Source organism: Neomonachus schauinslandi, chromosome 2, assembly GCF_002201575.2.
Source record: "Neomonachus schauinslandi chromosome 2, ASM220157v2, whole genome shotgun sequence".
NCBI lineage: Eukaryota > Metazoa > Chordata > Mammalia > Carnivora > Phocidae > Neomonachus > Neomonachus schauinslandi.
In genome coordinates, this window is record NC_058404.1 from 86,371,895 (window position 1) to 86,443,983 (window position 72,089).

A 72,089-nucleotide genomic window follows, 5' to 3' on the forward strand; every position below is an offset into this window, starting at 1 on the left:
ATTTTCGCTTTCATTCTCATCCAGATTTGCTCTCTTAGGGCCGTTGTGATAGTTTCTCTTCCAGTTGGTGTACCTTGGGGTATGCAAACAATATTTAATGCCTGTTTCAATCAGTGTTTGGTTTCTCAACAGCGATGATGGTACCATTATCATGCTAAGATTTGAACCAAATGACAGTTGGTACAGATGTGTTTCCGGCTAGCCATTCCTTCCAGGAAGCCCCAAGATTTTTTGTATACAATGTACTGAAAACCTCATTTATCTCAAAAGTAGTTCCACTGCAGAATATATGGGTGAGCCATTTTGTGGGACTCCACCCGTGACCCCTAGAGACATTACATAAGCACGGCATAGATGCCTTCAATGTGCAAAATGAAGGTCTGTGTGTAAATGGATACAGTGGGTCACCGTGTTAACAGTATTAAAAGATCAAATCTACTCCCAGATTCGTTTTGGACTAAAAAGACAAGATATTAAAATCACTAGCTTTAAAAGATCATTTATTATTCTTAAGTATTTACAACTCATGGGTTAAAGTATTTATCAATTTATTACCAATAGGTTATTTGTTGGGATTTTGCTTGAAAGGGGCTTCACCTGTTATCTTGTACCGCTTTTATTTCTTATGGAAGAGAATTCCAAGTTATCTTTCTAACTTTTTAACATTCTTCTTTCTAGACATTTTGAACTAGCCACTTGGCTCTCTTAGGAGATTTTAAGAATAGCCTCATTAATAGGCTTTCTAGTTTCCTATCTCTGAAAAGAAGGCCCCACTTACTTTCTTAGCTACTGCCACATAAGAGTTCCTAAATAACCTAGTGTGAAAAGCACAGTCCAATACAAACAGACACTGAGTGACCTCCAATGTGTATCATAGCATTCCAATGGAAAGCTATAAATGCCTAACAGTGATTCAATAATGAAGACTGTGGAATCTAAGAAACACAATAATGGGAACATGGAGGCATAGCAAGGATTACTTATGAAGAAAGTATCAAGGAGACCTGATATTTCCACTTAAATAAACAAAAAACCCTGTCAGGCTACATAGTCCCTTTATACACTACTATTGTTAGACCCCAAATAAAAAGATCTTAGAGATTTAAGAAAATCACTATAAATTACTCTATAACTTATGTTTTGCATGGTTTTAAAACATTCACAATGCTCTATTTATTTAATCTTATATGAAAATATAAAAAAATAAATATTGCCATGCATATCTTGCTGACATTTTAAAAACTACAAATAAATAACTTGAAATGCTATCTAGAGAAATTGCTCCTGTATACTTACTAATTATGGAGGACTCAAGCAAGTCTATTTTTATAAAGCATCCTTAAACTGAAAAAGCTACAAAACAAGCCTCATTTTTAATGCCCTTAAATGATCCAAATGTAATGCTAAGGGAAAGAAAATAATACAAGCCAAAACTGGAGTGCAAACACCTTCTTTGCTGCAGGTTTTAATGGAAAAGGTTTGTGGACTAATGGGATTCCTTCCCAAGGGCATGCTGGAAACATGGAAAATGACAAAAGAAACTGGGAATCCTTCCTCGGGCAACTTCTTATCCTATTTTAGTTTCCTGAAACATCCCTGGTTAAGACTCTTGTGATTAAAAAGACAAGCATTTATAAAAGTCCATCAGGTTCCTCATTAAAGCTGAAGTCACACACTAGAGATAGGTGGTCTGAAGGATAATTAAAAGATGGTAGCCGGTTGGGTCCAATCTGTTCTTCAGTGAGCAAATCAAGAGCTGCCCTCACACTCAGAGCACGTTTAGAGTACCAGATATAATCCAGTGTGTGCCGGCATTCCCCTGACGTCCGGATCTTCCAGGTCGTATATGGGGGTTCTGACTGCCCATCAGGGCTCAGCAGCTTGTACGCACTGTTCAGGTTGAGGCTGGAGGAAGCGAAGTGTTTGTAGACCTCCTCTGTTGGCTCTGCATTGAAGTCCCCACAAACAATAAGGGGAATCTTGGCTCCTTGAGTGATGTTCTGCAGGTTCTGGAGGAGGTCACAGCCTTGAGCTGAGCGAAATCGTTCCCAACCAGTACGTGCTTTTAAGTGGGTGACAGCAATACAGAACTGTCGACTGGACTCCTTGCATTCTAGAGTTTGTGCAATGGCCACCTGATTGGTTTTCAATGTCATGGCTGTCAGCCTAATATTGGCACTGTTGACTAGCTTGAATCGGTTCTGGAGGAAAAACAAGGCACAGCCATCTGGTCCATTGTTGTGTTCTACATCTAGACAAGGTGACCAGGGCTTTGGGAAAAACGTGCCTTGATAGCCCAATCTACTGAGGAGTGGTTGGAAGGTGTCAAAATAGTGGTCCACCTCTTGGAGGCACAATATATCGGGCTGGTAGGCTAGGATTTCTTCTAGGATGAGACATTTCCTTTCTTCCCACTTGAGTGCTTCTACAGGGCATTGTACAAAGTTGTCTTTTCCTTCTCCAAGAGCTGAAATAAAAAAGCCAGTCAGTTGTCACAGGTACTTAGAAGTCATGGTTCTATAGTAGCTAAGTACCTGGAAGTCTCCTTCAGTTTAACACTACTCAAGACCCTCAGAATGCTTTCTCTACTTCAGATACTTTGGGTGATTCTTCTGTCTAAATTTTATTAACCAACCAAACTGGGGCGCCTGGGTGGCTCAGTCAGTTAAGCGTCCGACTCTTGATTTTGGCTGAGATCATGGTCTCAGGGTCGTGAGACTGAGCCCTGCATTGGGCTCTGCTCTTGAGGGTGGAGCCTGCTTCAGATTTTCTCTCCCTCTACCCCTCCCCTGCTTATGTGTGTACACGTACACACACGCGCGCTCTCTCTCTCTCCATCCAAAAAACCCTAAAATCAAAACAAAACCTACCAACCTAAATAACCTCTTAATATCGAGATAAGGCAAGCAATTTATTTTCTTTCATATTAAAACTGTTTCGTGTGACTATATTCTAGGACAAAAAATCTTTTGATTTTTAAGTTTGAGCCTTAAACAGTGTTCTTTACAATTCCTGGGGTAGAAACTATGTCAGATGAAATAAATATATTTAACTTTATATGCAAACTTTCTTTTTAAAGATTTTACTTTATTTGAGAGGGTGAGGGAGCGAGAGATCACGAGCAGGGGGAGGGGTAGAGGGAGAAGCAGACTTGCTGCTGAGCAGGGAGCCCGATGCGGGTCTCAATCCCAACACCCTGGGATCATGATCTGAGCCAAAAGCAGCCACTCAACCGACTGAGCCGCCCAGGCACCCATATGCTAACTTTTTTAAAAAAAGACTATTTTTAAGTAATGTCTACAAGTAATGTCATATGCTCTACTGACTGAGCCAGCCAGGCGCCCCATCTATACACTAATTTTAACCCTATAATGAGCCATATGAAGTGATATGGAACCTATCTTAAATAGGCAGCTTTTCCTACTTATGGATGAACACCTAGGGGAAAGAAAAACAAATCCAAAATTGAAAATCAGGGTATATGCCCTTCTTTAAAAAGCTGCCTTTGTTTCTTTTTCTTATGATTTCAACTGCTACATTGAAAGGCAACACTACAGAGAGTTCAATGATACATCTTTTTAATTCAGCAGGCCTAGGAAACGTGTCCTTTCTACCATAACAAAGTAACATCTTAATCAACAGAGAACTAAAGCAATATCCCTTTGACCTCAAGTTATACAGACGCATATGGGTGGGAATCTGGCCTCAAGAAGACCCAGACTCACCGCCACCCACAGAGCTCCCATTCCTTGCAGAAAGTTCGACCTGTTACCCATTCAGCAGATTGTTTCTCCCTTACAAATGCTATCTTAGCGCTGTGGACTGGGAGTTGGAGGCAACAGAAAGTTTGAGGCTGATAAAAGACAGGGTCCTGGGCACCTGGGTGGCTCAAGTCGTTAAGCGTCTGCCTTCGGCTCAGGTCATGATCCCAGGGTCCTGGGATCGAGCCCCGCATCGGGCTCCCTGCTCGGCAGGAAGCCTGCTTCTCCCTCTCCCGCTCCCGCTGCTTGTGTTCCCTCTCTCGCTGTGTCTCTCTCTGTCAAATAAATAAAATCTTAAAAAAAAAAAAAGACAGGGTCCTTTAAACATGGAAGGTAAGGTATAAATCTTGAGTGCTGGATTTATTCCTGGAAACCGGACGGCCTTCTTTCTTACCTTCCCCTTCTGGGAGCTCCTCGTGCTGCCCTAAGTCCCTTCATCCTCCTACATCTCTATCTGCCCACACCTCCTCCCTCCACATAACACATCAGTGCTCCAGGCAGTCATAGCAAACTTCACAGCTCAGGTACAAAAGCATCAGGCATACCTTGGGCGAGGATGTTCCATTGCATGACCCGAATAGGTGGGTGGCTACTGGGGCAATCTGTCCTCAGATCCACAAAATCCCTCTGGAACCGGGGAGGTCGAGTGTGCAGGACAGCCCTGCATTCCTCGAGGAGTTCTTTAGGATCAATGGGCTCCAGATGTTCTGGGTCAGGTGACACCAAATATTCTGGGTGCTGGGAGGCAGCACTGCTGTTCAGTGCCTTGGCGAGAGCACTATAGAGTCTGCTCGTACCGTTTCCCATGGAACACACTACAGGAGAGGAAAGCACAATTATACACTCAGCTCCTTTTTCTGCCTTTCTTCCACTGTCACTCAGCTCAACTAGAAGATAAAACATTTACTGTCCATAAAAGCCAAGAACTCGACTGAGGGCAATGTTCCCAGGTTCACGTATGAAGCCATGTCCGCAGAGGTGGCTTCAAGGAGTTTCCAGGTTCTAACTTTCTACTAGGACAGGTTAACTGAAATACTAATGTTAAAATTGGTCTCTGATTAACTAGGATAATTCTTTTAAGGGAGAAATACCTTGATCTTTATGGTCCCTTCTAATTTAGGATTTGTCTTTATAATTTATAAACCTAGTCTTATTATGAAAGCATGGCTCAACAGAATCCACGTTCCTTTTTTTCTGAATATTTTAATAAAAACGTGAAGGCCAGTTTGTAAAGAGCCAAATGTTAGAAAGCCCATGATAAGCCTGGAGAAAAGCCAGGCTGCTACTCTGGCTACCTCATCCATACAGATCCCTCTGCTACGGAAAGTAACAGCTGGGTTAAATCTGTACCCACTTCTCTTAGATGTTAACTATCCATCAGGGCTCTGGCTTTCTGTAGGACTCCGAACATCACCGAGCAATACAGCCTATAATATCAACTGCCAGATTTTTTAAGAATCCAGAAAAAGGGTTGGAGGTAGAAGGGGTAAGAGAAGGTTGCCCACCGGTGCTGGGATTCTGAAAGGAGAAATGGTATGGAGGGCTGCAGGAGGCATGCCTGCTCAGTGCATTTTCCAGTGCTTCACTTTTTATCCTGATAGATTATAATGCACTTAGGAGAGGAGAGCACAATCTCCCACTAATTAGCCTGAGGGAAGTTCTACCTGTAAGCAGGTGATTGCTCTTTTTTACTCTTCATTACAGTATAAATTAGGGTCAAGTTTTACTGAGAACCACCTCCCAAGATTCTGTGTAGGATGAATCGTGTGGAGGAATCCAGATTTCCCTGCCTTCTCTTGATAAAGACACACAGTTTTCTTATAAAAACATTATCTGGCAGGCTGATTGACTGCATCTGAAACCAGCAGTCAATCATATTCACTGTGGCAGGTCATAAAGGCAAGTCCAAATATTTACCAACAAATGTCCTTATACATCAAGGTCAATAAGCATGCAAGCATGCTCTCTATTGTTCCTTTTCATCAACTCAATGTGGTTGTAGTTTTTTCCCCCAGTAAGACTACTAGATTAAGGCAAAGAAACACATCATACATTTAAGTGTACGTGCATCTTGAAGCAAGCCTGTTCATTCTCTCACACACATACATGCGCCAATGCATGCACACACCTGTTTCCAAAGTGTTTAATCTGAATATATTAAATTCTTTTTAATCAATCTGCTTGCCTATCTGAGTACATGGGTCCAAAGGAAGAAATTTGCTTCTTGGCTGGTAGTACAACTTTGAAAATCTTTCTTCTGTACTTCTAGTTTTTAAGAAAAAAAGAAGTTAAAGGTCTTCCTGGTTGGTTTCTCAAGTGTCGTCTCTCCAGAAGAGTAGCACCACCCCAGCTGTTAACCCAAATGTCACACAGGCAGCACAGCAAACTCAAGGGGCACCACGGGCCATCTTACATGGGAAACATATGGCAATGTTTGACCTAGGTCAACCTCTAAGCACACCACTAGCCGGACGTCCTTTAGTTTCAACAGGACTGCTCCACATCTTTTTGATGTATCTTTGTCAAGCTGAGTTTTGGGTGGTTATTGTGATAAAAAGTAAGTACGTAAAAATGAGCATGAAAAAGAGAGTAAGAGTGTCCAACAGGAGTTTATGTATTTGAGGAGTTATGTGAAGCCAGAAAAACCATCTTGAATAGCACCTCCTTCTAAAAAGTTAGAAAAAGGGCGCCTGGGTGGCTCAGTCGGTTAAGCGACTGCCTTCGGCTCAGGTCATGATCCTGGAGTCCCGGGATCGAGTCCCGCATCGGGCTCCCTGCTCGGCGGGGAGTCTGCTTCTCCCTGTGACCCTCCCCCCTCTCATGTGCTCTCTGTCTCTCTCATTCTGTCTGTCTCAGATAAATAAATAAAATCTTTAAAAAAAAAAAATAAAAAGTTAGAAAAACCTTCACATAAAGAGAATAAGGAACAGAAAAACATCCATTTCAGACAATGAAAGCATACCAGAAAGACATGCCCAAGAACCAAATCGAAACTATCTTATTGCAAATGAGCTAAAAGTCATTAAGAAAATGAGAGAATAGCCTAAATCAGAATTAGGAAACTCAGAAATAAGGCAACAAAGAGAATTAGGAGATAGAGCATTTGAGAGATAGTGGTCAATATTATGTGCTTAACCTAAGCAAAGATCCAATATTTGGGTATCAGGAATTCTGTAGCAAGAAACCAATGCAAGGAAATGAAACAAATACTAAAAAGTACATGTAAATCAAGAAAACTTTTGAGAGTAAAAAATTTCAATCATGCAGGGTTGAATTAAGTTCTGGAGATATAATTTCAGCATGGTAACTATAGTTGGTACTGTATTGTATTCTTGAAATCTTTTAAGAGAATAGATCTTAAGTGATCTCAACACATACAAGGTAAATGAGGTGACAGATGTGTTAATTAGCTTGGTTGAGGTAATAATTTCACAATGTATATGTATACCAAAACATGTGGTATACCTTAAATATATACTATTTTATCTGTCAATTGTATCTCAATTAAGCTGGAAAAAAATGAAATGGTTTAAAATAAAAAATTATATAAGGTTAAAAAAAAGGCATGTATCATGGATATATTTAAACATCAGATACATAAAGGTCTGCCTTATCTTTTTATTCTAAAAAAAGAAAAAAAAACTAAAAAAATTACTCAAAACTACATACTGAAAAACACATCACATACCTGAGAATATCAACCCAGAATGACCAACACCAACTGGACTGTAAAGAAAAAGAAATAAATCCCTTGGGCATCTAGGCAAAAATGTCCAAGTAACTTATAAGGAAAATAAAATTAGGCTATCATGAGACTACAACTGCAATGTTTTATGCCAAGAGAAAATGAAGGTACATATTTTAAATATGTAACTCAAACTTTTTATATATGGCTCATCTATATATGAACAAGGAATTTATATCCAGCAACACTGGAATACTGACTCCATGAGCCCTTCTTCTTCCTTTTTTTTTTTTTTTTTTAAAGATTTTATTTATTTATTTGAGAGAGAGAGAGCACATGAGAGGCGGGAGGGTCAGAGGGAGAAGCAGACTCCCCACTGAGCAGGGAGCCCGATGTGGGACTTGATCCCGAGACTCCAGGATCATGACCTGAGCCGAAGGCAGTCACTTAACCAACTGAGCCACCCAGGCGCCCCTCCATGAGCCCTTCTTGAGGAAACTATAGAGCAGGGCTGACAAACTGTAGCCAGAGATATTTCTGTATAGTCCTCGAGCTAATGGTTTTAAAGGGGTGTTAAACACATAAACATGATCCTGGAGTCCCAGCATGGAGTCCTGCGTCCGGCTCCCTGCTCAGCAGGGAATCTGCTTCTCCCTCTGACCCTCCCCCATCTTGTGGTCCTTCTCTCTTTCTCTCAAATAAATAAAATCCTTAAAAAAAATAAACACACAAACAGACACACACACACACACACATACACAATATGGAATAGAATCACTTTTGGCCTTCAAAGCCTAAATGTTTACTATCCAGTCCTTGGCAGAAAAATTTTTGCCACCTCTGGAACTAAAGCACAAATTCAGAACAAAATGATCAGCAAGACTTAGATATAAGATGGGTGGTAAGCATTAAACACACAGCTACTTAGAAAATCAAGTCTAAATGAGGTTGAGAGAGTACAATATATAATGCCTATGTGATCCCACACGGAACTTATGAAGACTTCATACAACTGAAAGGGGGGGGCAGGGACCAGAATGAGGAAAATAAATTCAATTAAAAAATTTCAAACTGGGGGCACCTGGTTGGCTCAGTTGGAAGAACATGCAATTCTTGATCTCAGGGTTGTGAATTCGAGCCCCACATTGGGTGTAGAGGTTACAAAAAAAATTGAAAAATAAACTTAAAAAAATTATAAACTTTGGGGCGCCTGGGTGGCTCAGTGGTTAAGCGTCTGCCTTCGGCTCAAGTCATGATCCCAGGGTCCTGGGATCGAGTCCCGCATCGGGCTTCCTGCTCCACGGGAAGCCTGCTTCTCCCTCTCCCACTCCCCCTGCTTGTGTTCCCTCTCTTGCTGTGTCTCTCTATGTCAAATAAATAAATAAAATCTTTAAAAAAAAAAATTATAAACTTTTCAGTGATCATAATCAGTAGTGGTAGTATTTGGGTTGTTATTCTGACACTGTTGTGTAGATGTGAAAGGAAGCAAATAAATATTCTAATTCCATCATTCTGTTGTCCTTTTTTCGGTTTAGTTTTGAAAATGCATTTATAGGCTATTAGCCACACACTCAAGGAAAACACTCTTGCCAAAGCCAACTCATTTTGGACCACCAGCAGATTATTAAATTTGATCATCTTATTTGTGGCTGGGCCTCTCAAAGTGTTCTGGTGGTTTTCAAAAAATTAAAACTACCCTCAAAAGACAAAGCTTTGCAGCAAAAAAGATGAAGAACACACTGTAGCATGGCTAAGTAGTAAGGCCTTGAATGGGATAGGTATCCACAGACCAATCCCAGTGCTGTTCTATCACTGTTTAGCTGTGCACAACTCTCTAGACCTGCTTACAGACCTTTCAAATGAGGGCTTGTTAAAGGATCCTAATTTCCTCAAGAATTTTCGGAAAAATGCATCTAGGTTACAATAGGTGGCAACTTCAAAATAACATCTCTATTATTTGTACTAGAGACATACATATTTCTATTAAGAAAACTTGCACGTGGGTGGCTCAGTCGGTTAAGTGTCTGCCTTTGGCTCAGGTCATGATCCCAGGGTCCTGGGATCAAGTCCCACATCGGGCTCTTTGCTCAGCGCGGAGCCCGCTTCTTCTTCTGCTCCCCCAACCCCGCATGCTCTTGCTCTCGTGCACGCTGACAAAATTAAAAAAAAAAACAAAAACTTGCACGTACCATTCCTCTATTTGAGACCCAGGATGGACAATTTCATGTGTTAACAGTACAGCTAACTGAACAACACAGGCTTAAACATGTGATCCAATTATATGTGGGTTTTTTATGGTACAGTACTAAGTGTATTTTCTCTTATGATTTTCTTAATAGCACCTTCTTTTCTTTAGCTAGCTTTATTATACGAATACAATATACAAATAACATACAAAATATGTGCTAATCAACTGTGTATGTTATCAGTAAGGCTTCCGGTCAACAGCAGGCTATTAGTAAAGTTTTGGGGGAGTCAAATCTTACATGCAAATTTTTGACTGTGCAGGGGTTTCGTTCCCCCACCCTCCCTATGTTGTTCAGGAGTCAACTGTACTTAGGTATGGAATGCACTGAAAATAGCCTTTAAAAAAGTTTTACTAGCACATGGGGCGCCTGGGTGGCTCAGTTGGTTAAGCGACTGCCTTCGGCTCAGGTCATGATCCTGGAGTCCCAGGATCGAGTCCCGCATCGGGCTCCCTGCTCAGCGGGGAGTCTGCTTCTCCCTCTGACCCTCCCCTGTCTCATGCTCGCTCTATCTCATTCTCTCTCTCAAATAAATTAATAAAAAAAAATCTTAAAAAAAAAAAAAGTTTTACTAGCACAGACCTTTTGTTCTTATTTCACTGCAGATTCATTTACCCGAGAAAGATGTCATTAGGCTCAGTTTCAAATAAGAGACTAGGTAGAGGGATATTATTAAGGAGTATTTATTACAGTCCTGTCTCTGTTGCTTAGATCTTACAGGAACTAAAGGATTGGTCCCTAAGGTGGACTAATGCAAATGTGAGTATCAAGTTATGTAGTAACAAAGTGACATAGCACATGCCTTCTAATACTAAAGTACCTAGGAAGCTGATTAACAAATTAACCTGTGGTATAGTGAGTCTGAATTAGGAGAGAGCCAGATGATTCTGAAAGATGTCTCTACCAGTCCACCTTCTCCTGCACACTCGAGGGCCCCCTATGTGTCAGGCTGTGTCCTCACAGCACACTCTGCAATTGAATCACCTCTACCTTTCACTCTCTTGGGTGTGGTCTGGGGCAAAACTTTAATCTTCATAATCTAATCTCACAGTCCTCAGGGATAATTTACCAGCAGTATGTTGATTTTACATCCTTATTTCCCTATTCTCTGAGCTTTGAAAAGGGCACTTCATACCAGTAAGATACATGTTATCTTTTCTCTCGAGAAGTTACCAAGTATTTGGGGAAAGATTAATACACATCAACTAATAGAGAAAAACTGAGTGCTTACTAGGGTATAGGGTATAGGGTATAGTAAGGGTTAAAACAATCAGGACAGGTAACAATAATCAGAAAGACTGTAAAAAAATAAGACTTAAAATATGGAGCTTTAATTCCTGAGTAAACCACTTACTTGGTCCATCATAGATAGGTAGCCACCATAATTTCTTGCCTCTCTCTCCCAAACGCACATACGCACACTGGACACCAGACTAGTACTCTATCCCACTGGAGGTAGATCAGTGAACAAACAGACTAAGATCTCTGTCCTCTGTCCTCTAAGCTTGCACTGCAGTGGGGAAATACAAGACGATGGTCATATGGTGAGAAGTGCTATGGAGAAAAATAAAGGAGGAAGAGGAAATAGGGAATGCTAGCAGGTGGGGAGTTGCTATTTACGTGGGATGCAGGAGGTCTCACTAAAAGATGGAACTTGAGCAGAGACCTGAAGGTGGTAAGGAAATAAATCTGAAGTCTTAATGTAGATACAATGGAAGAACATTCTGGACAGAACAGCAAATGCAAAGGGCCTGAGAAAGGAACATGCTTGGCAAGGCTGATAAATAGCAACACACTGAATAAAACGATGAGGTCAGGGAGGCAGTGAGGACAGGGGGGCAGATTATATAGCCCATTGTAGTCCATTCTAAGGACTTGAGCTTTTATCTGATATGGGAAGCCACTGGAGAATGTTAAGCAGGAGTAAGAATCTGATTTACATTAAAAAAAAAAATCTCACTGGGGACGCCTGGGTGGCTCATTTCGTTAAGCATCTGCTTTCAGCTCAGATCAGGATCCCAGGATCCTGGGATGAGTCCCACATCGGGCTCCCTGCTCGGTGGGGAGCCTGCTTCACCCTCTCCCTCTGTTGCTCCCTCTGCTTGCGGGTGCACACTGTCAGATAAAATCTTTAAAAAAAACCCCAAAAAACATTACACTGTAGGGAACTAAGGGCAGACAGAGAAAACCCATTAGAGGACAATTAATAATCATCCAGGCAAAAGACAGTGGTAGCTCTGACTAGTGATAGCAGTTAAAGTGGCTGGATTCTGGAAAAATTCTAATTGGAGCCAGTAAGTTTTAATGATAACCTGGATATGGTTTGAGAGAGAAAGAATAACCAAAAAGGTCCCAAAGGTTGCCAGCAGAGCAATTAGAAAGATGAAAGTTGCAAGTACCGGCTAGGAAGATTTGATGGGGTTGGCAGAAAATAGGAGTTTGGTAATTAGATATGACTGAGGCTTAGGAGAGAGGAGCAAACTGGAAATAAATGTTTGGGAGAAGTTAGTGGACACTTGAGACTAAAGTGAGTTAAGAGAGAAAACAGGTCAAAGGACTGAGCTCTGGGGCAAATTGGGGAAGATGTGGTGAAAATCTTGAGGATGGCATGCCAGAGAAGTTGGAAAAGAAGAAAGGGAGCATGATCTTCCTGGGAACAAAGTAAAGAAAGTGTTTCATCCCTGAAGTAGTTGTAGTTATCTCCTGTGTCAAATGCTACTGATAGTTCAAGAAAAATACAGACAGACCATCTGGATTTAGCAACATGGAAGACTTAAGTGGCTTTAACAAATAGTGATTTCCAATTTTTGGTGGAGTTGTGGGGAAAAGAGGAAATAGGACAGAGCAGAGAAGTAATTTGAGGAAATTTTGCCCTGAAAGAGGAGAGAAATGGAGTTGTGGCTAGAGATGGAGGCAAGAGAATTTTTGGAGGCTATTATATGTTTGTTTGCTAGTGGGGGTGACACAATAGAGGGAAAACCACTGAAGCAGGAGACCCTGGACATGATAGGCATGAGAAAGCCCACAAATCCTCTCCCCAAAAGCACTATAAACCTGAACAGAACTGTCAAAACCAACCACTCCAATCCTCTGGATATAGACCAAAGGCATATAGCAAAGAGAAGCTTTTATTCACAGAAGCTAGTGAACTTCAGCTAAGAACTGTGTAATCTGTGTCATTCCTGCACCGGAGCTCATCCCCCCCAGCCCCTCGAGCTCTATGGGAGTATTTCAACTAGGGCAGCAAAGATACTGCATTATCAAGCCCAGGCCCTGATGGCTTTACTGGTGTGTCTATCAAACATTGAAATATGAAATACCACTCCTTCACAAACTGCCATTTATTGCTTCCCCATGTACAGCTCCTCTGGAAGACAGTTTGGCAGGTTTTTACAAATTAAACATAGACTTACCATATGGCCCAAAACTCATGCCCATAGGTATTTTACCTCAGTGAACGGAAAACTTATGTTCACGCAAAAAATATGTACACAAATGTTAAGAAGCAGTTTTAATAATCACCCCAAGTTGGAAGCAATCAAGAAAGGCCCTCACCTTGTGAATGGATAAACAATTATAGTACATCCTTATAATGAAACAGTATCCAGCAAAGAAAAGGAACAAGCTGTTGATTTGCAAGATACACCCAGGCAACATGGATGAATCTCAAATGCATTTTGTAAGTGAACGAAGCCAGACCCTAAAACTTACATATTAAATGGTTTTGTTCATATGACACTCTGGAAAAGGCAAAACTATACGGGCTGGTAGCTGCCAGAGGATGGGGGTTGCAGGGGAGCAGTGGCTGACTAGGGGAATTGAGGGTGATGGAACTGCTCTGTACAGTGGTAGGGTGGTAGATACACACCCTATGCATTTGTCAAAATCCATACAGCTGCCCATCAAAAAGAATGAACTTCAATGTGTACAAATTTAAAACATCAGAAGATGGAATCATCTCAAAACGGAGTGCAGATTTTGGACAAATGAATCTAACAAATGTATGGCAAATCTCACAAAAGGGGTTCATTAAAAAAGGAGCTGTGACCTGAGTAATTTTGGAAAACAGCGTTTTAATGGAAACTATCCAGCTCAAGACTAAAGGAACTGTATGTAGTTAGTAAAGTTTCTCACAGGGGTAGTAGGTGTTAACAATTCCCAAACTGCTTCACAACATACTGGGGTTGAACAAGTGAATGGACAGAAATACTCGAGCCGTATTTCTCACTGACAGACAATGAAGTTACAGATAGGCAAGAAAAAAGGCTAGGATGAATCATGTGGTATTGAGCTAGAGTCAGAGATATCAGGATGAATTCACGTTTCACTCACTACACACACAAATATATAGATACAGAGATAATTACAGATATGTGTATTGTAGGACTGGTTTTCCACTTGCTGTCTGCCATTAGCTAACCATTTAGCTGTCTCTGCCATCTACCTGCTTTTTTCCCATGCCACAAACATATATCTTATATCTTTATATGTCCAGGATTATTGTGAGGATAAAAATAAAGACATGAGTCTAAAACTTTTTAAAAATATTTTATTTAGGGGCGCCTGGGTGGCTCAGTTGGTTAAGCGACTGTCTTCGGCTCAAGTCATGATCCTGGAGTCCCTGGATCGAGTCCCGCATCGGGCTCCCTGCTTGGCAGGGAGTCTGCTTTGCCCTCTGACCCTATCCCCTCTCATGTGTTCTCTCTCATTCTCTCTCTCTCAAATAAATAAATAAAATCTTAAAAAAAAAATATTTTATTTATTTATTTGCCAGAGAGAGTGCGAGCACAAGCAGGGGGAGCAGCAGGGAGAGGGAGAAGCAGACTCCCCACTTCCGATGCAGCCCTCGATCCCAGGACCCCAAAGATCATGATGCTTAACTGACTGAGCCACCCAGGCGTCCCTAAAACATTTTTTATAAAACCATTACACCTAGGAATTTTGCTTGGGTTTATTTATTTATTTTTGGCCCAAGGTGGTCCTCATGCCTTGTCTAATCACTCCTCAGCAGATACTGCATTTCTGCGGTGATGAACACTTTAAGTTAAAAATGTCATTTCACATGTTACTGTGTGAACATATAGAATAAATGCACATGAATATTTATATACTTATATGTATAACTTGTAAGATACATATTTTAAGCCAGTCAATGTAAAAATTCATGTGACAAAGCCAACATTCCCAACTCAGTACACACCCGTGGCATCTCTGATGGGTTTCACAAAATAATTATTTTTTCTACAGTACGTATGTGCTACTTCCTCCGGTATTCCCTTTCATTTTTTAAAAATGCTGGTCTTGACCCACTGAAATTGAGTTTACAACCCACTAATGAAACTGTTCTAGTAGCAGTCTTCCGAGAGTATAGATATAGACCCTTGGGGATGTTTGAGACCCTTTCAGAGGTATGCATGGCCAAAACTACTTTCATAATAATACTAAGACACCACTTTCCTTTTTTACCGTGTTTGCTCTCTGTTGTACCCACAAACGTGTTAAAACTGCTGCTGCCTTAGCACGAATCAGGCACTGGCATCAGACTCCACAAGTAGCCATAGTATTCACCACCACCACACACTCTCAGTTTTAAAAAAGTCAGTTTTACCTAAAAATGTCCTTAATGAGGAAGTAGTATTTTTGTTAAATCTGGAACCTTAATGACATGTCTTTTTTTTTTTTTTAAAGATTTTTATTTATTTATTCATGACAGAGAGAGAGAGAGAGAGAGAGACAGAGGCAGAGGGAGAAGCAGATTCCCCGCGGAGCAGGGAGCCGGATGCGGGACTCGAGGATCATGACCTGAGCTGAAGGCAGTCGCTTAACCAACTGAGCCACCCAGGCGTCCCGACATGTCTTTTTAATATGTGACAATGGAAGATACACATAAAGCACTTTTGCTGCATACCAAAATACAACATCTTATAGAAAAGCACGAGGGTTGCAAAATGAACTAGACCCTTTTTTTCATGGAACACCATTTTTGCCCAACGGTAAACCTGACAAACTGTAGTTAATCAGATACGGAAGAATATCAAGGTATTTTCACTAAAATGTATTAAGTGAGCCTGTCACTTTAAGGAAAACAAGACCATTTTTGTGTCAATGATAAAAATTTTCAAAGGAAAACTTTAGAAAACTTTTATCTGCCATCAGGAGCAGGACAGGTTCCCAATAACTTAAAGACTTCTGACAAGATGGGTAGTATAGTTAACTAATGCTGTTTTTTGATATTGTATAATATTTGAAAGATCTGCATAGCCCAGTTAACCAACATTTTCCAAATGACCAATACAAAATCATTCATGGATAAAAAATCCGTTCAAAATACCAGACAAATCAACTGATTTTAAATAAGTCACAGAATACAAAAAGTTCACTGATACGGCACCAGATTCCATGTTGCAAATAACTACTAACATAGAATCTACCACAAAGTATATTCACAATGATCTAAAAATGCTGTTAAAATAACTTTTTTCCAACTACATTAACTGTGAGAGACTGGATTTTCTTCAAAGACTTTAACCAAAACAACATATCACAACATATTGAATGTAGAAGCAGGTATGAGAATCCTAGCAGTCTCCTATTAAGCCAGACTTCAAGAGATTTCCAAAAATGTAAAACAATGCCATTCTTTTAACTAATTTCTTTTTGTTTTGGAAAATATAGCTACTTTTCCATAAAAATGTTATTTATGTTAATATTGATTTTATTATACTTAATGTTCTACTTTCTAATATATCTATCGACATGCATATGAATACATAACCCACATAAACAAAAAGTTCTTTGGGTCCTCAGAATTTTTTAAGAATGTAAAAGCATCCAGAGAGTAAAAAGTGAGAATTTCTATTCCAGATCAACCATCTTTTAAGTGTGGACATCCTGTTCTGGGGGACATGAAATAAGGCAATCCCCTGGGAAGAAAATGAGAACTTTTTTATCTAAAAAAAAAGATGAGACAAACAACAGACTGGAAGCAGACAAGTATATGATTCATACGAACATAGAGCACATACCTACATTTGTTTTAAACCGGCAGAGCGTACAACCACAGAAGCTGAGAGGTCACTGCTGTAAAGCTATCTCCATGCTGCTCCGGAGACTACAACTATCCCCGAATCAGGGATACTCTTCCCTTACTTCTGTCTTTTATTTCTGATATCCAACCTAGATTTTTCTATACTTCAAAAATATTCTTTTCATAAAGTCATGAAACCAGAGGAATCAGAAAGGATTTGGGGAAGTCCCAATACACTTTCTTCCCATGCGTTCGGTTTTTCTTTTCTGCTTCTAGTCCCAAGAACATACGAGCTTACTTAGTTATTTCTCAAGACTGTATTTTCCAAAACTTTCTGGTATCATATAGCCATCATGTCAAAACAAGTGCAAAATCCCAAGCTAGGGAATTAAGTAAAAGTGAACACTAAAGACTACACGTATTATTTTTGTACTTGAAACAGTGCCAACCAAGGCTTAGACCCACGTAAGGACTTAAGTGTAGTAAGGCTATGTAAATTTGAAAACAAAAGAAAGCAAAGATTATGGGGCACCTTTCTTCCCTCTCCCACCCATCCTAAAAATGATGCCAGTGACAGCTAAGGATTACTGAACTTAACATGCACCATTTACAAATTCTGCCTGTTTTGACTGCATTTTCTATTAAATCTCATTACAAATCCTAAGAGGCAGCTACTCTTACTATGCCCTTTTTACAACGAGGAAGTACTTAGTAACCATTCTCATTGTTTCTCACCCGTTTTAAAAAAAATAACCTAAAGTCCTTATGAGGTTGCCCAAAACGAAAAAACACGTCAGCAGGGCCTATGGTGGTACCATGTGTGCTAAGTGTTTGTGACAGGATCAAGCGTGCTTTCCTTATCGAGGAGCAGGAAATCCTTGTGAAAGTGTTGAAAGCCCAAGCACAGAGTCAGAAAGCTAAATAAAAAAATGAAGCTTTTTTGAGTAATAAAAAAAAATCAGAAGGCTTGAAAAAAAAACACATTTTTTTCTTTTAGAGTATGAACCAATTTTAAAAAATTCTTTCCACACATAAATACATGTCTGATTCCCAGATTTCAAGCCATCCTACTTAATTAAGGTTTATGCCGTAAAAGGGGTTGCTATATGGAGCTTTGAAAAAAATCGTCCAAGGTTCAGAATAGCTCAACATCCAAAGCCAATTTTCTCAGGCGAGACAGCAAAAATAATTCATCCCCATAGTAATTAAGATATTGAAAAGTACAAAATCTTGACAAAACCTCTGTTAAACTTTATTCGGCACTCATACTGGCTTCTAGGACGATTTTACATGTATTTGGATATGGGTATTTTTGATTTGACCCCATACTGTATTTTTCCCCCAAAGTTCATTTCTTTCCTCAGCATTTTACTAGGAAAAGTATCAGTCATCATCCTCAGTGTGATACACATTATATAATTTATACAGACAACAGGCAGATCAAAATAGCTTTATTTCTTATGCCTAGCTATGATTTAACAATACCACTCCAATCCCCTGCCTTTTCTTCTTTCTATAAGCATATTTCCATTTCCATTTAGAACTGGATGCCTTCATTCCTTACATTAATACCTCACTGCTATTTTACTTTATAGGAACAAGTAACTCTTCCCTCCCTCATAATAGCCTTTAAAGATTTGCCAGAGAATTGAGATTTAGATTCCTGAAATACAGTAGTAGTATGTAAACATCCCCCCATTTTGTCATCTCTTTCCTAGAAAACAGAGCAAAAGTGGGCGAATCACTAAAATATAGAATACATATTTACTCTTTATATCACCAATTATACATACTTCTGAAGCAATAGGCAGACCACAATATAAGTTCCTAAGAGTGCCAACCATCAGAGGGAAATGATCAGGGTTTAATGAAACACTTTCACACCAATAATCAGAACGCTGGACGAGAATCCTAACATTTGAGTCCCAAACTGACTGGGCCTGCCATTCGAAGCAGTCCTAACAGCACTTAGAAATCATACCAGAAAGACATCTCTCCACATAATGTGTCTCTAGTTACCCAGCAGTTGCATACACTGGAGTTTGCCCAAACAATTCAGTCTGTGAATTTCTCTCACTATTAGTTTGAGCTTGGTCTCCTGAAACTGTGGCTTGGCCAAAAAACACTGATTAAACACCAAAAACTAAACAAAACCAGGATAATCTGCATACACACCTGGGAAGCTGCTGGAGCTGACCAACCTCGGCCCAAGGAAACCTCAAAGCGCACAAAAACTGTAAACGACAGACGTCACAGGAAGGCATCATGGAAACAGCAATCCTTTGCTGCCATCTACTGGCCATGTGTTGAACCACCTCAGAAAGCTTACATCATTGTAGCAAGCAAATTTTCATTAGGCTTCTTAGAGCCCCTGAATAAATGTAGCCACCTTCAAGACAAATGAGTGGTAATACCCACAAGATAAGCAACATAACCAGCTTGGATGCTGGGTATGAGGTATATTTATTTAATATTTACTGAATAAATAAAGATCTTTAGCTTCCCTGCCTGCACAGCTTTATGAATCAAGCCCTAGTGGCTCTCTCTTCCTTCCACCTGGCCTGCTTCTCTTAAGTTGTCCTTGACATTTGAACTACAAACCCTGTCCTTTACTTATTAGACTGTGAGTTCCAAGAGGACAGGGGCTGTGTCTACCTTGTTTACCATTTCCTCAAATACCTAGCCCGGTACCTTTAAAAATGTTGATAAAAGAAAAGATGCGGAAACTTTACTCTAACACTGTGTGCTGACCATACTGGAATTAAATAAATAAATAAGAAAGAAATGATGCCGAGAGACAGCAAAGTGCCAAGGAACCTGTCAAACATTGACAGGGGAACCGCCTTACACTGGTAGAGTAGAGCACTTCATGGTATGCTGAGCACTTTTACTTGTGATATCTATTACTCTCAAGAACTCCTTGGCTCTTTCACAGATGAAGACACTGAGATTCAGAAGTTTAAGTGACTTGTCCCGAGTCACTATGAAAAGTAACTATCTTTCCAGAATTTTGTGAGACTGCAGTTGGGGCCGGCCCTCGCTCTGCATTAGTATGCAGGTCCACCTGGTAAATGCACATAAGCACCTTCAAATTTTGTGTATGACTGTGGACGTGAAGTACATTAATTCCTGGATCCTGATTCTAAGTGCCAATTTAGGAAGATACCATTTTCTGGTGAGGATTAAATATTTTAGTCAGTGTCCAGTCTTCAAATTTGTTATTGAGCATCACGGATTAAATGTGACAGGCATGCACAGAGCACTTAGCTATCAAGTATGTTAGTATGTGAAAGTCCTATGGCCAAAGCCTCAACTTTTCTCAGTAACATCAGGCTACAGTTCAGCAGAAGCAAAAACAGTCTTCAACCCAGGGACTCAAGTTAGGCTGGCTTGCGTCAAATCCCAGCTCCTCCTTTTACTAATAAGATCCTGAACAAGTTATTCACCTTTTTTGTGCCTCAGTTTCTACAGCTGGGGATCACTCTAATTTACTTCACCAGGTTACTGCGAGGATTGAGTTAAACTAGATATACCTAGTAATCCTAAGTGGTCAGTTAAATGTTAGCTATTCTATTCTATTTAGCAAAGTTCACTTTCCGGGTTTAAAGAGAAGGCTGTTTGTTAACATCGGAGAGCCCGGCATATGCCATACTACTTCCAAGTATTTTCATTATTCTTTCCAACAATCCGTCAAGTAGGTACTGCAGTCATCATTTGATAGCAACAGACACTGAGGTTATGAGATTAGTACACAGTTTTTCAAGATTGCAAACTACTGAGGGGTCTGGCCTCGGAGACAAGTTACCTGCACCTTGAACTGTTGCTCATCAGCATCTCCGGCAGGACTGTCAGTCAGGACAACTGCAAGGGTGCCTTGCCAGGGCACACACAGGAACAAACAAGAGGTCGAATTCCACCTTCTCCATCTGCCAACGTCACTGCCAACACGGCACACACGCTGGCATGTCACAAAGTGTACAAAGCAGAGCAACAACCTGCGTGGCCTTACTAGAGATACCAAGTGAAGGTCATGACTCTCAACCTAACGTGTCTAAAAATACAAACACCTAGACACAGTGTGACAATCCAAACGACCTTTCCTCACTAGGCAGCAGTCACACACTAAACAAGAATGCCAAAATGTCTTCCAGGCTGAGCCATACCTTTAGTCATGCCAGATTCATCTAGAAAATATCACTAAGGAAAAAGAAATCCCTCCACAATCAAAGCTTAGGTTACCTGTTTTAATTGGTGCTCAACTGTTGGTTGACCAACCATTTCTACAAACTGGGTTTTTCTAGCATAATGCTCTGAAGTGAAATGTGAAAAGGTAGAAACTGACAGAATCTGGTGGGACAACTGCTCTCCACTAAGACATTAAGTCTGTGTTACTACATGATGCCCAAGAAAATGGTCCATTTTTACGGTTATGAATGGAAACATGAAAGCTAAAAGGAAAAAAATCTGCTGATAGTACAGACTTTTTCCCTTGTAATCAGGAGTCCACCAACTACAGCCCATGAGCTGCATCTAGTTGGCACCCTGTTTTGTGCTGCTGGTAATCTTGCATATTTTTTAACGTTTGAAAAAAAAATCATAATATTTCATGACATGGGAAAACTATATGAAATTCAAATTTCAGGGTCCATAAGCTTATGTACTGTCTAGGGCTGCTTCCACACTACACTGGCAGAGTTGAGTAGGTGTGACACAGATGTATGGCCCACAAAGCCTAAAATACTTCCTACTTTACAGCAGAAGTTTGCAGACCCCTGTCCTAGATTATACTGAAATGAAATTTTACAACCACTTTGTATACATTTCACAAAACCAGTGGAAGATTTTCAGTCACTTGAAATAGGGGAAAACAATTTTCACATATAAATTTCCATGGCCTGCCTTGAATAATTAAGGCACATGCAGGAAAAGAATCATCTTTTACAATCCGAAGTGAAATTGTTAACAGCTTTAAAATCTCTATTTCTGGGACGCCTGGGTGGCTCAGTCAGTTGGGCGTCTGCCTTCGGCTCTGGTCATGGTCCCAGGGTCCTGGGATCGAGTCCCTCATCGGGTTCCCTGCTCAGCGGGAAGCCTGCTTCTCCCTCTGCCTGCCGCTCCCCCTGCTTGTGCTCTCACACTCTCTCTCTCTGGCAAATAAATAAATAAAATCTTAAAAATAAATAAATAAATAAAATCTCTATTCCTACCACTCATTTTTAAAATGGGAATTGAGGGACGCCTGGGTGGCTCAGTCGGTTAAGCGGCTGCCTTCGGCTCGGGTCATGATCCCAGGGTCCTGGGATCGAGTCCCACATCGGGCTCCTTGCTTGGCAGGGAGCCTGCTTCTCCCTCTGCCTGCCTCTCCCCCTGCTTGTGTTCTCTCTCTCTGACAAATAAATAAATAAAATCTTAAAAAAAAAAAAGATAAAATGGGGATTGAAACAAATAATTAAAAAAAAAATGGTAATCGGTATGTTACACTCAATAGGTCACCAGGTATGGAGTAGAACATACATTCACTCTCTCCCTCCTAAGAGCTTTCAGGAATAAAGTATGTGTATTCAAATTTTTAAAAAGAATGAAACAATAATATGGGAAGACAAGAAAGGATGCCATCAATGGGCCAAAAATTTGTAAGAACTCCAGAAGGGTAGAAACTGACAGGTTTGCATTAGCAGAGAAATCAGAGTGGAGGAAAATGCAGTACAAGTTACCACAGGTCCATTAAATACGGTTCTTCCCAAGGGAGTTCTGAAGAAACTCCAAGCTGAGTCAACAAAGAAAAAGGGCAGGAGAAGCGGAGGGGCAATTGTTAGGGTAATTAATTCAACTCCGACTTCTGAAACAGCTGTGCTAGTTACCCTACTACCCCTCTCAGACAGAGGCCAGCAAGGGTGGCTTCTGCCTGTTGGACAGAGCCAGAGAATGCTTTAAAGAAAAGTGGGATATGTGCCTTGGAAGGGCTACCAAGGGTGACAGATCTAAAGGAAAAGCAGACTGGGGGCGCCTGGCTGGCTCAGTCAGAAGAGCATGAGACTCTTGATCTCGGGGCTGTAAGTTTGAGCCCTACGCTGGGTGTGGAGATGACTAAATAAATAAATAAATAAAAACTTGAGAGAGAGAGAGAGAGAAAGAAAAAGAAAGAAAAGCAGACCAGATCAAAGTCTAACTCTGACCTCAAGAATATTTAAAACGTAGAGTGAGGAGTTAAATTAGCAAACAGAAACAAGTCTTCCTAGCTTTGGCAAAGGTGGAGGTCTCCAGCCTGCTCCCGCCTAGGGAAGCTTACCTGTCCACCCACCGCATAACCCTCCCACTTACCGAACACATAAACTGCTCTCCCCTTTACTAGAGGCCTGTGGGAGAAACAGGCATACATATCCACATATCTTTAAAGCTACAGAAGAGGGACGCCTGGGTGGCTCAGTCGGTCAAGCATCTGCCTTTGGCTCAGGTCTTGATTCCTAGGTCCTGGGATTAAGCCAGCATCCGCCCCACATCCGGTTCCAGGTCCCTGCTCAGGAGGAGCCTGCTTCTCCCTCTACCTGCCACTCCTCCTGCTTGTGCTCCCTCTCTTCCGACAAATAAAGCTACAGGAAAGTAATATGGACACAAAACAAGAATAGGATTCTATCAAAAAAGGCATAGAGAACTAGAAAATGTCTAGACTTTAAAATGACTGCAAAATAGAAATAGAAAAACTCACAAAATGGAGAGGAGATAAAGACATTAAAAAATGAGAGAAGAGACACAGAGGATAGATCCACATGGCCATCTGTCTAACAGGAGTTCAAGAACATGAGAATAAGAGATGACAGAGTTGACAAAATTATCCAAAAAATTTTTATTAATGGGCATGTGTTACTCCTGTAATTTTCTAAAAACTTAAATTTAAAAAATCATCATGACTTTTTTCCAAATAAAATTCAGAATGATGAACCATCTGAAAGAGAAACTAATTCCCGAATATGTCTCAGCAAAACTATTTGACCTATAAGATTTGAAAGAAACTTCTTTCAGCAGTCCCTCAATAATGGTTGATACCTATGACAGCAAAACTTAAAAAGGAAATATAAAACTATTATATTCAAGGTATCTTTAAAATCTGCAAACTAATTTACTTTGTACCCTGACACAAGTTTATCTGCAGACTGGCAATGGACCTGCTCAAGGACTGGAAGCTCAAAGGGCTGGAGGAAAGGAAGACAGTGAGAGCAGGAGGACAAGATTAAAGGACTCCCTGGACATCCTACTGCAATTCTTTACTGTAATTTTGTCTCACTGTAACTTTTCCTTCGGTGGACTTCTCATACTACTCCAATTCTGAAGATGGAATAAAGCTGGCTTTAAAATTTTCCTTTCGGGGTGCCTGGGTGGCTCAGTCAGTTAAGCATCTGACTCTTGATTTTGGCTCAGGTCATGATCTCAGGGTCCTGAGATTGAGCCCTGGGCTCTGAGCTGGGAGTGGAGCCCGCTTGAGATTCTCTCTCTCCTTCTGCAACCCGCTTCCCGAGCTCTCTCAAAAAAAAAAAGTGTACATATACATATATATGTATTACACATATATACACATATAAAAATTTTCCTTTCTGCACAATCCCTCATAATCCAACAGCAGAATCTAACTTTTGGAGGCATGGGAATCAATGCATTGGTGAGAAACTTCTAGCAGGCTTCTGTGCATTTAGTAAAACAGATCTCACTGGCTGGCTGTCCACCTGTATGTGTGGTCAGTAAGGGGCTGTCTGTCTGCACTGTACATCAGAATCACCAGATGCTCAGTCCTCATGTTAAAATTCAGAAGATCTGAGTGGGCCCAGGCATTTGTTGATACTGGAGGGAAAAAAAAGTATTTTTGGGGGGGGGGCATTCAAATATGACAGTAATAATTTTCTTTATCCCTCTTTCCCCTGAGCACTCCTGCCCACATCCCTGACATAGAACTCATGGTAACCAGTATGTTAAGTGTTGCTTTGACACTACATGGAGACAAGCGGACAATTAAAATTATCCACTTGAGGTCTTACTCCTTCTTGTGGGAAGGCTGGTTTTGCCTATTCTTTTTTTTTAAGATTTATTTATTTTAGAGAAAGAGAGGAGTGGTTACAAGCTAGCAAGTGGGAGGGAGGGGCAGAGGGAGAGGCAGAGAATCTCAAGCAGACCCCATGCTGAGCGAGGAGTCCAATGGCGGGTGGGGGAGGGGTTTCGATCATATGTCTCTGAGATCATGACCTGAGCTGAAACCAAGAGTCAGACACTTAACTGACTGAGCTACCCAGGCGCCCCGGTTTTTGCCTATTCTAACAATAAATCCAAAATGTTTTTTAACTGCTTTTCATGAAAGTACAAGTGAGTTTAGTATGAAGCCAAATACCCGTGCACATCATCTTTGAATTTCTCAGTATTTATTCAAGTATATAAACAGATTAGAATTTAAGCAAATACAGATGCTTCCTCACTTCCTCCTCCTCCTTCCAAGAAATCAGAAAATAACTGCCTCACTCCTTCATTGGTAGACATCATCATAACCTACATGGCATTATTATTTACCCACCTACCCACTCCCGAAGTTGTACAACTACACCGATCCACATCCAGTACAGTGTCAGTCTCAAGTTTTCCTCACTGAATTTTCATAAATACACCAACTCCTTCCCTTTCATAAAGCCTGCTTTTGTTCAGGTAAATGTTCTTGCTCAGAGGCCTCCTAAACTGCATTGGGGCCCAAGCTCAAAGACTCAAAGACAAACACTGTTCCGGAATCCTCTCCCAAACTTCCCAGAAATAAATACCTTTGGAAAGAGGAGTGGAACTTATAAAATACTCCCCCAAGTTTTCCAGGAAGAATCACCTGGGGCACTTGTTAAATATACAACTTAACCAGGCTTCTACCGGAAGTAACTGATTCAAGTACATAGGTGAAAGACAAGAAACCTGTATTTTAACAAGTGTCCCAGATTCTGGAAGTACCTCTTTTTCTAACGGTGTTCATCACTGCTCCCATACCTGCCACCTTCTCACGTGGTCTCCTCTCCCTCCTGTCATCCACCGTGCTCCCTTCCATGGATGTACCCTCTCCTTTTACCTATTCAAAGCAGTTTTTTCCAATGAATCCAGCCACACTGATTTCTTTCTTCTCAATTCCTGCCGCACTTAGTCATGTGATGCAACATTTGAACCTTTTAAGTGTACTGTGTTCAATAAAACTTATGGATTGAATGATATAAATTTTTATTTTTTCTAGGTAAAGTCCAGTGTTGAGACAGCAAGCAAGATTAAATGATTTACAAATGTTCATATATTTTAAGTGTGTTGAATGTGATTCTGAAGCCATGGTTACTAACTCAAACGCCCCCAATAGCTTACTACTTAAACTCTTAGCACTGAATGCTACAGGAAAATGATACCTTAGTTCTCCCACAAGGAAAGCAATTTATTCTGTAGAAACTTGATAATTATAAGCTTTCCCATTTCTTCTCTCTCATAAACAGCTTACTCACAAAGTTAAGGGACATACTAAATAAAGCCGCCTCCTGAAATTAGCTGGTATTTGCTTTTAAAATTGTACCAAGAATAAAGCAACATGTTCCAGTGGTGGTGAACAGTAATTCAGCCAACTCTTAATTATATGAGGAGGAGGGATCGGGAAGACAGCACTTAAAAACCCACAGATGAGGGCGCCTGGGTGGCTCAGTCGTGAAGCATCTGCCTTCGGCTCAGGTCGTGATCCCAGGGTCCTGGGATGGAGTAGCACATCTGGCTCCCTCCTCGGGGGGAAGCCTGCTTCTCCCTCTCCCACTCCCGCTGTTTGAGTTCCTGCTCTTGCTATCTCTGTCTCTGTCAAATAAATAAACAAAATCTTAAAAACAAAACAAAACCCATAGATGACTGCTGACTGCATTTCATCTAGTACAGTAACTGTGGCAATTGCTGCTTCTTTATGGGGGTGCTGTCCTTGTGTGAGAAAAGAGAGCAAAACACTGAGACTGTCTCCAAGTTCCCCCTTTAAATTCTAATAACCTAGGATTTGATGACCGTACTCATCTTTCCAGTAACCTCTGATTGCCAAGGGGCATAAGTCAGGAAGGAAATGATTATCAAATGCAGTCAAGGGTCGGGACTCATTACCTACTCCCAGCCTCTCAACAGACTCTCTTGGAGGGAAGAGTAGCTTTTAGCTACCTGATGATGTCTCTTGCCAGATGTCTAAACTTTGGGACATATAAGAATAATCTGGAATCTGGGGCCCACCAATAACAAGTCAATTTTTTTTTTTTTAAAGATTTTATTTATTTATTTGAGAGAGCGAGAATGAGAGAGAGTACATGAGAAGGGGGAGGGTCAGAGAGAGAAGCAGGCTCCTCGCCGAGCAGGGAGCCCGATGCGGGACTCGATCCCGGGACTCCAGGATCATGACCTGAGCCGAAGGCAGTCGCTTAACCAACTGAGCCACCCAGGCGCCCCGTCAATTTTTTTTTTTTAAGATTTTATTTATTTATTTATTTGAGAGAGAGAGAGAGAGAGAGAGAGAGAGAGAGAAACAGCATGAGAGGGGAGAGGGTCAGAGGGAGAAGCAGGCTCCCTGCCGAGCCAGGAGCCCGATGCGGGACTCGATCCCAGGACTCCGGGATCATGACTTAAGCCGAAGGCAGTCGCTTAACTAACTGAGCCACCCAGGCGCCCAATAACAAGTCTATTAAAAGGTCTATAGCAGGATCCATTAATCTGCATTTTTAAAAGCACCTAATGCTGGTTCTGAGGGTCTTTGGAAAACATTTTACAGTTTCTTCTCTCACTCTGCTGCATCCATGCTTCATGCTTTTCTCTTTCTGCTCCTGCCTCTTCCCAAATAAAATGTTTTAATTTCTTTCAATCCTAACCATGTTTCAAGGCTGAGCTCAAATATCAACCATTTCTTGAAGGCTAAAAAGATCACCTTTGCTGAAAGGGACTTCCCAATCTCCAGCACCCTTGTGCCATGTGCAAACTTTAACTGTAAGAGAAGAAAAGGTGTTTCATTTCATTAAACAGTTATTTTTTTGTGTGCAAGCTCTTCTCTCTTGTTAGGGAGTAAACTTTGTAAAGGCAGACTAAGGCTCACATTCTTTTACCTCCTAATAAAGCACCTACAGTGTGTGAGGCATTCTGCAAAAACTTCTTCAATGAAGATCAAGCAATAAGTGAATGAACATATTCACTTGTTTCTTCTAATAAGCAGCTGAAGCTAAAACTGCAGGAAAAAGGAAAATTGCCTAGATTTTGTAGTAACTAAGTTTAAGTACCATAAAATTTCTTTCAATTTCTTTATTTGTAAAACTAGGGTTTTCAGAGACTTTTAAAAAGTTCATTAAACACCTTTCTGTGTCAAAAGCCTAACAGTCCAAATGCTCTATCTAACCTGACCTTTCTTCCTCAGCACAGTTATCCGCCATCTGTGTTATACAAGCTATCTATGTTCCCAAGATGTACCTACTGACTACCTTGGCCTGAGGGACTCTTGAGATATGAGCTGGTACAGGAGGAGACACGAACTGGTTTTCTTTTTTACTTCTCCCACCTCAAACCTAACAACGACCTGTTGAAACTAACAGTTACTAGGTGGCACCCATACTAACAGCTATTTCACAATGTGCCAAATTCCTATAAAGCTGGGGCGGGGGGGAGAAAAAAAATCCTGGGAATAGGAACAGTGTAATTTCATGTAATGAATGTGTTCATCGCAGAATAAAACCCAAAAAGCCAAAAAACCTGAATAGGACTGTCAAGTCCACCCTTTCTAAAGAATATGGAGTTTAGGGGCGCCTGGGTGCCTCAGCCCTTAAGCGTCTGCCTTCCGCTCAGGTCATGGTCCCAGGGTCCTGGGATCGAGCCCCGCCCGCATCGAGCCCCGCATCGGGCTCCCTTCTCGGAGGAAAGCCTGCTTCTCCCTCCCCCACTCCCCCTGCTTGTGTTCCCTCTCTCACTGTGTCTCTCTGTCAAATCAATCAATCAATCAATCTTAAAAAAAAAAAAGAATATGGAATTTAGAGTCTAAGTAACCAGGTGAGCCACCCTAATTTTAAAAGTACGTCTTAGCCTAACCACCCACCAATAATAATCTAAGAGTTTAAAGTCTTAGTTCTAACTCAATCACCTTCAGATTATCACTTTCATTAAAGCCACATTGTTCCTTCTACTGTTCAATTTGTCCTAATTAATCCAAAACTTTCTGAACAAAATGTAGTTATTTATAATGTAGGATGGTCAGACGAATGTTTTGAACAGCAATAACCTAACTTGAGCACAGCCAAAATGCACTTTTAGTGTGATGAATTGCCAGTTTTGAAAGAGAACCTTCATTTCTCATTTACAAATCATTAATTTGTAATAATTTGTGGACACGGTAATGTGTCCTCAGGCAGAAACGGAGGTAGCAAAAAAGGGAAAGTCCAGGGTATGTGATGTATAAAATTGGCTCTTGACAAGCGAAAGGCATCACCTTTACAAGATCTTAACCCAGGTATACAGGACACAGATGGACCAAGTAGTAAGAGTGGAAGGCTCCGAAAAAAATCCAAATAAATGTAAAACAAGTCAAAGTGTGTTACTATACGAGTAACATGACTTAAAAAAAATTCGTAACATCTAGATCATACAAAAGCTACATGATCAAAAAATATCACTTTAGGTGACTTTTTTCTACACAAAATTTCCATAAAACAGACACAAGTTAATCTGCGGCCTTGGAAGGGGCAGGGACAGCGTTAAGTCAGGAACACGAAATGCCGAAGGCACCGCATCCAGGGATCAAACGGGACCCTGAAGAGTGGTCCAGTTCTTACTGAACGTGATGCAAGCCCCAGGACAGGTAGGGGAAAGGGAAAGCGGAAAGAGGAGGAGGAGGACCCGCTTCCCGGCCTGACCCCACACCCCAGCAGCCCGGGACTTCCCATTCATTCCGCGCCGTCTCCAGGTGGCGGCGGCGCGCGGGCAGCCGCGGCGTTCTCCGCCCGGCACCGTGCACTCACCTGTTCGGGAACACGACCGCGCGGCGCCCGAGGCCGCTGAGGCCGCCGCCAGGAGCCGGGGGGACGCAGGCCGGGGGGCGGCCGCCGGCGGAGGCGACTGGCGGCGCAGCCCGGGGGTGGGCAAGCGGCGCAGGCCGGACGCGTCTCTCTGCAGCAGGGCGGAGCAGAGCCGCCGCGGGCTCTGATACATGCCGGGCGCCGGCGCCGCAACCACCGAGGCCCCTCACGCGCCGGAGGAGCGGAGCCTGGCCGAGGTCGAAGCCGGCGAACCGAACAGACTCTCGGGGGCCGTCCGAGTGGATGCTCTCAGGGTCCTCGTCGCCCGGCCCAGGCCTAGGGGCAGTCTTGGGCAGGGGAGTCCGAGAGGGAGACGCGCGAGCAACAGCAGCTAAGGCAGCTGTGGTAGCAGCGGCGCTGTCTGCGCGGGCTGGCGAGAGCTGGAGGGTAACCGGCGAGCGCAGCGCGCTGACAAAGCGGGCGCGACCAAGCGAGACCAGGAGGGGGGATCCGTGGGACCGGACCCTGGCGCGACGAGGCTGGGGTTCCCGGACTCGGGGTAATCCTATTTCGACAGGAAGGAGATCTTACGTTTTTTGTAGGGTGGAAGCTGTAGGAGGTCTAAGGTAGCAAGGATCTGTTAGAGGGTTTTAAAGAAATGGAGCCTCCCCTTCCGCTGGCTGGAATGGAAGCGCCCACAGGCTGAGAGTCCCGAGACCATTCAGGGCTGTGGCTCTGGGGACACGTGTGTGTCCAGGTGGAAGACCACATGCGTGTGTGCGTGTGAGTGTAAGTGTGAATACAGAAAAGGGCATCCGCCCCCATCCCTTCGGAAACATATGTTGCGTTAAATGAAATTAAGCATATAAAGCACCGACTGTGTGCGAGGGCCATGATGGATATGAAAATGTCCCTTTCTTCAGTGGTGGTATACGCAGGCAAAGGGTGCAGAAGGTAGCAAGAGAAATCAGACCCTAAAGATCTACAAGGTAGATTAAACTAAGTGCCACAAGATCCAAAAAAGATAAAATTTGAAATAAAATAAATGTTTAGAGGGGGAAAAAAAAAACAACCACCCAGGCTTGAGGATTCTTGAAGGTTTATCGGAATTGGCATTTGAGTTGGGCCATGAGTAGGAGGTCTAGAATTTAACACATGTGGAATTTGGGAGGGGAGTGGTGGTGATTTATACATGAAGAAAGGAAATAAAACCCTGGGCATGTTTGGAAAAACAACAACTCTTAGTTATGTAGGATGGAAGCTAAGGAGTAAGAAGACAGATACTTAGATAGGTTATAGTGTGGATGGCAGAGATTATACCAGACTTAATTTGGTAGGAAACGTGACTTGTTATAAAGTTTTGTGAGCTACACAAAGATGACCAGGGTCGTGTTTTAATTGGAGGTCATGTACCTCTGGCAAATGAAAAGGCAGGAGAAAGTAGAGCAGCTGAGATGAAAGATATTCTAGATCTGTATCTGGTACTGGAAAAGAATGGATGGAAGAAACATCTCCCATCGGGTAGGAAATGACTAACCAGAATGAAAGTGGAGTGAGGGGGAGGGCGACCCAAGACTGGATTCCTCTTTGGATGACTTATGAGCTAGAAATGTTTTCTTGGTGGGTTTCCCATGATTTTGCTGCTTCTCTTATCTTGTGGAATTGGAAGCTTTTCATTAGCAAGGATATTCAAAATATTTTTCAGACCCTGGTTATATATCCAATACCCAGAGGGCATGGATGAGTCAGCTAGCACCAGCTGATCACAACTCCAGGAGATAATCTCCTTAGCAAGTCATTAAGCTCTCTTGGTCTCAGGTTCCTTAACTATAAAACATAGAATCATACTTTAGTCATTACATGAAATGAAGGGTGATAATAAAATTAGCTCATAAAAAGTGTTCTGCAAAGATAACAAAATGTCGAATTAGAATTTAGGTGATTGGGCGCCTGGGTGGCTCAGTTGGTTAAGCGACTGCCTTTGGCTCAGGTCATGATCCTGGAGTCCTGGGATCGAGTCCTGCATCGGGCTCCCTGCTCGGCGGGGAGTCTGCTTCTCCCTCTGACCCTCACCCCTCTCATGCTCTCTCTCTCATTCTTTCTCTCAAATAAATAAATAAAATCTTAAAAAAAAAATTTAGGTGATGGGTATGTGGGTGTTCACTTTTTTTTCCCCTATGTAAGGAAATACTCAAAATACAGTGTTGGGGGGCTCCTGGGTGGCTCAGTTGGTTGAGCAACTGCCTTCGGCTCAGGTCATGTTCCTGGAGTCACGGGATCGAGTCCCACATCGGGCTCCCTGCTCAGCAGGGAGTCTGCTTCTCCCTCTGACCCTCCTCCCTCTCATGCTCTCTGTCTCTCATTCTCTCTCTCGCAAATAAATAAAATCTTAAAAAAAAAAAAATTAAAAAAAAATACAGTGTTGGGGGATAAGTGCTTTGAAAAGTTAAAAGTACTGTTCAAATATAAACTGTCATCATTAAAAGGATTTCAAAGGACAATTCTATCCTGAGAATGGGTCAGTAGTATTATTTTTATGACATATTAAACACTGTATACTTTAAGCAATCAGAAAAACATAAAACTTTGGGGGTGGGAGGATGGGTTAGCCTGGTGATGGGTATTAAAGAGGGCATGTACTGAATGGAGCACTGGGTGTTATATGCAAACAATGAATAATGGAACACTACATCAAAAACTAATGATGTAATGTATGGTGACTAACATAACATAAGAAAAAAAACTTACTTCAAAAATTCATTCAGCAAACATTTATTGAGTACATATTTGTGCCAGGCTCTACGTTAGGGCATACAATAATGAACTGAACAGTCTGTTCACAGGCTAGTGGTGAGACATTGTATAAACACATATAATTATCCGATAATAAATATAGAATCGTGATATGAACAAGATACTGTGGAAACACAGACAATGCCTGGAGAAGACAGGAGAGGCTTTTGGAACAAGGTGACTTCTAAGCAGGAAGGGATGAGGGGTGATATCCACTGAGAACAGCACGGCAAAAAAAGGAGGGATGCTCCAGGAACAGAAAGTACCACACTTTGACAAGGCTTGAGTGCAGGGTGCCCTTAAGGGAGTGGCAGCAGATGAGGTGGAAGGCTGTGGGCAAGAACCAAAGTGTGAAGGGTTTTCAGAAGAGTTTGGACTTTATCCTGAAGGTTCTGAAGAACCTCTGAAAAAATAAGCAGATAGTTTGCACTATTAAGGTTTCGTTTTTGAGAGATCATTCTGTCAGCAGTGTGGAAGATGGACTGGAGGCTGGGGAAGAATCAGAACAGGGCAAGTAAGGAAGAGCATATGCTGGTTTGGAATCTCAGGAGGAGGGGCAGGGCAAGAATGCTTATTTTTATTTATTTATTTAACCACACAGGTGATTCTGATGTACATCTCTCTTCCTCTCTCAGCAAATAAATTGGGGGCAGTGATGGTGGAAAAGAGTAGGGTTTAAGAACTATGAAGGAGACAGAAACCACAGGGTTGCGTGACAAATTAAATCCAAAGGTCGTGGGAGGAGAGGACAGAGTCTGGGTATGACTTGGGTGACTGGTGGATAGCAGTACCAAATAAGGAAAACAGGTGGTAATGCGGCTTTTAACACTGAGTTAAGGTCAGAACATGTAATTGTGATGCGCTCATGGAACACCCACGTGGAGTCACTTTGTAGACAAATAAAAACTATGGACTTGGAGTTCATAGCAGGGTCAGGGCCAAACACTCTTAAGAGCTCCGGAGTTGAAGCCATGGATAGTGAGGTCACCCACAAAAAGACTTTTGAGTGAGATAGGAAAAGCACTAAGAATGAAATCCCTGTGAAGTGGGACGCCTGGGTGGCTCAGTCCGTGAAGCGTCTGCCTTCAGCTCAGGTCATGATCCCAGGGTCCTGGGATCGAGTCTCCATCGGGCTCCTTGCTTATCGGGGAGCTTGCTTCTTCCTCTGCCTGCAGCTCTCCCTGCTTGTGCTCTCTCTCTGACAGATAAATACAGTCTTAAAAAAAAAAAGAAAGAAAATTCCCTGTGAAACATGTACCTTTAAGGATTGGTAGAAGGGAGAAAGACATGAGACCTAGTCAGAGAACAAGGAGAGATTGGTGTCTTAGAAGTAAGGGGACAGAAAGTTTCTAGAAGGGTGTAGCCGTGATGAATGCACCCAAGAGATCAAGGTGGGGACTGAATCATTTGAATTTGACAGAAGGCAGCTCTTCAGCTCACTGTGAATAGTGGCAGGGAGGCGTGGTCATGGTGGAGGAAATCTGATTGCACTGATTAATGGGATTAATGGGACCAGAAGGCAGGAGACCTAATAGGAAAAACAATGGGATAAAGCACCACAGGAGTTTTCTTTTTCTCTTAAGACTGGAACATTTCTCTTAAGATTGGAGAAACCTCAAAATAGAAGTTGAGGAGAAGGTGCCCACTAAACATAAGAGACATTGTAGTTTTTCTACTATTGAGACTTTCTGCTTAGTGCTACTGTTTGGCCAGCAGTTCTGTTAGTTTCTCTATTAACATCCCCAGTCTGAAGCAAAGCCACATTAAAAGGCCACACTTGCAAGCTGGAGGGCAAGGGAAATCTCTCTTCCTCTTTTTTTTTTCTTCAAGTAATCTGTATGCCCAACATGGGCCTCAAACTCACAACCCCAAGATCAAGAGTCACATGCTCTATCAACTGAGCCAGCCAGGCGTCCTCTCTTTTTCTTGTAAGGCCACCAGTCTTTTTGGATTAGGGCACTACCTTTATGACCTCATTTTGTTACAGGATTTTTTTCTCTGTCGGTGCCCGCAGTTCTTGGTCAGGCCGCTTCAAAGAACAAAGAGGTAGGCCAGACAGTGGTGGATAGCAAAGCAAGGTTTATTGAGCGATAGCAAAGTAATAGTACAAAGTTCCCAAGGAGAGAGGGGGTTGCCACCAGAGTTTCTAAGTCTAGAGGTTTTTATGGGCTTGTTGACCCAATGTTTTAATCTGATTAACCTTCCTTGCGCATGTCATCCGATCAGATTTTTGTCACCTATTTATCAGACGGGAAAGGGTGGAGGGCTCCTTCCATGTGTAAAATCCTTTTACAGGTGATTTCCTCCTAGGGTAGGGGCTCCTTGTCCCTGCCTGCCCACCTTCCAACTATCCTTCATCAATTTAACCTTAATTACCTTCCTAAAGGCTTTATCTCCAAATGCAGTCACGTTGGGGGTTAGGGCTTCAGCATATGAATTTTTTTTTAAAAGATTATTTATTTATTTATTTGAGAGAGAGAATGAGAGACAGAGAGCATGAGCAGGAAGAGGGTCAGAGGGAGAAGCAGACCCCCCTGCTGAGCAGGGAGCCTGATGTGGGACTCGACCCCGGGACTCCAGGATCATGACCGGAGCTGAAGGTAGTCGCTTAACCAACTGAGCCACCCAGGCACCCTCAGCATATGAATTTTGAGGGACACAATTCAGTACATAGCACTGTCAGAGACTGGAAATATATCAGTTGATGAGTAGTCAAACAAAATGAAACAAAGTAATAAGGACTCTCAAGTTCTATCACTATAAGTTTTTCTTTAGTTTTTAATAACTGAATTAGTAAACTGAATTTATTTATTTTTAAGTAGGCTCCACACCCAACATGGAGCCCAGTGCAGGGCTTGAACTTACAACCCTGAGAGGTCAAGACCTGAGCCCAGATCAAAAGTCAGACACTCAACCGACTGAGCCACCCAGGCACCCCAATAAACTGAATTTAATAACTGATACTATTTTGAGCATATTTTAAAATGCAGAAAAAATCCCAATTGCTTTGACTAAATTTTTTATAGTTACTATATTCACTCAAAAATCTATGTTAGACTCCTTTGGAGTTTTTTCATTCATTATGTGCTTCTTCTCAGAAGGTCACACTTTTTGTAAGTTGTCTTTTCAGAGGCGGGAATCATCAGGCATCCTGAGTCAGGAGAATGTGTCTTCTTACATCGACAGTGACTGCAAAGGTGTGATTGCTCTGACCCCCATCACTGCTGGGGTCTTGCTTCCCACAGCGCAGCTGATGTGCACTGAGTCCCCCAGGGGCACCAAGGCAGTTGGGTTCCTGTAAAATGTAGGACTACTTTGAGGAGTAATTGAATTTGGCTCGGTAACCCCACACTGGCCTTACCAAATTCTCTGAGAATTGCATTGCCACCTAATGTTCTTTCTTCCTTTCTTCCCTTCCCGCTTTCCCTGTATCCTGCCTCAGACCTTCTTCAGGATGGCAGCTCTCTCAGCCTCCTCCAGGTCCTTCCCATTTCCTTCACAGAACTTGCCCTAACAAATCTTTTGCACGTATTAAATGCCAGTTCCCAAATATCATCGACAAGATAAAACTGAGTTTATTGCTCACTGGTTCACAGGAGAATTACCACCTCAAGAGAGCTTTATTGTGTCTCAAAGGAGGAAGAGCGAGGCCTGTTTTTAGGGAGATTTTGAAGTTTGGTTTAAGGCAGGTCTCTCAATGAGGCGAATAGGTACAAATTGTGACATGACAGTGATTTAGGATTGGGGGAAACGGCAAGGGAAGGATTAGGAGGCTGGGAGTCAGAAGAGTGTTGGTAGGAAAAATGTTGATGCTTTCTATTAAAGAGTTGATGATCTTTCAAACAAGTTCTGGAATGAACAATAAAGTCATTTGCCTGGGCAAGAGTCTCCTGCAATAGTAAAGTTATGCTAATGAAGACAGTGGAACAGTAAATCAGGTTACTGTAGACTGTGGGGTGGCCGCTTCAGGTTTCACAGTTAATTACTTCTTGGCATCTACTTCTTGGAGGACAGACTTACACAGCTACAAATATAAAACCTTCAAATTTCAAAAACCTTTCCCCGTTTTCTTTGACTCAGTAATGGACACTCAAACTTTTGTAGTAGTCCATGACCAGAAATTAGATTTTAATCTCTTATCCTGCGTGGCCTCAGGGAACCATCAGATTTCCTCTTTATTCCTGCATTATAACATCCAAAGGTATTTCATGGTCTTACTTGTGGAAGGCAAGGTCCAATGATGCCATGTGAAATTATTAGTATTCCCTGCCTCCTATTTATGAACCAAATATTCTTTCTTATGATTAAAATTAAAACATGGTGACTAGCTCAGAATAAAAAGCCCATGTCTTATTCTTTAAAAGATAAGTACATAAAGCAAAGAATTTTATTTATTTTTTTTTAGGTCACCAACTTTTATTATAATTCACATATTTCATAGAAACAGGAATGTAGCAAACAGGGTAATATAAAACAATGTTTTAAAACTGCAGGTTTGTACACGTCGCTCTAATTCCATCTAGAACGGGCTCTTGCCCACATCAGGCACAGCAGCTGCACTTGCCCGATGCCTCCTTGGCAGATGCAACCCTTGGCATGCGTGGCACAGCCCACGGGGCAGCAGGACCAGCAGCTCTACTTGCAGGGGTGCACTTGCCCGCTTCGCAGGTGCAGGAGCCCCGGATGGAGCAGGAGTAGTTGGGGTCCATTTTCGACCCAAGGTGAGGAACGAGGTCCAAAGCAGGCGACACAGAGAGACACTGGTGCGGCTGGAGATACGGTCAATTTCTCCTTATTTTTATTTATTTTTATATATTTTTAAAGAGTATATATTGGGGCGCCTGGGTGGCTCAGTTGTTAAGCGTCTGCCTTCGGCTCAGGTCATGATCCCAGGGTCCTGAGATGGAGCCCCATGTCAGGCTCCCTGCTCAGTGGGAAGCCTGCTTCTCCCTCTCCCATTCCCCCTGCTTGTATTCCCTCTCTCACTGTGTCTCTCTCTGTCAAATAAATAAATAAAATCTTTAAAAAAAAAATAAAGAGTATATATTTATTTGAGAGAGAGAGAGAGAAAGTGAGCGAGAAATGGAGCAGGGGGGAGGGACAGAGAGGGAGAAGCAGGCTCTCCACTGAGCAGGGAGCCAGACGTGGGGCTCCATCCCAGGACTCTGGGATCATGACCTGAGCCGAAGGCAGACGCTTAACCAACTGAGCCACCCAGGTGCCCCCTCCTTATTTTTTTTTGTTTAAGATTTTATTTAACACAGAGAGAGCACAAGCTGGGGCGGGCGGCAGAGGGAGAAGCAGACTCCCTGCTTAGCAGAGAGCCCCACTCAGGGCTCCAACCCCGGACCCTGGGATCATGACCTGAGCTGAAGGCAGACACTTAACCGACTGAGCCACCCAGGCGCCCCCTCTCCTTATTTTTAAAGAACATTTATAGTATTATTGAAGTCTTTAAAGCTTTACGAAAAGGACAGTGTCTGTAGTTTATCAGTTTGAGATTGTGTTTAGCTGATAAGAAACCTGAAATAACTGGTTTAAAACAAGATAGTGCTTTTTTTTTCTTATGTAAAATAGCATAGAAGCAGGCTGTTGGGGGTTGGTGTGGTTGACCAAGAAAGAATCCATTGACAATGGAATCAAACAAGGATTTATCTGGGCAATTAGAATTGCAGTTTGGAGACAGATTCAGGTAGAAACCTGACTTGTGTTCCGAGGAAGACAAAGAAGGGGCAGAGTTACAAAGATGAAAGGCCATGAATGCATTTCTTATTTAGGATCTGTATGCAAAACAGGGATTGAAACTAGGTTAACTGGGACTGGTTGGGTTAGTATGCAAGAGAGGGATTGAAACTTGCCCCCAAAGTGCGTTAGCTCCTTTAGAAGTGAGAAATGTGAACGAATGATTCAGGTGTCCTGGTGAGGGAGTTAAGTCCAGGCAGAGGGCCTGCAGCTGGCAAAAAGTACAGTTTCTCTGATGAGGACATGCATAAATTCTTCCCTTATGGCCTCCTGACCCTATTTATTTTATCTTATTTTAAAGATTTTTATTTATTCGAGACAAAGAGATACAGAGAGAGAGAGCACAAGCCGGGGGAGCCACAGAGGGACAGGGAGAAGCAGGCTTCTCACGGAGTAGGGAGCCCGATGCGGGGCTTGATCCCAGGATCCCGGGATCATGACCTGAGCCCAAGGCAGACGCTTAACGACTGAGCCACCCAGGCGCCTCCTGACCCTATTTAAAAGAAACTCTTAGCTAGGCTTGCTTGCTCCGTTTTGACATCTCCTTTTACATATTCACATCACCAGAGATTCTGATTCTGATGAAGGGTAGTACGAAGAAAGGCAAGCTGGGACAAGGGGCCCTGCCCTAAGAGGAAACCACCCTTAAAAGGATTTTACACCAGCCTGGAAGGAGCCCTCCACCCTTACCCACGTGATAGGTAGATGACAAAGACGTGATTGGATGACAGGCACATGGAGGGTTAATCAGATTAAAATAACCCACCGACAAGCCCATAAAATCCGCTAGACTTAGAAACTCTCAGTGGCTGCCCTCTCGGGTCCCCTCCCTCTTTAGGAGCTTTGTATTATCACTCAATAAACCTTGCTTTGCTGCTCACCACTCTGTCTGGTCTACCTCTTCATTCCTTGAAGTGGCATGACCAAGAACAGCTGTGGGCACCGAAGGAAAAGAAATCCTGCAACAACATGGCTTCTCCTTTGGCATGTTTAATTGTGATGTTTAATGGACATCCTTGCAGTTTAAGATGACACTTTTAAAATATAACTCTCTCCTAATGATGAGTTGAGCCCTGCCACTCGATAAGAGAATCAGCAGAACCTGTAGGATCTTATTTGGAATTGACATTCTCTATTGTAATTTTGTTCCTGTCTATTTTTAAATTTTCTTTTTGTTTCACTGGAAAGATGATGCTCAGTTTTAAATGTTAAAAGTGTACAAATTGCTTTGTTACAATAAAACTAAATGTGTACAAAAAAAAAAAAAGAAATCCTGTAACAATTCCTTTATATCTTACTGCTCTATCATCCACTGAACAGAGTTTCCATCCTTAAGTTTACCTAATTGTACAAGATAGGGCTGTTGAGGGGTGCCTAGGTGGCTCAGTAGGTTAAGCATCTGCCTTCAGCTCAGGACATGAGCCCAGGGTCCTGGGATCGAGCCCTGTGTCGGGCTCCCTGATGAGCAGGGAGCCTGCTTCTCCCTCTGCCTGCCCCTCCCCTTGCTTGTGCACTCTCTCTCTGACAAATAAATAAAATCTTAAAAAAATAAAAAATAAAAAAGATAGGGCTGTTGGAACCATCATGTTCACTTTGTAGGCAGGAAGCAGAAGAAAAACAAAGGACCACACCAGCTATTTGTTCTCATTTTAAAGAGCTTTCCTAAAAGGACTTCCAACAATTTCCATGTATATCCCATCAGTCATTTGGCTACACCTGTCCATAGGGAGATAGAAATGGGGTCTTCTAGCTGAGGACATTGTCTTCAAAAAAAGCGAGAGAAACTGAAATTAGATTGGGAACTAGTAGTTTCTGCTACATATGAGCACTAAGGAATTCAACTTTTATATTTGAAGTAAGCATGTGATAAACTATTAAAGCTTCAATTGTGTCATGATAAATAATACCAGAGAATGGGATGAATATAGGGACATATTCACTTGTCAGTGCTGTTACAACCTGCTATTGAATCTTGCCACTTGAGTGTTGGAACTGATAATAATAATGATTAAAAAATAAATGTTTCCCTATTTCATTTGTTTTTGAAACAAATATTTAAACGTTTTCTGTCAGGGCACTGTTCTAGATGCTTGAGATATATGAATAGGGCGCCTGGGTGGCTCAGTTGGTTGAGGAACTGCCTTCGGCTCAGGTCATGATCCTGGAGTCCCGGGATCGAGTCCCGCATCGGGCTCCCTGCTCGGCGAGTGAGCCTGCTTCTCCCTCTGACCCTCCCCCCCTCTCATGTACTCTCTCTCATTCTCGCTCTCTCAAATGAATAAATAAATCTTAAAAAAAAAAAAGAGAGATATATCAATAAATTGGGATTCCTGCCCTTGTAGAGCTTATATTCTAACAGGGGTATATAGACAATGAACAATAAATAAGTAAATATTTCTCTTTTTTAAAAGATTTTTATTTATTTATTTGAGAGAGAGAGAGCGCATGTGCATTCATGGGGAGAACGAGAGTGGGAAGCAGAAGGAGAGGGACAAGCCAACTCCATGCTGAGTGTGAGCCCAATGTGGGACTCGAGCTCACGTCCCTAAGATCATACCCTGAGCCTAAATCAAGAGGCAGACGCTTAACCAAATGAGCCACCCAGGTGCCCCAATAAATATTTCAATGATGAAGACCTAACTTAGAAATTTCAGGTCTCAACTTATACTTTGTTAACACACTAAATCTATCTTAACTATCTCTGTCAAATGACAAAACTATAATAATTTAGTAACCAGTTTGATGTCCTTTATTCAAGGGAAAACAATCTATATATGTCTAGGGAAGTACAGTGCCTCACAAGCAATGGGATGCTCTTCCTGAGGGATTTGGGGCAAGAGCCATAGAAGGAGCTAGGTCAGGGATTTCCTTATAAGGCTAGGAGGTCCTATTTTCTAGGGTAAGGTAAGCTCACTAAAGCTGAGTTGGATGATTATGATTGGTGTATGTTGGGTTTCCTTTATATGTGTTTCTGGTCTGTGCAGGCTGACTTCAGTTTAGATTTGTGACTTAGACTGGGCCACTGGGTAACCTCCATTTTGTGGGTCCTGATATATGAATTAAATTAATTACATCACTTCTCAATATAAATGTAAGTTGGTACAACTTCTTGGAAAATGCTATGAAATGGTCATATCCTTTGATTTATTAATCTTAATTCTTAGGAATCAGAATCTATCCCAGGAAATAATCCTAAATACCAAAGCTTTCTGTGTAAAGATATTAATCTTTTTCCCCATTACTTCAGATAGGGGAAAACTGGAAGCAGTCTATCTGTCCAGTGATAAGGCAATGGTTAAATAAACCTCCACTGGCATTAACTGATGTTTATAAAAACTACTTAATGACATGGAGAAATGCTTATAGTGTTAAGTGGAAAAAAAAGTACAGTGCAAAATTATTGGAAAAAATAAATGGAAATATTAATAGTGATTATCTTTTTTTTTTTAAGATTTTATTTATTTATTTATTTGAGAGAGAGAGAGAGAGAGAGCATGAGATGGGGGAGGGTCAGAGGGAGAAGCAGACTCCCCGCTGAGCAGGGAGCCCGATGCGGGACTCGATCCCAGGACTCCAGGATCATGACCTGAGCCGAAGGCAGTCGCTTAACCAACTGAGCCACCCAGGCGCCCAATAGTGATTATCTTTAAAGGTTGGGCTCCCTCTCCCCCTACTTGGATATATTTTTCTAATTTTGATTGGTCATTTATAAACAGGGTAAAAATAAGAAATGAACACAACTGCTGGAGACTTGATTTACTGTTCTAGTGTGAGTCCTAGGTAACTGACCTCCACAAATGTTAAACTCACATTGTTATGCATCTGTTGTCTTTCTGTATATACAAAGATCTGCTAGAAGTTTTTCGTAATTGGCCCTGCTGATCATCTAAGTAAACTGAAATCACATCAGATTTTGTCTGTTTGGTTCTTTTTTTTTTTTTAGATTTTATTTATTTATAAAAGATTTTTACTTATTTATTTATTTGAAAGAGAGAGTAAGAATGAGAAGGGGGGAGAGGCAGAGGGAGAAGCAGACTCCCCACTGAACAGGAAGCCCAATGTGGGGCTCGATCCCAGGACCCTGGGGTCATGACGCTTAACCGACTGAGCCACCTAGGCACCCCTGACTGGTTCTGAGGAGCAAAAGAAAACCAGCACTTCACTGATGGAGTCTAAGCTCTTTTAGTGTCACAGGAAGAACTTTCAGAGATCATTTGCACAATCTTTTTTATTCACAAATGAGAAAACTGAGACCCATAGGGTTAGGCTGATATTAGCTAAACATTGTGAGTTAGGTTTACTGACTTTCTAAAAAATCAAGCCAATTTCTACACTCTTAACAAGAGCCTCATGATTCAATTCCCCAGTACTGGCTATAATTTAAAAAAGAAAAGAAAAAACAAAATATCTGAGAATGCTGATGGTAAGGGGAAACGGAATGACTAGTTGTCAACTTGATATTTGGACATCCGCTTGAAAATGTAAACAAAGAGACAATTTAGGGTTTTCTTTTTAACAACTTTTTGAGATAAATACCGTACAGCTCACCTATTTAAAGTATACAATACAATGTTTTTTTTTTTTTTAAGATTTTATTTATTTATTTGACAGAGAAAGACACAGTGAGAGAAGGAACACAAGCAAGGGGAACAGTAGAGGGAGAGGGAGAAGCAGGCTCCCCGCTGAGCAGGGAGCCCGATGCGGGATTTGATCCCAGGACCCTGGGATCATGACCTGAGCCAAAGGCAGATGCTTAATGACTGAGCCACCCAGGTGCCCCAATACAATGGTTTTTAACACACTTACAAAATTGTGCAACCATCACGGCAATCAGTTTTAAAACATTTTGATAACCCTAAAAAGAAATCCCATAGATAGAGCAGTTACGCCTCATTTCTCCACAAACCTCCCATCCCCGGGCAACCATGAATCTACTTTCCGTCTCTATAGATTACCCTATTATAGACATTTCATATAACTGGAGCCATGCAATATGTGGTCTTTCGGGGCTGCTTCTTTCACTTAGCATAATGTTTTCAAGATTCATGTACTTCATTCCTTGTCATGGCCAAAAACTATTCTATCGTAAGGATGTACTGCATGTTGTTTACCATTCATCAGTTGCTATATTTGAGTTGTTTCCACTTTTTGGCTATTATGAATAATGCCGTTGCGAACATGTGTGTACAAGTTTTTGTGTGGACATATGTTTTCCTTTCTCTTGGATTTATACATAAGAGTGGAATGGCTGAGCCATATGGTAACTCTATATGTAGCCTTTTGAGGGATTGTCAGACTTGTTTTCCAAGGCAGCTCTACCATTTTACCATTTTACATTCCACCAGCAACATAGGAAAGTGCCCATTTTCCCTGTCCTTAGCAGGACTTGTTACTTTCTGTTTGTTTATAGCCAGCTTAGCTAGTGAGTGTGAATTGTTATTTTATTGTTTTTGATTTGCATTTCCCTAATTATTAGTGATGTTCAGCGATATGTTTATTTGTATTTTTGAATTTAAAAAAATTGGGTGATGTGTCCTTTTATTATTGAGTTGTAAGAATTATTCTTGTATTCTAGATAGAAGGCCTTTATCAGATATATACTTTTCACATATTTTTTCCTATTCTAGGATTGTCTTTTCAGTTTCTCGATGGTATTATTTCAAGCACAAAAGTTTCAAATTTTGATGAAGTTGAAAGTATTTGTTTTATCACTTGTGCTAGTGGTTTCATAACTAAGAAACCATTGCCTAACTCAGTCACAAAGATTTACCCCATATGTTTTTCTATTTTATTTTATTTTTATTTTCTTAGATTTTATTTATTTATTTGACAGAGCAAGAGAAGGAGAGAGAGAGAACACAAGTGGGGGGAGCAGCAGAGAGGAGGGGAAGCAGGCTCCCCATTGAGCAGGGAGCCCAATGCTGGTCTTGATTCCAGGACCCTGAGATCATGACCTGAGCTGAAGGCAGATGCTTAACGACTGAGCCACCCAGGCGCCCCACCCGTATACTTTTTTCTAAGAGCTTTGTAGTTTTAGCTTTTACATTTGGATCTATGATCTTTTTTTTTTTTTAAGTAATCTCTACACTCACCATGGGGCTTGAACACTCACAACTCTGAGATCAAGAGTCACATGCTCTTCCAACTGAGCCTGCCAGGTGCCCCTCTATGATCCATTTTGAGTTCATTTTTGTATATGGTGTTAGGTAAGGGTCCAACTTTGAATTGTCTTGGCATTCTTCTTGAAAATCATTTGACCATGAACATAAGGGTGTATTTCTGGATTTTCAATTTTATTCCATTGATTTATATGTCTAACCTTTTGCTAGTACCAGACTTTTTTTTTTTTGACGGGGGAAGGGCAGAGAGGGAGGGAAAGAGAGAATCTTAAGTTGGCTCTGCCCCCAGCATGGAGCCCAATACTGGGCTCAGTCTAGTAACTCCAAGATCATGACCTGAGCTAAAATCAATAGTTGGATGTTCAACCAACTGAGCCACCCAGGTGCCCCCAGACTGTCTTGATTACTGTAGCTTTTTTTTTTTAAAGCTTCATGATTGATCCTTTTTTTTTTTTTTTAAGATTTTATTTATTTATTTGTCAGAGAGGGAGAGAGCACAAGCATGGGGAGAGGCAGAGAGAGAGAGGGAGAAGCAGGCTCCTTGCTCAGCAGGAAACCTGATGCAGGGCTCCATCCCAGGACCCTGGGATCATGACCCGAGCTGAGGGCAGACGCTTAACCGACTGAGCCATCCAGGTGTCCCCCCCCCTTTTTTTTTAAGATTTTATTTATTTATTTGAGAGAGAGAGAATGAGAGAGAGCACATGAGGGGGGGGAGGGTCAGAGGGAGAAGCAGGCTCCCCGCCGAGCAGGGAGCCCGATGCGGGACTCGATCCCGGGACTCCAGGATCATGACCTGAGCCGAAGGCAGTTGCTCAACCAACCGAGCCGCCCAGGCGCCCCCAGATGTCCCTTGATTACTGTAGCTTTATGGCTAAGTTTTTGAAATTGGGAAGTGTGAGTCCTTAAACTTCATCGTTTTTCAAGATTGTACTGGCTATTGTTGGTCCCTTGAATTTCTGTATGAATTTTAGGATCAACAACAATTTCTGCAAAAAAAGCTAGCTGGGATTTTGATAGGGAATGTGTAAATCTGTAGATCAATTTGGGTAGTATTGCTATTTTAACAAATTAAATCTTCTGATCCATGAACATGGACATCTTTCCATTTATTTAGATTTCCTTTAATTTCTTTTAGCAATATTTTACAGTTTTTAGAGTACAAGGACTATCTGGTTTTGTGGAAAGAGCAATAGCTTTGAAATCAGTTTGGATTTGATTTCCAATTTTACCACCCAGGAACTGAGTAACATTGGGAAAGTTATGTAATTTCATGGAACTACATTCTTCACCTGAATAATGAGAGCAGCCATACCTATTTTACAATTAATGTTACGGTTAGATAAGAAAAATACCCTTAGCAATAGAGTCTAGCATATAGTAGGTATTCAACAATATTAATTTCTTTGGGAAATTCCTCAGCATTACATCATCTCATGGTGTTATTCTTTCTTTCTTTCAAGTAGGCTCCTTGCCCAACATGGAGCTTGAACCCAAGACCCTGAGATTAAGGGTCCCATGCTCTTACAGACTGAGCCAGACAGGCACCCCTCATGGTGTACTTTTTGATTGATTGATGTCAGTGTTTTGTTTTTGCGTGGACCTGTTTTTAAACTATAAGTTCCCTGTCCACTCTTGTCTATTTTCTGCATCATGGTAGCCAGACCAATTTTCTACAATAGTGTTTTCAATTATATTGTACTCTGTTGAATAGCCTGCAGTTTTGCCCTGGTACTTTCTCTATAGAGTCCAAACTTCTCTAACTTTCCAGGTCTCACATTACCCAGTTAGCATTCTATTCAGGGTAGTTTTCTCTCTCTCTAGAAATTAGACCAGAGATTCTATGTTGTGTAGGAAAGCAAAGAGAGTTGGGATGCCATCTTGGGCTTTCTGCCACAGACATCTGTTTATCCTTCCCCACAATATGTGCTCAACAAACCAGGTTTGGACAGGGCAGGCAGCTAGACAATTAAGAGCATTCTATCTTCTAGGCTTCAGGTTGCATGGCTCTATTATTAAGCAGAACTCCTCTTTATTGATAGCAAAGTAGCAAAATATAGACGGTCTCAGTTATACAGACAGTTGCCAAGATTGGAAATTTAGAATATTAAAACCAATAGTCCAACCTAGTCATTCAAAATATAAATATAAGCAGAGAAAATACTATAGTGTAATTATGAATATAAACATGATAGGATAGAATCCTTTTGACTAGAGTTACCAGTCTCCAGCTGACAGAATCCCAGGCCTACCATGGCAATCAAAATTTATTTAAATCCCCAGGGTCCATCAGTGAAACCTATAACAATAAAAAACAAGAACAACAGAAAAACGACCCTATAACATACCAGTTGGTTTACTGACCATGTGGGTTCCACACTTCCTTGAAGGTGTTTTTTGGGAATAAGAAACCAATTGAAAATTTCTCTGTGGGTCTCTAAGACTAATGCAATGGGCTTAGAGGTAGGTGTGACTATTTCAGTACAGACTAATGACTTCACAGGGCCTAAATACTGACACAGATCCTCTTTTTTTTTTTTTTTCCATGTAAATATTTTTTTTATTCTTATGTTAATCCCCATACATTACATCATTAGTTTTAGATGGAGTGTTCCATGATTCATTGTTTGTGCATAACACCCAGTGCTCCATGCAGAATGTGCCCTCCTCAATACCCACCACCAGGCTAACCCATCCTCCCACCCCCCTCCCCTCTAGAACCCTCAGTTTGTTTTTCAGAGTCCATCGTCTCTCATGGTTCGTCTACCCCTCCGATTTCCCCCGCTTCATTCTTCCCCTCCCGCTACCTTCTTCTTCTTCTTCTTCTTCTTCTTCTTTTTTTTTTCTTAACATATATTGCATTATTTGTTTCAGAGGTACGGATCTGAGATTCAACAGTCTTGCACAATTCACAGCGCTTACCAGAGCACATACCCTCCCCAGTGTCTATCACCCAGTCACCCCATCCTTCCCACCCCACCCCCCACTCCAGCAACCCTCAGTTTGTTTCCTGCGATTAAGAATTCCTCATATCAGACACAGATCCTCTTTGTAATGGACTCTAGTATAATAATAGTCCTCCCACTCAAAGCTCTTAATTAACCTGGCCTACAGTTTGTTCTGAGCACATAACCAGTTCTGAGTCTTGTCCCAACAACATTTCTGCCACCCTAAAACAATCCATTATGTTTTTAGATACATTTCTCTTTGGCTTCTTTCCCAGTTAAGGAAATGTATGCCTCAGTCCAGTCCTTGTCTCCCATGCTATATGTCATCAATTCTAAGATAAAGGTTTGATTTTTTTTTTCCCTTCACATTTTAACACCTTGCAATTTGAGATGATTTCTTAAATTCGATGAAATTCAGCATTTACATTCATCAGAAGTATAATTATAACCAACCTTTTCCTGGATCTTTTTTGAGATCTGATTTTGTTCACCTAACACTGACTTGGAAGTTTATGATTTTCCTGCCTTATGCTAAATCCTGGTTGAGTGAGCCTAAGCTGTGTTAGTGACAGGGTCACTGTAGAACCTAGAGTCTTGGCTTCCAAAGGACAGAACTTCTATGACTTTCAGGACGTTCTTAGACATTTTTTCCCCAGTGTCTAAATATTCTGTCTTCTAGTGTAGCAAATGCAATGGCTCCAATCTTACTTTTTTGTTTGGCTTAAATATCGTCACATTTGTAAGAGCCCAAGCTATTAGAAAGTGCAATTTCCCATGTCTAATATTTCAGATGTTCCCTCCTCTGTTTTCCCCACCCAACCACCTCGAAAAACTGTTAGTCCTAAGGCAAACTGACCAAACTGATTTTTGTTAACATATGAAAGTCCCCAAGCTCCACATTATATAAATTATAATCCATTTATCTCATTATAATCAAACTTTGGTATACTTTGATAAGCCCTTGTGTATCTGTGCCTTAAAAAAGAAATATGTTTTTTATGTATAGCTCAATCTTCTACTCATTTGCATACCTTTCTGTCAGATGTCTGGAACCAGTTTGATAGTCCTCCAAATTGTATTCTTAAACTTTTCATTAGCTTGTATAATAATTGTAGGGAGCAAACACCAAAATTGGTAGTATTCTACGAAAGCTTTATTTAAAATTGAACCACAGCCTTTAAGCAGATGTCATAATAGGATCTCATCAGCCACATGAAGCTATGCAATTAAAAGTTCCACCCATGAAAGATATATCTGCAGGAAACTTTGGAAACTTAGCATCAAATGAACTGCTAATCATGAGTTAAAATTGTATACCTTCAGGGTCACATAGAATTATTTACCAGAATCGAGACCCTTCCTTACAAATCAGAAGCTATTCTTAAAGCTGTGTGAAATGACTGGGAAATTATATTTTGTAGCAATAATAATATTATTACATAGGGACTCTATCCAAATGGGATCTCCGGCCATTTTCCAACTTAGAAATGTATTAAAAATCAAAGTTAAAAAAAATCAATTAGCAGTGCTAAAAAACAAAATTGAATCAAGTTAATCTTGAAGATCTAATTGGCGTTATCAAATGATTAATGAATTGGGCAGCATCCCATCTATCAAGTAGAGGACAGCTCCTGAGTTGTACAAAATAGAAGGTTTTAGGGCGCCTGGGTGGCTCAGCTGGTTAAGCAACTGCCTTCGGCTCAGGTCATGATCCTGGAGTCCCGGGATCGAGTCCTGCATCGGGCTCCCTGCTCAGCAGGGAGTCTGCTTCTCCCTCTGACCTTCCTCCCTCTCATGCTCTCTGTCTCTCATTCTCTCTCTCTCAAATCAATAAATAAAATCTTTAAAAAAAAAAATAGAAGGTTTTAATAGGAAGGAGGGTGGGGTAAGAAAGCTATTAGCAAAAGAAAAGGCTTATTTCAGGCCAGATCACCTACCTTCCCTCACAGGGGAGGGTAAGGGTCTTATGCAGATTACCTCATCTTTCTTTTGGCTGGGAGGGGGTGGGGGGAGGAGGGGGGGATGGAGAATGCCCTTGGAACAGATTACCTTATTGGTATTTATGGGAAAATTCCCAACTCACCCATTAAGACTTAGAGTTCTAGAGGAGGTTGAAACTGCAATTAGGTTGGGTATTAAGCCCCAGTTTGGTGACTCGGCCTGGCCCAAGTGACACCATTTTGGGTCTGTAGTTTTCTTTTTAACGGCAGCTCGTAAAAATCAACACTATGTAAGATGTAAGCACTATTGGGATGTAGAGGGCGCAGGCTCCAAGTAGAGTAAACTCTGCAATTGACAAGGTCAGAAAACAGAAAGCTGTTAACTAGACATGTAGCAACAAGCAGGAGGGTGTAGTGGAAAACAGTGCAGGGCAGTCCACAGTGACTGACCATGGTGCAATTTCTTCAAGTCTCTTGTTTCATCAGAAACATAAGTGTGAATTTGGTCTTGGACACCATAACATGTCTGTTTTAGGTAAACTTGTTTTATTCCTAAATTCTGGAGTAAAATGTGTATCACATAAATGTGCTATTTGTATCGTGTGGCTTTGTTACAGGATTTCTTTTCCTTTGCTGCCCGCTTTGAAGAAGGAAAAGGCCGACCAGACAGAGGGATGGGTAGCAAGGCAACGTTTATTGAGTGGTAGTATGAAGTTTCTGAAGAGAGAGGGGACCGGGTTTTTATGGGCTTGTTGGCCCGCTATTTTTAATCTGATTAACCCTCCATGTGCCTGTCATCCAATCAGGTTTTTGTCACATGAGAAAGGGTGGAGGGCTCCTTCCAGGATGGTGTAAAATCCTTTTAAGGGTGGTTTCCTCTTGGGGGGGGCAGGATTTGTCCCTGCCTGCCTGTCTTCTGACTACCCTGCCTTAGCTTCATTCTATGTTTTTTTTTTTTTTTTTAAAGATTTTATTTATTTATTTGACAGAGACAGAGATAGCAAGAGCAGGAACACAAGCAGGGGGAGTGGGAGAGGGAGAAGCAGACTCCCACCAGGCAGGGAGCCCGATGTGGGGCTCGACCCCAGGACCCTGGGATCATGACCTGAGCTGAAGGCAGACGCTTAACAACTGAGCCACCCAGGCGCCCTACCCTTCCTTAGCTTCAGAGAAGCTGGCATGTTGCTGAGCTCCAAACTCTTACGCTGAGGGTGAGCCGGGCTAGGAGTGGGTGTTGGGAAATCTGCCAGCTTTGGAATGAGAGAGATCTGAGGTGCAATTCCAGTTGTAAGTCCTACAAGCTGCGTGAACGTGGGCAAGTTATTTAACCAGTCTGAGCTTCAGTTTCCTCAACTATAAAATGGTTTCAGTAATGCCTATCTTAGAATGGCTGTTCATTTTCCCCTTCCTCTTGAGTAACAGTACCCTGAGTTTTAGCAGGGCACCACATCCCGGGCTCAAAGACTACATTTTCCAGCCTTCTTTGCATGAAGGTGGGGCCATATGACTAAAGTTGGGTTAACAAGGTGTGGAAGGACGTGTTATACGGTACTTCTGAGAATTCTCCATGGTGTTTCCTGGAATGTGGGTGTGACGACTGGAACTCTGGAATTCCTTTTGAACCGTGAGAATAAGGGTAACACTTCACAGTTGGTGAAACAGAACTGAAAGGACCACTTTATGGAGCTGCCATACTACTTCAGAACTGCCTACCTAAGATCATCTTTTACATGAGAGAAAATGAGCTATTAAAAAAACTATGGGGCACCTGGGTGGCTCAGTTGGTTAAGCATCCAACTCTTGATTTTGGCTCAGGTCATGATCTCGAGGTCGTGAAATCGAGCCCCGCATCAGGCTCCACGCTGAGTGTGGAGCCTACATAAGATTCTCTCTCTCCCTTTGCCCCTTTACCCCACTGCTCATGCAGTCTCGCTCTCAAAAACAAAAACAAAAACAAAAACACAAAAAATACAACAGGAGGAGAAAGAGTTCTTTTATATTCAGTTGAACCTAATCCTAACAGATAACTCCCTCTCTCTCTCTCTATATATACACACACATACACACATATAACATATAATATTAGTATATTACATACATAGTATTAGTCAAGGGAGATAAGTTATCTAGTCCACACAAGATCTGGAACTCAATTAATAGCTTCTGTAAACCAGCATCCGTTGATGATTTTGTCCTAAATCAATTACTACTATGATTTTTGCAAAATAATAAATTTGACTCCATCATTCTGTCTACATTTATTAATTGGCATTCTAATTTAAAGAAGAGCTTTCCCTTTTCCCTCACTAGTGAATGTATGTATGTAAGTGAATATGCATGTTTGTATGTGTGAGTATGAACTCATGGATACTTATTTTACTCTAATAAGGTAAAAGCCATTATTTTAATTATTTATTTTCATAATTAAATTGTAGCATATTTTGCCAGTGGTAGCCCCTTCAAGCTAACTTGTGTGTCCTTTCATATGTTCCTACCATTTTGGGGGCTTATCTTCATTTTCTGGCACAACAACATATTGCAGGCTCATTGTGTACTTTCACTGCCCCAACCCCAGAAGCATCCATTTCTTTAAGGAGGCTTGGTTCTTTTCAGTGGGAAGTGGTATAATTACTTTTTAAAGATTAATATTTTGGGGGTGCCTGGGTGCCTCAGCCAGTTAAGCGTGTGACTCTTGGTTTTGGCTTAGGTCGTGATCTCAGGGTCCTGGGATTGAGCCCTGCGTTGGACTCTGTGCTCAGTGGGGAGCCTGCTAGAGATTCTCTCTCTGCCCCTCCCCCTGCTCTGCCTCTCTTTCTCTAAAATAAATAAATAAAATCTTTAAAAAAGATTAACTTTTTTAAAGATTTTATTTATTTATTTGACAGAGAGAGACAGCAAGAGAGAGAGCACAAGCAGGGGGGAGCTGGAGAGGGAGAAGCAGGCTCCCTGCCGAGTAGGGAGCCTGACACGGGGCTCGATCCCAGGACCCTGGGATCATGACCTGAGCCGAAGGCAGATGCTTAACAACTGAGCCACCCAGAGACCCCCAAAAAGATTAACTTTTTGCGTGATGAATATATTCATATGATAAAAAATTTTTAAAAAGCATGAAAGGTGACAGGGAGCAAGAATGTCCTGTCCCCTTCAAGATTCTTCTAGCTAGACTAAGAATCAAATTGACATGAGGCAGATTAACAGGAGAAAATAAAATATAATAGTGTATGTATGGGGAACCCACACAGACATGGAAATTCCAAAGACAGTCAAGCAAAAGGAGATATATATGTCATCCTGAACTAAGGAAAGGGGGGTAGATGTCTGGGACTTCAAAGGGAAGGAATGCAATCCTCAGGAAGATGAGAAAGGGTAAATGTTTGGTAAACAAATGTTTGCTGGATCTCTCAGAAACAATGCGACAGGGGCTCCTGGGTGGATCAGTTGATAAGCGTCTGCCTTCGGTTCGGGTCATGATCCCGGAGTCCTGGGATCTAGTCCCACATTGGGCTCCCTGCTCAGTGGGGAGTCTGCTTCTCTCTCTGACCCTCTCCCCTCTCCCGCTGTTTCTCTCTCTCAAATAAATAAATAAATAAATAAAATCTTTAAAAAAAAAGAAACAATGGGACAAAGGGAGGACTTTGATCAAAGGAGCCTTGTTAGCTGGTTCATATCATACTGTCCTTATCTATGGCGATAGCGCTCTTCCTGGACCAGGTCCTCTATCTAAATTACTTTAGGCAGTTTGTGGAGAAAGTAGAGCTTTTCCTGAATCTGATGGGTTTTGATTGCTTTTTAACTCAAAATACTCTTCATGCCAAAGTGGTCTATCTTGGAGTGGTCTGTTTTGGCTCCTACAAAGGCAATAGAGTGAAAAAGTAGCCTCTTTTCTTCCATTGTCCCCTCACTCACATATTCAGTTCCCCTCTAGAGACCATTTCTGTCACGTTTCTCGTGTTTCTTTCCAGATACTCCACTCGTATACAAGCACATATGCACACACGCACGCGTGTGCACATCACTCGGCACTTTGCCTTTTTTACTTTATGTATCTGGGAAATTTTTTTCTTTACTCTAATGCTATTGTTTCCATTCTACTTTCTTCATCTATGATTATTGTTTTGTGACTGGACTGTCCTAAAAGTACTCAGAATGACCTGTACCAATGGCAAGTATTAGTTAATACTAACAAATACATGTCTCATTTTAAAATTAATGAACTGACAATGTGGTTTTATAGTGGCTGTCTCATGTGTTTGATTATCCTGAACTTGTCGTCTTTCCTCTAGATAACAGCATTACCAATTACCATTTCATCCAATTCTGAAACCTGGTATTTACCCTTCCTGGATTTAGTAAATAAAATGCAAGTGCTCAGTTAAATTTGAATTTCGGATAAACTAAACATAATTTTTTAGTATAAGTATGTCCTGTGTAATATTTGGGAATACCAATACCACAAAATTATTCATTTGTTTTGGTCTGAATTCAAATTTAATTGGGCATCCTCTATTTTATCAGACAGCTCTAACTTCTCAGAATCTCCCAAAGTAGCACAGACTGCTATCTGAAATTCAGAATGCTCTCTATCTCCCATTTGGCTTGCCAGCTTCACAACCTTTCTCAGTCTCCCTTGAAGTTAGATAGAGCCAGGTGGCTAAGTTTTCCAAAGGAATATAAACAGGGCAAGATATGTGCTACTTCTAAGCCTGGTCCATAAAATATCCCATGTGCTTTCCTTTATATTCCTTTTTTCCTCCTCTCAGGAGCTGAATTGGTCTTTCCAGTGATGACCAGAGTGACTTGGGAAGCAACGTATTAAAGATGGCGGAAACTCAGGACAATGTGAGTGGCTTAGTCTGTGGGGTGGCTGCCTTTGGCTCAGGTCATGATCCAGGGGTCCTGGGATTAAACCCTGCATTGGGCTCCTTGCTTGGTGGGGAGCCTGCTTCTCCCTTTGCCTTCCGCTCCCTCTGCTTATGTGCTCTCTCTCTCTGACAAATAAATAAATAAAATCTTAAAAAAAAAAAAAAAGGTGGTGGAAAATCAGTCAGCCTGGGTCCCTGAATGACTATGTGACCCAGAGCCCTCCAACTTGGGATCTCTGCCCCTGAATGTTATTTGAACAGGAAAGAAGTCTGGTTTTGAACGACTAAATTTTAAAATCCGTTTGTTAGTGCAGTTTGCCTTACCCTAGCTAAGGCACATATTTTAATTGGTTTTCTCAAATCTAACAATGTCCTCTACCCTGTTGTGTGCTGGGGCGGGCTTGCATGGGCTTGTGAGAGCTAATTGCAAGCATCTCTTTTCAGACCCTGTTCAGTAACGTCACATTGGTAGCTTGAAAATGGCCATGGTGGGAATACTTGCACCAGGGAAATGGGCAGATGTTACAAAATCGGGGCTCCCCCCACCCCAACTGTTTGTTAAACATTTACCAGCACACCAGTGTCCTTATTTCACTGTATTTCACCAGTTCAGGCACTTATCTGCTTATAAGTAGCATATTTCATTACCCTCTAAATGGTTTCTTTGCCTTTCTACTTACCTAAAAATCTCTTTCATATTTTCTTGATGGCTTCAGGTTTATTTTTGATTCCTTAGGCTTCTTACAATCCAGTGTCTTCAAAATTTGCCTCCATTTCTAAGGGTACAGTTCTGAGTTCTGATCATTGTATACACTTCTGTAATCACCAACACAATAAAGATGAGAACATTTCCAACCCCCTGAAAAGATCCTTTGTGCTCCTTCCTAGTAAATCCTCACCCCCAAATCCTGACCTCAGGCAATCAATGATCTTCTATTTATTATTATAGATTCAATTTGTTTTTTTCTGGAGTTTTATACAAATGTATTTATATACAATATATACTCTTCAGGGATGCCTGCCTGGGTGGCTCAGTTGGTTAAGCATCTGCCTTCGGCTCAGGTCATGATCCCAGGGTCCTGGGATCGAGTTCCGCATCGGCTCCCAGCTCCTTGGGGAGACTGTTTCTCCCTCTGCCTCTGCCTCTCTGTATCATGAATAAATAAATAAAATCTTTAAAATATATATATATATACTCTTCAGCATAATGGTTTTGTGATTCATCCATGTTGTGTGTCTCTTTAGGTCCCCTCATGTTATTACTGGAGAGTATTCCATATATACTACAATTTGTTTATTCACTCACTTGTTATTGGACATTTGGATTGTGTCCAGCTTTGGCTTTTAAGAATAAAGTGCAATGGACGTTCATGTGCTAGTCTTTGTGTGGACATATGTCTTCATTTCCCTTTGACAAATGCCTAGGAATGGAGTTGCTGAATTGTGTGGTAAATGTACCTTCATAAAAAACAACAAATTATTTTTCAATTGGCCTTTACCCAGGAAGACAGTCTCATTCTGAGAAGATAAGTTAAGAGGGTTTTTTTTTTTTAAGGTTTTATTTATATATTTGTCAGAGAGAGAGAGAGAGTGAGAGAGCGAGCGAACACATGCAGGGGGAGCAGCAGAGGGAGAAGGAGAAGCAGGCTCCCCCCTGAGCAGGGAGCCCGATGCAGGGCTCCATCCCAGGACCCTGGGATCACGAACTGAGCTGACGCAGACGCTTAACCGACTGAGCCACCCAGGGTCCCTAGAGGTTTGTTTTTAAAGTAAGATTATTTTCTCTTTTTATTATAAGTAATACATGAATACAGGCTCACTTTAAGATGTTAAATCATTCAAACAACAGGAGGACAGCCTCACTTCTCACTCCTTTCCTCCCAGGTAACTCTTACTCAGTTCACCTGGGTGTGCCTGGGCCAGCAGAACACAAGGGAGAGGAGGTACCCGAGGGGAATAGCACTGGAGAAACCGTGTCTCTTTCTCAATTGCTCCTTTGGCTTGCTAGCTTCGAAAGGATTGCTTTTCACTTTTGCAAGATAATTATGTTTAAAGAAGGACTGGCTATTTAGAAACAAATACGTGTTTCCCTAGAATACACAGTGTTTGAGAAACATAGGCAGATTCTTCCTTCTGGTGCTCATTTTTTTACACTCCATTTGAACCACAGCCCTGTGTATAACTCGAAAGAAGTTTAAGTTTCTTAACATCTCTGTATTCCAGTCACGTCTTCCTGAGGGTACACCCTAGGTGGAGATTTAGCAAGCACATGATCTTTTCAGAAACACCTGGAAGATGTGGGTACTAGCCATTATGTGTTCTCTTTTCAAATGGTAAATTTATCTGTTTTGGGGGTGGGACAGGGACACCTTCTTAACAGTAATTCTTAGCACTCTGAGCCTTTTTCTTTAAGAACAAACTTCAGACTATAATTCTTGGATTGCAGGATACTTGTCCCATGATGCGGTGTGCATTGGGGCTCTCAGTTTCATGGCCACTATGATTTGGGGCAGAGGGTATAGGGATCTTTAAGCACTCATTCATTTGTTTATCCACAAACAGTTATATAGAGCACCCACCTTACTCCAGGCAGTGCTAGGTGCTGTGGGTAAAACAGTAAACAAGACAGACAACCGTGGGTGCCTGGGTGGCTCAGATGGTTGAGTGACTGCCTTCGGCTCAGGTCATGATCCTGGAGTCCTGGGATCGAGTCCCGCATCGGGCTCCCTGCTCAGCAGGGAGCCTGCTTCTCCCTCTGACCCTCCTCCCTTTCATGCTCTCTATCATTCTCTCTCTCTCAATAAATAAAAATCCTTAAAAAAATTATTTAAAAAAAGACAGACAACTGTGCCTTCTGGAGATTACATTCTAGCTCAGGGAAAAGACACAGGTAATAAGCCAGCAATTATACAGTGTGGTCAATGTTATGAAGAAACTAAAGATGATGGGATAGAAAGTAACATTTGAATTGAGACTGAAGGATGAGAATGAGCCCCCCATGTGGGAAAAGCTGGGCAGGAAACAGCCAGGGTAATGGCCTTGGGGTGGGAAAATCCGCTTAATGACTTGGAGGGACAAAAGGAGCCAATGTGATAGAAGCCAGATCACAACTGTGATACAGAGTTTGGGTATTATTCTAAGAGTGCTGGAAAGCCATTGGAGGCTAAGCCACAAAAAAACAGTATCTGATTTATGTTCTTAAATAGAAAACATATTTAAAAACGTATTTAAAAACATATAGCATATAAAACATATGGCATATAACACATGTAGCATATAAAACATAAAACATTCGGCTGTGGGGTGGAGAAGGGGTTGTAAGGGAGCATAGTAACAATGGAATCAGATTCCACTCGCTCCCTGGTGACTTCCGAGCTGAAGACAGCGCCTTCTATGCAAACAACAGGAGCAGGAAGCTCTCCACTTTCAATTCCCCTTTTCATAACCACAAGAGTTTTTTCTCCCTGGATCCCAGCATTATGGAAAAGCCCTGTGTATGTGTGAAAAGAGCAGAGAGGTGACAGGAAGACTTGGGCTTCAGGGCCCTAAGGGTCAGGAGAGGTCTTGTCTCAACTCCCTTTCCAGACTTTTCTAGACTTTGACTGTGGTTCTCTGGACTAGTGGAAAGTGCCAGTTGCATGGGTGGTGACTCAATGATCTGGCCACAGGACCTGTGTCACAGGAACTGGGGCAATATCAGTCCATGATAATGAAAATGACAGTGGATAATGAAATATGAGCAAAATACCCGGTAAAATTACAAAAAAAAAAAAAAAAAAATCAGCCAGTAGCAGGAAGAGGAACTCTTAGTCTTTCGACCCAGAAAAGAAGCATAAAGGGAACTTAGAAAGCCTCGTCATCCCAGAAGTTTGATATATAAATGAAGTTAAATATAAAATAACTTCCTTCTCTGAAGTAAATTTGCAGCAGTATAAGCAGTCTTTAGGATGAGGATGTAATTTTTTTTTTTTTAAGATTTTATTTATTTATTTGCGAGAGAGAGAATGAGAGACAGAGAGCACAAGAGGGAGGAGGGTCAGAGGGAGAAGCAGACTCCCCACTGAGCAGGGAGCCCGATGCGGGACTCGATCCAGGGACCCCAGGATCATGACCTGAGCCGAAGGCAGTCGCTTAACCGACTGAGCCACCCAGGCGCCCGGATGAGGATATAATTTATTCATGTTGCTCTAATGTGCCCTTGACTTCCCGTCCAGTTTATTCATGACATGACTTTCTATTATATAAATCTCAAAATAAAGATAGATTTAATCTTTTTTTTTTTTTATATTTTATTTATTTGACAGAGAGAGGGATAGCGAGAGCAGGAACACAAGCAGGGGGAGTGGGAGAGGGAGAAGCAGGCTTCCCGCTGAGCAGGGAGCCCGATGTGGGACTCGATCCCAGGACCCCGGGATCATGACCTGAGCCGAAGGCAGACGCTTAACGACTGAGCCACCCAGGTGCCCAAGATAGATTTAATCTTTTAAGAAGTTTCTTAGAGTATTGAAAACAAAAGTGAGATATTAGACACGTTTTCTTTACTCATTTTTCCCCCCTTTGGGGAGAGTTCATTGAGAGCTAATCCTTTTATTTTAAACTAATAAAGTAAAATTTCTTATATAGTTATGTAAGTGTATATACACATCTCTATCTCTATCTATGTGTCTGTGTCCATATCTATCATCCCCAACTGGGTTATGTTTCAATTGTGTTAAAATATACATAACATACATAAAGTTTACTTTTGCCATTTTAAGTGTACATTTCTGTGCATTAAATATATTCGTATTGTTGTACAACCATTACCATCATCTATCCCCAGCTGGGTTTTTATTTTATTTTTTCTATGAAAGAAATAGGAACAATTTTTGGTAAAATTATCACAGTGTCCTAGTATTTGGGACACGTATTAAAAGCTGAATCTTCTTTTCCATGTACTTAAATTAACCCTACAGGGTGTCTAATAAAACAATTTATTTAAAACCAGCACTTCGGGGCACCTGGATGGCTCAGTTGGTTAAGCGTCTGCCTTCAGCTCGGGTCATGGTCTCGGGGTCCTGGCATTGAGCCCCGCATCAAGCCCTGCATCAGGCCCCCTGCTTGGCGGGGAGCCTGCTTCTCCCTCTCCCTCTGCCTGCGGCTCCCCCTGCTTGTGTGCCTGCGCACGTTCTTTCTCTCTGTCAAATAAATAAAATCTTAAAAAAAAGAAAAAATAAATAAGACCTACCTCTTCTTACCTACCTCTTACCTACCTCTTAAAGAAGTACAAATGACAAAACAAACATGAACACATCAACCTCATCAGTAATTAAAGAAGCAGAACAACAACCACTACCAAAAAAAATCCCCATCATTTTTCACATATCATATTGGCAAAGGTGGGGGGGAAGAATGATAATACCCAGTGTTTCCAACGTGTTGGTGGAATAATGCATTTTTGTGGGATGTGGTTTGACTATACGTATCAGAATTTTAAACGTACATACCAGCCAACTTTCTCTTAGGAAATAATTCTAAGGGGTTCATCACACAGATGTGGTAAAATCTATGCACAAGGAAGTTCACCACAGTGTTGTTTATAGAATTAAAACACTAGAAACAATTTAGTATTTTGTCAATCAGTGTCAGATTGAGCTGAGTAAATTATGATACATTTACACAATGAAATGTCTTGTCATTATAAATGAAGGCACAGATCTACATTGACATAGAAAGATTTAAAGCACATACTGCTGAATGAAAGAGGTAGTTATAAATGGGCATGCATAGTATGATTCCATTTATATAAAATGTATATTTAAATATGTGTGTGTAGATAGACAATGGATGGATAGATATCTGAAAGGTTCTTCACTACAATGTTAACAGTCTTGATTGGTTAGATTTGCCTCCATTTTTGAGTTCTATTCTCTAATACTGATTTTTTTTTTTTTTTACTATGAGTATGTTTTAGTTTTTACTATAAGGGAAAAGTCTTCCACTTTGGAATAAAATTAAACACATCATCATGTTTAAAAATAAATAGGATAAAAGGAGAGGAGTACATACAACTCTACACACATAAATTTGATAACGTAGATGAAATGAACCATTCCTTAAAAAACAAAACTATCACAGTTCATCCAATATGAAATGGATAATTGGAATATTCCTGTAACTATTAAGGAAGTTGAATTTATAATGTAAGTACTTCCAAGAAAGAAATCTCCAAACCTGGATAGTTTCACTGGAGATTTCTACCAAACATTTTAAAAAGAATGAATACCAATTTTATGCAATTTCTTTTTTTTTTAATTTTATGCAATTTCTTTTGCGAATAAAAGAGGAAGAAACACTTCACAATTCATTTTATGAAGCTAGTATTACCTTATGCCAAAACCAGATAAAGACAGTACAAAAAAGTACAGACCCAAATCCCTCATGAATATAGATGCAAAACTTTTTAACAAAATACAAGCAAGTAGATTTCATCAGTATATACAAAGACTTATATACCATGAGCAGATTGGGTTTATTCTAGAGATGCAAGGCTGGTTCAATATTTGAAAATGAATCAAATATAATCCACCATGTTAACAGGCTAAAAAAGAAAATCACATGATTTATATTAATTGTTGCAGAAAGAGCATTTCACAAAATTTAACACCCATTCATGATAAAAATTCTCCAAAAAAATAGGAACAGATGGAACTTCCTCAAGTTGATAAGGACCATCTACAAAAAACCTACAGCTAACATTATACTTAATGGTGAAAAAGTGCATGCATGCTTTAGCCCTGTATTAGTTTGCTAGAACTGCCATAGAAAAGTACCAGACTCAGTGGCTTAAACAATAGAAACTTATTTTCTCACAATTCTAGAAGCTGTAGCAAAGTGTGAACAGGGGTGGTTTCTTATGAGTCCTCTCTCCTTGGCTTTCAGATGCCCATCTTCTGGGGTGTCTTCACAGGGTTTTCCCTCTATGAGTTTGTGTCCTAATCTCTTCTCATAAGGATGTCAAGTCATATTGGATTAGGGCCCATCCTAAAGACCCCATTTAATTTATTTACAACTTTAAAGACCCTATCTCTAAATAAAGTCATATTCTGAGGTTCTGAGGATTAAGACTTTAGCATATAAATTGCGGGGGGGCACAATTTCAGCCCATAATACTCCCCAGTTTGGGGGATAAGGCAAAGATACCTTATTCAGCATTCTTATTCAATTATAGTGCTAGAAGTTTCAGCCACAACAATACAACAGGAAAAAGAATTAAAAGGCATAAAGATGCAAAGGAAGAAATAAAATTGTTCCTATTCGCAGTAGCATGATTTTCTTAGTAGAAAATCCTAAGAAATTTACAAAAAAAACCCTTCTAGAACTAATAAATGGGTTCCACACATTTACATGATACAGTATAAAGATGCAAAAATCAATTGTATTTCTGTATGCTAGTAAGGAACATGCAAACATTGAAGTTAAAAATATAATAATACCACTTACAGTTGCTTAAAAAAAAAGTAGTAGTCAAGTGTAAATCTAACAAAACATGTACCGGGTTTGTATGCTGAAAACTGCACAAAGCTGATGAAAGAAATCAAAGCAAACCAAAATAAATGGAGGGGAATATGTTCATGGATTGGAGAACACAGCATAGCAAAGATGACGTTTCTCCCCAAGCCAACAGAAAAGTTTAATGAAATTCCTATCAAAATATTAGTGAGACTTTTTTTTTAAGATATGGATTAGATTACAGTTTATGAGAAAAGGCAAATAAATTAGAATAACTGAAACATTTTTGAAAAATAATAAAGTGGGAGGAATCAGCCCATCCAATTTCAAGCTACTTATTATGTAGATACAGTAATCAAGAGTGTGCAGTACTGGTAGAAAGATAGGCAATTGATTAATGGAACAAAACAAGGAACCCAGAATAAAACCCACATAAATGTGCCAAGTGATTTCTGACAAAGATGCCAAAGCAAGTCAATAGAGGAAAGGTAGCCTTTTCAACACATGGTATTAGAGGATCTGGATATCCATAGGCAAAAAATGAACCTTGACTTATCTTACACTTTATATAAAAATCAGCTCAAGATAGATCACAGACTTAAGTGTAAAATATACAATTAGAACATTTTTAGAAAAAAATAGGAGAAAAATCTTCAAGATCCATGGCTAGGCAAAGAGTTCTTAGACTTGACACTAAAAACACAATCCCAGATAAATTGGACTTCATCAAAATTGAAACTTTTGTTCTATGAAAGACTCTCTCTTTTTTTTTAAGATTTTATTGATTTACTTAAGAGAGAGAGAATGAGCCAGGAGAGGGACAGAAGGAGAGGGACAGAGGGAAAGCAGGCTCCCTGCTGAGCAAGGAGCGCTGATGCAGGAATCGATCTCAATCCCAGGCCCCTGAGGTCATGACCTGAGCCAAAGGCAGATGCTTAACCTAGCTTAAAAGCCACCCAGGTGCCCCTATGAAAGACTCTGTTAGGATAGAAAGACAAGCTGAGAGTGGGAGAAAATACTTGCAAATCACATATCCTACAAAGGACTAGTATCTAGAATACACAAAGAGCTCTCAAAATTCAATGTAAACAAGCAAACAATCCAGTTAGAACATGGGCAAAAGATATGAAGAAACATTTCACCAAATGGCAAATTAACATGTGAAAATACGCTCAACGGCATTGGCTATTAGGGACAGGCAAATTAAGGTCACAATGAAATATCATTACATACCTATCAGAATGGCAAAAACAAAAAATAGTGGCAAAAACAAAAAATAGTGGCAACACCAAATGGTGGCAAGGATGGGGAGAAACTGGATCTCCCATACATTATTGGTGGGAATATAAAATATTACAGCCACTCTGGAAAATAGTTTGGCAGTTTCTTGTAAAATTAAACATGCAGCTGCCATACAAACCAGCAATAGTACTCCTGGGCATTTATTATGGAGAACTGAAGACTTATGTACAAAAATTGATACATGAATGTTTACATGAATTACTTTATTAGTGATAGTCCAAACCTGGGAACAACACAGATGTTCTCCAACAGGTAAACGGTTAAACACACAATGATACACCCACACCGTGGAACACTACTCAGCAGCACAAAGAGAGAACTATCCATTCACACAACAAACTGGGTGAATCTCTAGAGCATTAAATCCCCAAAGATTATATACTGTATGATTCCATTTATGTCACATTCGGTTTGCCTTATAGAAAATAACAGATTAATGGTTGCTAGGGGTTAGGGTGGGAGGCAGGTGGATGTGACTGGTAAAGGCCACCATGCAGGACCCTTGTGGTGGTGGAGCTGTGCTGTATCTTGACCGCATCATTGCCACTATCCTGGCTGTGATGTTGTAGTATAGTTTCGCAAGAGATGTTACCGCTGGGGAAACTGGGTAAAGGCTACACAAGATCTCTCTCTATTATTTCCTACAACTGCATGTACATTTACAATTACCTCAAAAAAAAAAAAAAGCTTAATTAAAAAAAAAAAAACAAGACAAACTCTGCTTGTTCTGTTCTCTGGCTCCCCTTTCTTGGCATTTGCCTTGACCTATTAGGGAGGCCTTGTTCTTACCGTCTTCCTGCCCCGGGCACTGTGTCAGTTCCCCAGAAAGTGTTTCTGATGACTCTTCCAAATATGTCAGAGAGGACTGCTATTCGTCAGCCTGTAGGGGAAGTAGCACAAACATTTCCTTAGCAGATTTCTGTGATTTCTGTGGTTGAAATTGGCAACAGGGACATTAGTAGATTACAACATGAATTCCCATGGGAGAATCCATGTGGAAAAAAATTCGAGTTCAGAGCTCTCTGTTATGTTCCCTAAAGCTTGAGAGGAAGCCAGTGGGGAAGAAGTCAGTAAACAACTCTAAGAGGATTTGCAGCGTTTTGCAACCTTACTGTTCCCTCTTTGCCCTCTCCCTTGTCCCTGCCCCCACTGGAGGATACATTTGAATGTAGAGGGATATCCCTAAGAAATCCATCTTTTCAGTTCACTCTTGGATTGTTTCTTTGTAGTCCTTGTCTTTTTTTTTTCTTTTTCTATCAGTATATGAATTTTTTAAATGAAAGACTATGTATAAATGTTGTTTGTTTTAATAAGCAAAAAGGGAAAGGGAATTCATGTTTATTGATTTATGATGCCAGATTGCCATGCTAAGTATTTTACCTTCGTTATTTAATTCTCTTGGCAAAGTAGTCACTATTTCCCCCATTTCCTAGATGAGGAAATTAAAGTTCAGGTTATATGACTTCTCCCAAGGTCAGAGAGCCAGTAAGTGTCAGAGGCAGCTTGACCACACAGGTCTCCCTGGCTCCGGTGCCTCAGCTATCTATCTATCTATAATCTATCTATCTGGGCGCCTAGGTGGCTCAGTTGGTTAAGCGACTGCCTTCGGCTCAGGTCATGATCCTGGAGTCCCGGGATCGAGTCCCACATCGGGCTCCCTGCTCGGCAGGGAGTCTGCTTCTCCCTCTGACCCTCCTCCCTCTCATGCTCTCTGTCTCTCATTCTCTGTCTCAAATAAATAAATAAAATCTTTAAATAATAATAATAATCTATCTATCTATCATCTATCTATCTACATCTATCTATCATCTATCATCTATCTATCTATTTATCCATCTATTATCTATCTATTATCTATCTATCTATCATCTATCTATCATCTATCTACCTATCTATCTAATCATCTATTTATCTCTCTATCCCAGAGAGTAAAAATTCACATTGTATATGCTGAACTGTCACTTTCACATTAATTCTAAATTAATTAATTTAGTGCATTCTCTAGGGTGGCAAAATAAGAGTTTTATTATTTTTTAAATTTTATTTATTTATTTGACAGAGACTCAGCGAGAGAAGGAACACAAGCAGGGGGAGTGGGAGAGGGAGAAGCAGGCTTCCTGAGGAGCAGGGAGCCTGATGCAGGGCTCAATCCCAGGGCCCTGGGATCATGACCTGAGCAGAAGGCAGATGCTTAATGACTGAGCCACCCAGGCACCCCCAAAATAAGAGTTTTAAAGTGAGTGTTTAGCTCAGATAAAGGTTACCAAACTGCCATAAAGTCTTAAGTGGTCTCTTTGATGAGGAAGACTATCTATGGCCAAGTGAAATTTTCTCTACTGATTTGCTTTGGTGTTTATGCTGATGTGCTGTAAATCATAGATTCTAGCCCTGGAGCAAACACAGGTGCGACCTCTCTAGTTTACAGAGAAGGACACTGAGTGCACTCAACACTGCACAGTGAGAGTCAGAATTCAGATCAGTTGTCTGTAGACCAGCGCTCTTTCTAGTTTAGCATGTTGCTATGGAAAGAATACTCGGTTTATCTTCCATGCTTATAACCTCTTTATATGGGAGAAAGCCTAGACTAGTGCTTAAGATCACACATTCTGAAATCACCCGGCTCCGCCTCCAGGATATGTGCCATGGAATGAGCTATTAACTCCCTAAGGCCTGTTTCCTCTTCTGTAAGCTGGGATGACAATAGTACCAATCTCCTAGGACTGTGGCAAAAATTAGATGAAATAGTGCATGTAAGTGCTTAGAACAGAGCCTGGTCCGCAGCAAACACTTGATAAGCTTTAGACAATATCGTATTTAAGCAAGGGGTTTGCGAGGATGTTATGAAGAGATGACCAGTACTTACGGAGATGATTTATTTCCAAGGCACCGGAGCCAGGGAGACCTGTGTGGTCAAGCTGCCTCTGACACTTACTGGCTCTCTGACCTTGGGAGAAGTCACATAACCCGCCTGAGCTGTAATTTCCCCATCTAGAAAATGGGGGAAATAGTACCTACTTTGCCGAGGGTAACACACATGCAATGCTTAGCACAACATGTTGGCACTCAATAGCTAGGAGTTCCTTTTCCCGTTTTGCTTAGTCAAACAGTTATGTAGCTTTCAGTTTGAAATGCTGTCTGCTGGCTGTCAGGTGGTGGCAGGGATCATTCACCATGAATGTGGTCATAATTGAATCTGGAACAAAAGTAGCTCTGAAATTCCCCCCAAATAGGGGCCATGTTTTATGTCAACCATGCTTCAGTACATATGCACTATCCATCTCATAAGTGCTGTTTTAGTTGTTGTTTTAATGCTTCAAGAGAACCGGTTGCAACCATCTGGAAAATGGCAGGCTGTAGAAGAAGGTCAGGGCTTTGGGCCCAGCCAATGTTTGGCAGGAGAGCTAGGCAGCTGTGTGCTAGCTGTGGACCTGGGGAGGCTTCCCAGTCAGAGTTTCTGGTTCAGGGGAAATTAGAGAGAAAAACATAGCCCTTGAAGGGCTGCTGTGAGGATCAAGATATATATAAAACACAGAAAAGCAATAATAGCTAATATTCATCAAGCGTTTATTATGTGCCATACATTGTTCTAATTATTGCATGTAATTGTCACAAACACCCTGGGGAGTAGGTACAATCTACACCATTTTGTGGGTTAAAAACTCAAGCACCAGGGCACCTGGGTGGCTCAGTTGGTTAAGCAGCTGCCTTCGGCTCAGGTCATGATCCTGGAGTCCCTGGATCGAGTCCCGCATCGGGCTCCCTGCTTGGCAGGGAGTCTGCTTCTCCCTCTGACCCTCCCCCCTCTCATGTACTCCCTCTCTCTCATTCTCTCTCTCTCAAATAAAAATAAATAAAATCTTTAAAAAAAACAAAAAAACCTCAAGCACTGGGCGCCTGGGTGGCTCAGTTGGTTAAGCGACTGCCTTCGGCTCAGGTCATGGACCTGGAGTCCGGGGATCGAGTCCCACATCGGGCTCCCTGCTCAGCGGGGAGTCTGCTTCTCCCTCTGACCCTCCTCCCTCTCCTGCTCTCTGTCTCTCATTCTCTCTCTCTCAAATAAATAAATAAAATCTTTAAAAAAAAACAACAAAAAAACTCAAGCACTAAGAATTTATGTTACCTGCTCAAGATCACACAGCTAGTCAAGAGGTAGAGTCTGGATTTAAACCCAGGCATTGGGGTTCCAAAGCCTCAGCAATTAGCTGCCAAGCTTACCTGTCACCTTGGCACATAATAGGTAATAAATAAATACTAGTTTCCCATTCTTTCACTAAAGATAAGCTTGTTGAACTGGGAGCCATTTTCAGAGTCGGGGAACATGGTATCCCCCCCACCCCCCTCCGTCAGAAGGAGTGAATCCAGGAACTAACTAATTAGTAATAAGTGTACTTTTTTTGGTATTTAATGATGCGATAATAAACTCTAGGAGCACAGTAGAATTTTTAGCTAGTACTTAATGTATTTTTAACATTTTTACGGAAAAATGTAGACCAAAGCCAATGGTGAAGAATGATTGTAAAAATCAAAGCAGATAAAAAAGTCACAGGAAAGGGAATGAACATTTACTGAGCATCTGTTGTATCCCAAGCCCTATGCTGGATGATTTCCCAACCTGGCTTTAATTTTTATAACATTCCTGAGAGATAGAGATTGTCCTGGTATACAGATGAGGAAACTGGTTCATGGAGGCTAAGAAACTTGCTGAAGCTCACATATCCGGCAAGGGTTGAGACCAAGATTCAAACCAGTTGTGTCCGAGTCCTCAGCTGATGGCTTCCCTGCCTCTGCTCCAGGGGTCACATGGCTATATTCCTCATGAGTTGCCAAGATTTCCAAGTCAGGAAGTGTTGTTGGCTGGAATTTTCAGTGCCTGTGCATGGGTTATTCCCAGAAAGCCTTGCTCCCAAGCACAGCTGTTGAATGCTCTTGTGCAGGGGGAGGTGCTCTTCCCCTTTGAGCCAGGACATAGTCTCAGCCTGCTCTTCTCCTACCTCAGGCACTGACATCCTACTGCTTCCTCTGAGTTTAGCAGGGGTCCAAACTTGAGACTTAGTTTTGTTCCTCTTAAATGCACACAGGCCTGGGGTAAATGGAGGGTCCATCTGGTAGGTCGTACAGGGGTCTATTTATATGAACCAGCAAGGAGGCTTCTGGCCAAGAATTTGTCCCAAGGTTAGAGTCAAGGCACACCAGTGTGATCGAAGCTTTTGCTTCCAGATTAGAGGGGAGAGATGTTGACCTTTTTTTTGCCAACCCTGAAGGCCTCTGACTCTAGTTTTGAGCCCTAGGGAGCAAGGGCTGGGAGTAGAAATGGAGAGAATGGTTTGACTAAAATCTCTGTGACTGGAACCCACATGTCATGCATAACAACCCAAAGGTGGGTCTGAGGAATGTGGAGGTCTCAGCACATTGTTGCAGGGAGCCAGCACCCAACAGGAAGAGCGTGAGACGTCTAAGGAGAACTGAGGAGCCTTCAGGGTGAGCACACGGGAGACCACCCTTGGACCCCTAGAGCCCTGGAGTGGGGTAGCCGGGGGGCGGTTGGGTGGGGGGGAGGTTCTTGAAGTGAGTCTGAAGGATCCATACCGGCAAGTGGGGTAGATTCAAAGAAATCATTTTGATACTATCATACTGATCCCATTTCTACTCCTAGGCGGGTATATTGAAGAAAAGGTGGGTTAGGAAATGCTTTTAGAATGCCTCTTATCCCCAGGGACATAATTTATGACCTCTGAATCTAATCTGGAGGAGACATCTCAAAGATGTTAAACAATCACACAAATATGCAACTTCAAACTGAGCTAAGTCCCATGAATGGGACATACAAGGTGCCCTGCTGGTGTGTGAAGGGGAATCTGATTGGCCTGGAGGATGGGAGAATAGTAAGGAGAGGTCTCCCTGAGGGTGCGATGCATGTATGGCGAGGGGTGTGAAGGTCCTGCAGCAGATGAGGTCAGATAAATTACAAATGGCCAGAGGGGCTGCTGAGCAAGACTTGCGAGCTGTTTCTTCTCTGATCTGCATTTTATTTATTTAATTATTTTTAAAGATTTTATTTAATTATTTGATAGAGAGCACGAGTTGAGGCAGAGGCAGAGGGAGCCCAACGTAGGGCTCCATCCATCCCAGGACCCTGAGATCATGACTTGGTCAGCTTTGCCTTTCAAGCCACGTGGACAGGGTGGGGGGTGGGGGGGGTACAATCCAATAACCTGGACTCTATGTATGCCTCATTCGCCAACAAGCTGTATGAGTTTAAGCAGATTTTATAACCTCCATTTTTCTACATATAGAGGAGGGCAGAGAAAGGAGTGGAGATGATCTCTACAAGTCCTCTGGGGCTTAAAAAAAAAAATGTAATAGCAGCTTTAAAAAAAAACCCTCTGATATTTAACTTTTAGAGAAAGAGCTTATTCTTTTAACTTCATAATTCCTCAGCAGTGTCCAGTCTTCCCTATTGACTCTCAAAGTAGGCCTTAGGAGAACAGAGCTTATTTTGCTACTTCATGAGGTCTTATTATTTTATGGTACACGTGTTGTCATTCATTACGTCACACCTGGTCCAGGGGCCACACATTCAAAGGAGAATAGAATGTGTCACCGCCCCCACCAGGTACCCCCAGTCCGCTGTCAACTTCGAGGACAAACATATTATCAGGTAATTGCAATTTAAGTGACAAATGCATTGCTAGAGATATACAGAAGGCGTTAAAGGAAACTAGAGGAAGACCACCTAATGCATGTGTAAGAATAACACAGTTGGTTACACTGGGGTATAAAAAATTGGCGTGTCAAACAAAGTGGTTGCTTAATGAATGGATGTGGCTGAACAGGTGCATGAATCGTATTGCTGTGATTTTAACTTCCCACGGTGAGATGGCTGATTGTAAGACCCCTATTATCTTTTTCATGTCATGAAAGGAAAAAAATTAATAATGCTTGCCACTGTTCTGATTCTGAAGAGAACAGGTGCTGTACATGCCCACATGGGTAATGTTTACCCGTGCTATATTTTTTTTCCCTCACTTTTCATTAAGTGATTGTTTCTACCATGAATCTTTCCTCCCAGAGGAAAGCCTGCCCTTGGCCATTTTCATCTTATTGTGTTAAATTGTGTTAGAAAGGAATGAGTTCAATGTACAAAACACGAGAGGCAGATGGAAGATTAAAACCTGGGGGAGAGCAATTCAATAAAAGTTTCCTCCCCAAGGACAGGAGCACCAGAGGGGGTAATACAAGCCTGTGAAATGATGCAGTCATTACTGAGCTGTGGAGATAGCAAGCTTGAGAGATTGGCGTTTTCCCCTCTCCCTCTAATTTGCTCTGAACACTTGCTATAGTAAAAAAAATGGGATTGGAAGCCCTCAGTGCAAATCATCAACTTCAGAAGACAAATGTTACTTTTATGCTGTCCATTAAAACATTTACCTGCTCCATATGCTCCAGCACTTACCAGAGAAAGAGGAATTTGCCCAATGAAAATTGAGAGCGCATTTCTGAAAAATTGTTTTCCATAAATCTTGCAAATTACCGTGCTCAGATATTCTAGGTTGTAGCCAGACCAACCTCTGGGGAGTGATTATCAGGGAAATAACCATGAACGGCAGTAAGATCTCGCACCGATCTGACTAGCAACACTAGGATGTGACCTTTTTGTGCAGCGGGCATTCATGTGAGCCCACCTGAGCTGCCAGGAGCACTGTAATTAATGGGGCACCAGAGAATGGCTTCTTCTCCATGAGCTGCTAATTAGTCCTCCCAGAGACACATATCCAGAACCATATCCAGGGTGTCACGTTCTGATCCTGCTTGCTGAGCGGAACTGGATGAGTGCGTAAGGACTCCACTGACCAGATCCCCATACCACACTGCTGTGGTCCTTTCCTTTCTCCCAAAGTGGTCCCACAGGAGGAAAACTATGGGGATTGAGTAATACCTACAGTTTCTACTTTCCTTTTTTGGATGGAGGCGACGCATGATTTCATTAGCACTATCACGAGTATCAAATATGCGGAATGGTTTTGATCTCACAGATGGTTTTGATCTCACAGATGGTTTTGCTTCCTTTTTGGTGTGTGATGTTTGGGGCGGATAGTGTGACAGACGTGGAGAACACTACCACCCATAGTCAGGGGAGGTGGAAACTTAGGGCAGCTTGGGTCCCGCACAAGGAGACCCAAGGTGGAGGGTGGAATGGGGCATGAATCTAGCCCACCGTCCACCCATTCAGCATGTGTCTCAGCACATTAGAACCCAGCCATTCTGGCTCCAGAGTTTGAATTTAACTTCTTAACTGCACACCAAATGGACTTTATAAACTAACAGTGTACCTGGAAACCAGCTTTATCATTTACCAGCTAGCCATCATTGAAGCCTTAGGAGAGTATGAAGGTTGAAGCAAACCTTTTAAAACCCAAAAAAGTAAGGTAGATACTAGGATATTGTCTGTGATTGGTATTTCCTGAAGAAAGAATTGCCCACCCCAGTATACATACCATGTTGTACTTCTCCCATTCAGTATGAAGGTCTATCTGCAAACAGATGGGATTGTTTACTCACACATCTTCCAGGGAGACACGGAGGTCTGGTTCACCTGGGTAAAGTTTGCACTGTAACTGATGTTTAACATCAGCGTCCACAATTCTGCTGAATCAGTCTTCTCAGACCAGTGCTGTGTGCTTGGCAATAGCGCTTGGGAAACACTGCGGGCTTTAGGGAAGGGCTTAGCCTCAGCCCTTTCCAGCCAAGAGGACTTTAGCATAGTAGCTTCTGGGCTTCAATTTCCTTATCTGTAAAATGCTTTCTTCTCAGGGTTGTTAGAATTAAAGAAACAGGTAAAACCGTGGGCACAGAGCCTGGGACATCATAGGTTCTCAATAAATATTAGTCTTCCCCACCCCTCTTAAACATCTTTAATGATTTCTGTATCAGTTTCCAAGGACTGCCGTAACAAAGTACAACAAATGCGGAGGCTTAAGACAACAGAAACTTATTCTTACAGTTCTGGAGGCCAGAAGTCCAAAATCAAGGTGTTGGCAGGGCAATGGTCACTCGGAAGCCTCAGCGGGAGGCTCCTTCCTCCCGTCTTCCCGCTCCTGCCCACCTCACGTGGGTTCATGGCAGAGTAACTGTCTCATCACAGTCTTCCCTCCGTGCCTGTGTCTTCACT

At 41.5% G+C, this 72,089-nt stretch overlaps 1 protein-coding gene and 1 pseudogene across 1 annotated transcript; both read right to left on the reverse strand.

The window, feature by feature from the left end:
• Positions 1-485: 485 nt before the first annotated feature.
• On the reverse strand, positions 486-29,992 carry NOCT (nocturnin). The gene is made up of 3 exons (XM_021679341.1): positions 29,727-29,992; positions 4,307-4,576; positions 486-2,467 (listed from the first exon to the last, which is right to left on the reverse strand). Exons 1-3 carry the CDS (start codon positions 29,914-29,916, stop codon positions 1,632-1,634), a joined length of 1,296 nt encoding a protein of 431 aa, XP_021535016.1. The 5' UTR covers positions 29,917-29,992; the 3' UTR covers positions 486-1,631.
• A 7,065-nt stretch (positions 29,993-37,057) lies between these two features.
• On the reverse strand, positions 37,058-37,225 carry LOC110571231 (annotated as a pseudogene).
• Positions 37,226-72,089: the final 34,864 nt, after the last annotated feature.

Coding starts and splice junctions, on each gene's coding strand:
- NOCT (XM_021679341.1), bottom strand. CDS start 29,916: ATGTATCAGAGCCCGCGGCGGCTCTGCTCCGCCCTGCTGCAGAGAGAC. Junction 4,577..29,726: donor GCGGTCGTGTTCCCGAACAG/GTGAGTGCACGG, acceptor CCTCTCCTGTAG/TGTGTTCCATGGGAAACGGT. Junction 2,468..4,306: donor ATGGAACATCCTCGCCCAAG/GTATGCCTGATG, acceptor TTTTTATTTCAG/CTCTTGGAGAAGGAAAAGAC.